At 39.1% G+C, this 72,089-nt stretch overlaps 2 long non-coding RNA genes and 1 other non-coding gene across 3 annotated transcripts; 2 read left to right on the top strand and 1 right to left on the bottom strand.

Moving 5' to 3' along the window:
• Positions 1 to 4,233: 4,233 nt before the first annotated feature.
• Positions 4,234 to 4,450, top strand: LOC150047140 (small nucleolar RNA U3). Its single transcript, XR_016539580.1, has one exon. It is a non-coding gene; the product is annotated as a small nucleolar RNA U3 (small nucleolar RNA).
• Positions 4,451 to 37,787: 33,337 nt separating this feature from the next.
• LOC150047139 (uncharacterized) lies at positions 37,788 to 39,205 on the bottom strand. Its single transcript, XR_016539507.1, has 2 exons — positions 39,119 to 39,205; positions 37,788 to 38,281 (listed from the first exon to the last, which is right to left on the bottom strand). It is a non-coding gene; the product is annotated as an uncharacterized LOC150047139 (long non-coding RNA).
• A 121-nt stretch (positions 39,206 to 39,326) lies between these two features.
• Positions 39,327 to 65,497, top strand: LOC150047138 (uncharacterized). The gene is made up of 4 exons (XR_016539506.1): positions 39,327 to 39,735; positions 46,438 to 46,558; positions 61,523 to 61,581; positions 65,441 to 65,497. It is a non-coding gene; the product is annotated as an uncharacterized LOC150047138 (long non-coding RNA).
• The last annotated feature ends 6,592 nt before the right edge of the window (positions 65,498 to 72,089 follow it).

Here is a 72,089-nt window from a genome sequence, read left to right as displayed (position 1 = left end):
AGCTATCAATTTCTCAAAGCACTTAATGGTCCAGAAATAGCCAAATGCTGTTGAGACCTTGTGAGGTATTTAAGAAAATCTCAGGGGTCAACTGAAGCCTCATACAGCTACTGGATTTTTGTTGAGAACCTCAGAGTTTGCCCTGGACTCTTTTTAGCTCTTAGGTGCCAATAGGAATAAAACACCAAATGAATTTCAACAGCAGCAGGTTTTTCCACAGAGTTAATGACACTCAAATCTTTATACCAACATTTTCATCTACTTCTCTTCATGATTTACTATTTGAAAAGAAATCAAAATATTGCAGACTTTCAAAGGTTTCTTTCCTCATGACAAGCCAACAGATTAATGGATTGTTTCTGACTGTTTGTTTGGGTTTGGTTGAGATCTAAGGGATATTTTATTTCCCTGAGAAACTCAAAGTTGCCCTGCAAGCTCTTATCTGACATGTAACCAATTTTCGAGTAGGGCTAGGCTTATCCAGGATATAACTACAGATAAGTTCACTGTTAGAGGAAAGATTTCTGCACCTAGAATTATATATGTACATCTCTCTCAGAGGACTCTGAAGAGAAATGATCAATGAAAGAGGGCTGTGTGCTCATTCACAAATGTCAGCACACTCTTCTTTCCAGCTGACTGCATGGTTTTTCTGAAAGTTAAAAAAGAAGAACTTGTAAGCTCATATCAGGCTTGAAGTGGGGTGAGACAAAGGTCATAAAACTATACTGAGGAGTTGATACTAAATACCCCAAACTGCCTGATAATACTGTTTCTGTTCTCAGATTAATCTTAATGCTGTACTTGCCTTGACTTCCCCACAAAGAATGTGCACATAATTGTTTTCATCCTTTTTTTTTTTACCAGTCCTGGGCCTTGAATTCAGGGCCTGGGCACTGTCCTTGGCAAGACTAGAGCTCTACTACTTGAGCCAAAGCACCATTTCCAGTTTTTTCTGTGGTACAGAGGAATTGAACCCAGGCTTTGTGCATGCTAGGCAAGCACTGTACCACATTCTCCCGGTCCTTGATTTCAACTTTGAATCATCTTTTCCCATTGTCATATGGCATTTGTTTATCAGATCAGATTACATTATATCTAAGAGATAATAAGTTGGGCTAACATAAGGGGATAAAATTATATTGCTTAAGATGAAAGGGACATAAGGCATTGTATTGAACAATTTCCAAGTGGATCCCAGCCAATGGAGCACAAACTTGAGACTCATTAGACAGTAAGTGTGATTATGAAATTCAGGAAAATAACACGAATAAGCCATAGAATACACTGTTCAACCATGACATGATCTTCTTTTTAGTGATTGGGAGGTTTTTTTTTTTCCAGAAGCAAGCCAGTTTGATCTGCTTTGTCTCTGGATTCAATTCATATCTGAGAGAATCACATGAGCCTCTTAGGGTGATTCTGGTGCCTCTTTCAGGAGTTCTTCAGATCACTTTGGACCATAACTGGCCTCTTAGACTGAAACCTGAAAGAGTATTTCATTAAGGAACCCTTCTTGGATCTCATAAACTCTGAAATGTCAAGAACCAAGGTTCAGCATTTTACCTTACACAGTACCTGACTCATAATAAATGCACAGAGCAATGTGTTCACTTTATGAATGTAATCATAGAGAAAAACTATTGGGTTGAACTTCTAGACAAAATATCACAGGATAAACACTCTCTGCTTTTTCCTCAAATATGAAGAGAATTCTTGCTTGGGCTCTGGAATTCAATTAAGTAGAAATAGTAAGCACACCATGGATTCCAAGTAGTTGTAAGAAAAGAGATGTCATTCCAAAGGGATAGATAGCTGCCATATTCTTTCCTATCTTTTAGCTGATTTTTGTATTGGGACATGGCTGCTCTGTAAGCAGAGTCTATTTCCCTTCCCCTTGATACTGGGCTGACACTGTGCTCTTGACTCTGTCCAGCAAATAACATAGTTATTGAAGTTGCATGTCTCTCTAGGTGAAGCCTCACCAGAATGTTGGACTTGTTATGTGCAACTCTTATAACATGGCACATGACGTGGAGGAACACAGCCTCTATCTAAAGATAAGAGAGTTTGTGAAGAGATAAGCTCACATGTCAGTCTGGGCCAATTCTCTGACATGGCGCAAGGCCATAGTAAACTTTAGCCAAATTGAGCCATCACATCGCTGACGATCCATAACCTTACATCCAAGTCTAACCTAATTAATGTGCCACACAATCATGAGAGGTAAAACTGTAGCCTTTAAAGCTATTAACTTGTGGGACAATTGTTTTTCAGGAGACAAGATAGCTGATGTCATCAAAAACACCAACAAGAGAACAGACAGGTATTTCCTATTACTGCAGCACAGTAATTTCCAGGGATTCCCACATCTCTTAATATCTATACTTCCAGACTATTTGCCTGGAAATCTTAGAAGCTTTTAGAATGGAAGTTTCACCCTGTGAAAAACACAGGAAATAAGATAAGAAATAATGAGTCCCAGGAGAAATGTAGGATCTGGTGATCAACTCAGCAAGAATTTACTGAGTTATTGTATGCCCAGACTCATGGTACTGAAATGTTAAAATAATCCCATCTATCAAAATATTTATGATCTATTTGATGGGAAAACATTAAAATCACACACATAAAACAATTTTCCTTCAAAATGGGCCTCAGAATATATATAAACATATATATATATATGGATATATATGGTCTGTTTGGAGAACTAAACTTTAAGTCTGTCTGACAGCTGATGCATGCACTATCTCTCCTATTCTATCCTTTCTTTTTTGATTTTTTTTGGTGTATTAATGAAGCTTCTAGGGAAAGAGTTATTGGCATGAAGCATTTATGATGTGTTTATTTAAATATCCCCAATAATTTGTTTTCTGTGCAAGTTCTATTGATCATGACAACTCTTATGTGATCTGTTCATTAGGTCTGGGCTGGCTTGATGATATCGATCAAGTAGATCCCTTTGTGAAGAGATGCATTGATTAGTTTCCTGACAAGCTGTTAAGGCCACTTGCAAAGCTGTCACTAGTGATACTTGCCATAAGACTGGGCCTCACTTTCATTGTCTCGCTGAAGGGAGTCTGAATGGAAGATAGATGAACACAGCTCCAACATACTCAGTGCTAGACAAGCACCCAGTGACCTGTCTCCTGGCTCCTTTGCCCACAAAGAGAAAATGAATGAATGTCCAGGCAGTGAACACTCTGTAGTGTACTTGAATAGTATTTACACTGGGAAATCCACCTGAAACATACCAGGCCTGGGTGGAGAGGGAAACAACAGGTCATTTCAGCAGCTTCTTTCAAGTCCACCATCTGCAAAGCCATTTTCCTCTGCTTCTCTCCAGAATGGCAACAACCCAAAATCCCCAAACAGAGAACCCAGAATCTGAATGGAAGACAATAAATATGCTTTGTCATGGAAAAGACAATTCTGAACACAAGAGGCGTTAGAACAATAGGCCACAATATTTCCTGACAAAATACCAGATCACAAGTACATGACAGTGGCAGTTCCCATTTCTTTAGGACTAAAATTAGTGGATAGCTTGTGCGCTCCAAAAGGAACAAGAAGCCATGTTTAAGTACTGTTGCTTACCAGAGCTTAGCAAAGGTCTGCATTTGCCGAAAGATTGGGGAGGGGGTGATTGTGCTGGTGCCAGAGTCTGACAGTGACTAAAGCAGCTTTTTCCAAAGTATGGTTCTGTATTTGTCTGTGTGGTTGATTGGTTGTTTTGTTGTTGTTGTTGTTGTTGTTTTAGGGGAATTACCTTGACATGGAATTCAGAATAATTGACTAAGCTGACTTAAAATTGGAATTCCTGAAAACTTACCTGAAGAATCCCAGATTTAAAAAAAAATATTCCTTTGGGTTCCAGGGGATAGAAATTATCCAGGATTGTATTCCTTATCCATTTGACATGATCATTAATTCAAGCAAGGTGCTTCATTTTTTTTTTTTAGTTTCGATTGCTTCACTAATGATTACGAGTGAAGTCTTGACTTGGTCAGTAGCCTGAGGCTAACTTGATGCCCGTTGGGTCTGTGTTCTCAGAGTTCTATGAGAGGGTGTATGCAGTTAGTTATCTTCCAGTAAGAGACTAATATTGATTGTTTATACACTCAGTAAGAAACATGTATTCTTGATACTGCTCAACTGATCATGAAGAACACAGGTGATATTAAGGTAATGCCTCTGTTTTTTTTTCTTTTTTTAAAGAAGTAGCCATGTAAGACTATACTTTCAGGGATCATTTCTATAGCATGCTACTAGAGAAATCTCACTGATTGTGTAGAGTACCAGAAACCACAAGGAGGAGATGTAGTGTTCTCTCCTGAGCGTGAAGCTGGCTCTTGGTGTTGCTTTTTTACAACTGCCGTTTTCCATTGATGATCGTTCTTCTCTTCCTTTTGGGAGAGTAGGAGGGAGAGAACACATTCTGAGTGGCTTTTGACATCTTTTAATCTAGTAAAAAAATAATGTAGCCATGTGAAGTACGATGCATAACCAAAACGAAGAGGAAAAATCAGATTGAGAGTCAAGTGAAAACTGAAGATGCAAGTCTCACTTACCTTCATGTTGCTTCTCAGTGAACAATGCCAACCACCAAAATAAACAAAGGACTCAGAGTTACTGGCTTTTGCTTTTCTCAAGAACATGTTGGTTGCGGTAAGAAAAGAGATCATGGGAACTCTTACTCTTGTCCTAATAGGCAAGATGCCTGGAAATTCCCTTCCACTGGTCTGTAGAGCGTCACTAACACCAGCCATTCTGCTTTCTGCCCTACGATGGACAAACACAAGAGGCAAACCTTGTTTCCCTCTGTGACCCTGATGCAGGAACAAGATGACCTGTTTTTCTTGCAAACGGAGATAACCACTAAGATGGGAGATAGTTCCTAGTGCATTGAATTTGAAAATACTGTAAAATGGTTCACCAGCACAATCCATTTGTCAGCCTTCTACTGGCCTGAGTTGAGTTATGCTGTGGAAGCATTCTCATCAGATAGAGGAAGAATCTAAGCTTAGTAGTCATGTATTCAGTCACATAGTGGCTGGCAGAAAGCTCAGCTCAAACTTTGGTTTTGGATATTCTAATTCTAATTTTGTCTCTAAAGACAAAATTAACTCAAGTAGCAGAAAGGAGACAGCTGAAAAATTTGTTCTGATGTTGTTCAGTCAGGACCATGAAATCTTTGATTTTCTTGGTGGGGAGGTATTGAGAGGCAAGTCACAAAGAAGAGATCACAAAGGAGAATCCACCTCAGGAAAAGTCAAGGCCAAGTCACCATAATTCAATTTGCCCAGCGCTCCTAGAGGCTGGCTGTGGACAGTGCACCACACAATTCACTCTGTGTCTGCGTAAGGAGAGAGAAAGAGGAATATTAGGCCCTTGACTCAACTATGGCTCACTAAGGGCCATGAACTACTATCATTTTTGGGTCCCAGAGGTGGTGTTTTGATCTTTCGTTGCGTTTCCTTCTCAGTCACAGTTTGCTCTGACTTCCTAAATCAACTGCAGAGCCTAGAGTGGCCATCAAAAATTTGCATGTGGTTTCCAAGGAACTTGACCCCATGTTTTCTGAGGACAGAAATATTTTTAATTATTTAGCTTATTTTGAAAGCTTCTTTTGTCACATGAGATCTTTTATTAGGTCATCAGTTCACACATGGCTATGTGGCTACCACAATCATTCAACCCAGAAAATTTACGTACATAAATACATGTAAAATATACGAATCATATTTGTATCTTTCACAAAAGCAAGCACTATACTGGCTTTCTGAGGATTTTGTTTGTTTGTTTTTGTTTTTGTGAGTTTTTTGTTGTTTTTAAGCCTACTGGTTTTCTACTCACATCTTTCTACATCAAAAGAAATAATCGATTTGAATGACTTGGGGCTGTTATTGCCACTAGTTTTTCTTCTATGACATTAAATACATTATTGACAATACTTTGGTCAATAAATAGAGATTTATCTGACCCTTCTTAGAAAATAGTTCATATTCCATAATAGGATTATACTGGGCTTCATTTAAGCTTTCCCTTACTGATAGACAGCTGTCATGAAAGTTTGGTTTTGTTTGCTTTTGCCTTGAGAATAATGAGGTAAATGGCTTCATTTATAAAAGCTCAGGGGAAATTATTCTATCAGATAGATTCTGATAAGAGACACTCTTGGAACAAAAGCTATATATGCTTTAAATTTAAACCATAATAAAATCCAAGCAGATTAAAGATTTGAATTTTAAATATTGACAAATCTTAGCTACACATAATTACCATCAGTTACTTCAAACCTCCAATCATAAATCTTAAGTAAAGATGAAGCCACATCACAAACCAAGACAAAAATTCTATCTTTTAACTAAACTCACATTAACTTTACAGAGAGTCAGCACAAAGGGAGATACAGAGACCTCTGAAATATTAGGGCTTCTACTTAACTATGGCCTGTTCAAGCACTAAGGTCCAATGAAGTACCATCCTTTAAGGTCCCTGAGTTGGAATTTTGACCTTTTCTGAGTTTCATCATCAGCCAGATTTTGTTCTGCCTTTATAAGTTCACTGCAGAGCCTAGAGTGGAAATTCAAGGCTTGCTCCTAGGAAGAGAAAAGGAAAAACTCAATGGCATTTTCTGTTATTTTTATGAGGCCTCATCTCTGTGAGAGTTTTTCAAAGTCAGGAAAAAGTTAACATTTTCTAATTTATTTAGTTAAGTCTAAGAGCCTTGAAGGGGATGAGAATACTGGGGCAAGGGCAGGGGAGCGGGGGAGGAGGAGTAGGAAGGAATGGAAGATGTTTTGGGGGTGGGGGGAGGGAAATGGGGACCAAGACATGTGAAAGGGTATCAATGTATGGGAATTAATGCAAATATCATGTAACCCTTCTATTAATTACAATAAAAATATATGAAAAAAAGAATGGAAGATGTTTGATTAAAATGTGTTTGGGGGTGGGTGCCAGTGGTGCATACCTATAATCCTAGATATGCAGGAAAGTAAGATAAAGAAATAAATCAATGTATTAGTACTATCAGTGAAACTATAAACTTGTATAACCACTATGGAAATCATATGGATATTCTTTAAAAATATTTTTAAAAATCCCTACCAGATGATCTGGCCATGCCTTTCTTGGGACTATATTTAAAGGAATGCACGTCAGGCTATAATAGAGGCCTTGCACAACCATGTTCATTGTAGCACCATTCACAGGGGCCAAACCTTTAAAAATAGCCTACATGCCCTATGCTGATGATCAAAACATGTGGTATATATACACAAGGGAATGCTATCCAGCCATAAGGAAGAATGAAAATACATCATTTGCAGAGAAATGGAACTGGCGAGTTTGGGCTGGATAATGATGTAAGTCATATTTAGAAGGACAAAAGTCTCATGCTTTCTCTCATATGTGGTTTTGATGTCTAAAAACAAACCAGATAAGTACATATGAGATCTTATATACATTATATACTATAAATACAGATATAGTATATTTATATACGTGTGTTATATACATTTATATAGGATTATTTGGGGGGATTAGAAGGGGTGAGAGGAAACATTTTAGAGGATGAACAATACAAAAATCATTGCTTCAGTGAGTGAAATGAGACATTGATAACTATTGACTAATAGGAATACAGGTTGAGGAAAGTGAGACACAGTCAATCTGTAAAGTACTGTCTATACAAGCGTGAAATACCACAGTGAAATTCCTCACATAATTAACTTACACTAAAACACTGAATGATGAAGATGTAAAAAACCAAAATGAAAGTTCTGCCTGGGCTGTGAGGACTACCAGGCAAGGTGGGGGGGGAGATAAGTTAAAGAAAATGAATATGGTTAAAACGCTTTATGTACACATATGAAACAGAACAATAAAGCTTGTTGATGCTGGCTTTGGAAGGGGGATGCAGGAGAGTGATGACTGAGGGAGTCTGATCTAGTGTATGCATATGTGGGCATGTCAGAATGAAATCCAGTACTACTAATTGTTGCTAATGGGGGGAAATGAACCCAAGATTTTGTGATGGAGTGGTCCATATGAATCCTTGATCAACCTATCAAACTTTCAGAATGCCTACTTCCCTCCTATTTTTTCTGAATCTCCCCTTTATTTGCACAAAGACAGGAGGGTAGGAGGAAGAAAAAGTACTTCACACTGGCCAGTTGTTTCCCAAGGGAGACTGTCACATTCAGCCAGAGTTTGAAGTGCTGTTCAAAAGTTGAATTAAAAATGCAATCGTATCCCAATCTTAAAACCCCAAACCTCTCAATCAATCATGGTTTACAAAGCATCTAAAGAAAGGAAATTTTTGACCAACTGATCAAAGCAGCACTCAGAATGGAACCACTGATTGAATATTGACCTCAGCAGGCACTGTAATTGCATCTTATTGGCAAATCATTACTAGTTGATCTTGGTGATAGAAAGTAAGATGGAAATGAGAGGCACTTACTTCTCTGGGTCAAGTGAATAACTAGCACACAAAATCTTTCTGGAGGTGTGTTATATGGTGGGAGGATTAGAGGTTGACTTCTATAACTTTTCTGTGATTGTTCAGAGTTAAGTGGTTCTTATATTACCTCAAAAAAATGCAGTTCTAATGACTCTTCCTGCAGCAAGACTTCCTTTATCCTTCCAACCTTTCTAGCTCCTTTTACACCTTGCTCCAGCCAGCACACTAGAGTTAGGAGTTCAGGCTCATGTTCTACCAGCCATTATACTTTCTAGCTTCATACCAACCTAGTGGGTGTTATTAATAGCCCCACCCTATATTGAGGAGGGCCTGGAGAAAGAGGTCAATGGTATTGGAAATATACTTCAGGGAATCATCTCAGAGAATTTCCCAAATATCCAGAAGGGCAGGCCTATCCAGATACAAGAAGCTTTTAGAACCCCAAACAGACCTGACCAGAAAAGAACATCCCACCATCACATTGTGATCCGAACTGGATCAATAGAAACCAAAGAAAGGATCCTAAAGGCAGCCAGGGAAAAAGGATCAGTAACCTATAAAGGAAAACCAATCAGAATAACCGTAGATTTCTCAGCAGAGACCATGCAAGCAAGAAGTGACTGGAAGCATATATGTCATGCCCTCAAGTCAAATAATTACCAACCAAGAATACTGTACCCAGCTAAGCTCTCATTCATAACTGAGGGAACAATAAAAACATTCCATTCCAGGGAAAAGCTGCAACAATATGTAGCAACAAAACCAACACTACACAGAATTCTCAAAGATATTCTATACATAGAAAACCAAAATAAATGCAATATAGGGAAAGAAATGGCACCTAAACAGCATACCATCTAAGGACCACAAGAACTGGCAAGACACAGTCCCTAATAAAAGCTTTTAAAAATGGTAGGAACTAATAAATATCTCTCAATCCGAACTCTCAATATCAATGGACTTAACTCTCCAATTAAATGGCATAGGCTGCCTAGTTGGATCAAAAAGCAAGAGCCATCGTTCTGCTGTCTTCAAGAGACACATCTTACCCCAAAAAACAATCATCTTTTGAAAGTGAGAGGTTGGAATAAACTCTATCAAGCTAATGGCCCCCATAAACAGGCTGGAGTTGCCATCCTCATATCAGATAAAATAGACTTCAAACTACAATTAGTAAGAAAAGACAATATTTACACACCCAATCCCGGAGCTCTGAACTTCATCAAGCAAACTTTACTTACACTGAAACCATACATAGATCGAAATACAGTGATTGTCGGTGACTTTAACACACCACTCTCACCTATGGACAGATCAACAAGGCAAAAACTTAACAGAGAAACCTTAGAATTGAACAACTATGTAGATCAACTAGATCTAACAGACATCTGCAGAATATTCCACCCAGCAACAACACAATATACGTTTTTCTCAGCAGCACATGGAACATTTTCCAAAATAGATCACATCTTAGGCCATAAAACAAACCTGGTCAGATTCAGAAACACTGAAATTATTCCATGCACACTCTCAGACCACAAAGGCATCAAACTGGAACTGAACACACATCTCCATCAACGAAAACCCTGTAACTCATGGAGACTAAACAACACATTGTTGAATCACCAATGGGTCATCGAAGAGATCAGAACAGAAATCCAACAGTTTATGAAATTTAACAGTAAGGAGCACACAAAATACCAAATCCTTTGGGACACAGCAAAGGCAGTACTCAGAGGAAAATTTATAGCGCTGAGTGCCTACAACAAAAAGTTGGAAAAATTGCAAACCAACAAGTTAATGTCCCACCTTAAGCTCCTGGAAAAGGAGCAACAAACCAACCCTAATCCCAGTAGAAGAAAGCAAATTATTAAAAGCAAAGCAGAATTAAATGATTTGGAATACAAAAAAACTATAGAAAGAATCAACAAAACAAGGAGTTGGTTCTTTGAAAGAATTAACAAAATTGACAAGCCCTTAGCAAATCTTACCAAAAAAAGAAGAGAGCATATCGAAATAAACAAAATCGCAGATGAAAATGGTAATATCACGACAGAAATTACCAAGATCCAAAATATCATGAGGGAATACTTCTCAAACCTTTATGCCAACAAATTTGAGAATCTAGAAGAAACGGATGAATTCCTAGCCAATATTAACATACCCACACTGAACCAAGAAGAACTAATCCAACTCAAAAGGCCCATTTCAAGCACTGAAATAGAAATGGCAATTAGAGAACTTCCACCTAAGAAAAGCCCAGGGCCAGATGGATTCACAGCTGAATTCTATAAGGTCTTCAAAACAGAGCTCACACCAATACTCCTCAAGCTCTTCAACGAAATTGAAAATGAAGGTTCTTTACCAAACTCATTCTATGAAGCCAGTATAACCCTCATCCCCAAACCAGACAGAGATTCATCAAAGAAAGAGAACTATAGACCTATTTCTTTGATGAACATCGATGCAAAACTTCTCAACAAAATACTGGCCAACCGTCTACAACAACTCATCAAAAAAATTATACACTATGATCAAACTGGATTCATCACAGGGAGGCAAAGCTGGTTCAACATATGCAAATCAATTAATATAATTCAACACATGAACAAGAGCAAGGACAAAAATCACATGATTGTCTCAATAGATGCAGAAAAGGCATTTGACAAGATCCAACACCCCTTTATGTTAAAAGCTCTGGAGAAACTAGGAATCCATGGAACATTCCTCAATATAATAAAGGCTGTGTATGAGAAACCCACTGCTAGTATTACACTTAATGGTGAAAATCTAAAGCTATTCCCTCTAAAATCAGGAACGAGACAAGGATGCCCACTCTCTCCATTACTCTTTAACATAGTACTAGAATTCCTAGCCAGTGCAATAAGGCAAGAAGCAAGTATAAAGGGGGTCCAAGTAGGGAAAGAGGAAGTAAAACTATCCCTCTTTGCAGATGACATGATTCTGTATTTAAAGAATCCTATAGACTCTACTCCAAAGCTCCTTGAGCTGATTCAAAACGTTGGAAGAGTAGCAGGCTATAAAATTAACCCTCAAAAATCAACTGCCTTCCTTTGCGCCAACAGTGAAAGGAACGAGGCAATAATCAGGAAAGCAACTCCTTTCACAATAGCCTCAAAGAAAATAAAGTACCTAGGAATTAGCTTAACTAAGAATGTAAAGGACCTTTTTGATGAAAACTTTAAAACCCTAAAAAAGGACATTAAAGCTGAACTAAGGAAATGGAAAAACCTCCCATGCTCCTTGATTGGAAGAATCAACATTGTGAAAATGACAATTTTACCAAGGGCTATCTACAAATTCAACGCAATACCCATCAATATCCCAATGGCATTCTTTAAAGAAATAGAAGAGGCAATTCAAAATTTCATATGGAATAATAAAAGACCCCATATAGCAAAAACACTTCTTAGCAGAAAGAACAGCACTGGAGGAATTTCAATTCCAAACTTTAGACTCTATTACAGGGCTATAATTATCAAAACAGCTTGGTACTGGCACAAGAACAGGCTTGAAGACCAATGGAATAGAACTGAGGACCCAGATATTAAACCACAGACCTATGGCCACCTAATCTTTGACAAGGGAGCCAAAAATATAGAATGGAAGAAAGACAGCCTCTTCAACAAGTGGTGCTGGCAGAACTGGTTAAGCACCTGCAGAAAACTAAAGTTGGATCCTTCTTTGTCACCTTGCACTAGAATTAACTCCAAATGGATCAAAGACCTGGAGGTAAAAGCTGACAGTCTGAAAACTTTACAAGAAGGAATAGGAGATACACTAGGCCTCCTTGACACAGGTGGAAACTTTCTTAATAAGGACCAAGAATCACAACAAATCAGAGAAAGGCTGGATAAGTGGGACTGCATTAAACTGCAGAGCTTTTGTATGGCAAAGGACATAGCTAGTAAATTAAATAGGAAGCCTACAGAGTGGGAGAAGATCTTCACCAACCAAACAACGGACAAAGGCCTCATATCTAAAATATATCAACTCAAACATTTGAATCACTCCAAAACTAAAAGTAACAGCCATCCCATTAAAAAATGGGCCAAAGACTTAAAGAGAGTCTTCTCTGAAGAAGAAACAAAAATGGCCTATAGACACATGAAGAAATGCTCAACATCTCTGGTCATAAGAGAAATGCAAATCAAAACAACTCTAAGATTCCACCTCACTCTAGTTAGAATGGCCAGGATCAGGAAAACGAATGACAACAGATGCTGGAGGGGATGTGGCCAGGAGGGATCACTACTACACTGTTGGTGGGAGTGCATCCTCGTTCAACCACTATGGAAAGCAGTGTGGCAGTGCCTCAAAAGTCTAAACATAGAACTCCCCTATGACCCAGCAATTCCACTACCTGGCATTTACCCAACCATTCAGAAACTAGGGCATACTAAATCCAGTAGCACAACAATGTTCATTGCAGCATTATTCACCATAGCAAAGATATGGAACCAACCTAGATGTCCCTCAGTTGATGAGTGGATCAACAAGATGTGGTATTTGTACACAATGGAATTCTATGCTGCTATCAGAAAGAATGACATCGCCCCATTTGTTAGGAAATGGAAAGACTTAGAAAAAATCATATTAAGTGAAGTAAGCCAGACTCAAAGGAACTTAGGCTCAAAGGTTTCCCTCATTTGTCATAACCAGTAGAAACCTTGGGCTCTACTAGCAGAGATCTGAAATAGAGCAAAACCTTGATATATAAGGCCATATAGTATGAAGCTAATTGAAAGGACCTCCAGGATACTGAAACAAAAGCCATACAATGAATGATTGTTGTCCTTAATGTACTATATTATCTTTCATCTCCTTTGCTGTCTCTTGGGTATCTCATATTGTAACAGTATCTCACTTTGTTATCTGATATATTGAATTTATTTGTATTTGGTTATTTGAAATTTGATAGGGAAGGGGGGAAAACCAAGACGGGGGGTGGGTGGTGGGTGGGGGGGGAGGGTGATGGGTACCAAGACATGTGAAAGGGTATCAATGTATGTGAATTAATGCACCTTCTATCTGGCAAATATCATGTAACCCTTTTATTAATTACAATAAAAAATTATAAAAAAAATAGCCCCACCCTAGGGAAGAAGAAACTGAGATAGCATGCTTTTTCTCATATGTGGAGGCTAGACCTAAAAGATGAGCAAGATAAAATAATACAGGACGCTAGGCGCTGGTGGCTCACGCCTGTAATACTAGCTACTTAGGAGGCTGAGATCTGAGGATCTCAGTTCAAAGCCAGCTTAGGCACAAAAGACTGTGAGATTATTTTCTCCAAGTAAGTTCCAGAAAACTGGAAGTAGAGCTGTGCCTCAAGTGGTAGAGCACTAATCTTGAGCTTGAAGGGTTCAGGGACAGCACCCAGGCCTAGAGTTCAACACCCCCAAAAAACAAACAAAGCAAAAAAACCCCACATAGGATCTCTATTTTATGTGTATATTTTATATGATATACATACACATGCTCATATACATACAATATTTGCAACTGTAAGATTCTGGGGAGATTATAAAAGGAGAAAGAGAAAGAGAGTGAGGGAGAGACAAAGAAGAAAGAGGAAGAGAGAATATTAGACATTTAAATCAAAATTCATTACATCTGTGAATGAAGACGGTAGATAATCACACACTGTTGAGAAGCTCACACTTGACTTTGTAACATACTTTTATGGACGCTGGCCAGCTTCATCCATTAAGGGCCAGGTAGTAAATATTATTTAGGATTTGGGGACTCTCATAATCAGCTCTGTTCTTGTAGTCAGTCATCAGCAGTCATAGACTATGATATGTAAATGAATCTCTATGGCTGCATGCCAAAAAATAAGATGAGAGGCAGATTTACCCAAGGCCACACTTTGCTGACCTCTGTTTTATGATATTATTCCCAAAGGAATTATTGGGACTCTCCAGTAAATACAGTCTGATTCCAGAGTCAATGACAGTAGACTCTTGTCAGTAGCCATTTTCTGTACCCTAAAAATTACTACCTTTTTGTTAACCATAACACAAACATGTCAAAATCTCATACCTGTACAGGTTAGCTGTTTTCAACCTCTTTTTAATCAAAGGGCATACAGGGCCCAATAATAATGGCTCACATCTGTAATTCTAGCTCTTCCAGAGGTACAGACCTAGAGGATCAAGGTTTCAAGCCATCATCTCCGGCAGAAATGCACAAAAGACTTCATTTCCAATTAACAAGCAAAAAATGCCAGATTGGAGGTATGGTTCAAATATTTATATCTATACAAATATTATACATAGATACATACATACACATTACATATACACAATATATGTATGCATCTGCCCATATATATGTGGGCATGTATATGTCTGTATGTGTATATTTTATACTTCAACCATTTTTTCATATATTTGTTTATTATAGTTCAAAGGAGTTCCCATTCAACATGTCAGTTGATGTATACAGTATGTGTTATCATTTCCCTTCTCCCCCAACCCCACCTATTCTTCTTCCCTTATATAACCTTTAAAAATTAATAGACTTCCTCCATAGAGTAGTTTCATGTTCACAGAGAAATTGAGGAGAGAGTACATTGATTTTCCATCATCCCTCTCACTTCCATTTGTTAACACTTTGCATGGTGATGATATCATCATGCTATTCAATTGCTGAGCCAGCACTTGGTCCTTTTTGCTTACTGAAGTCCATAGCTTGCACCAGGTTTCACTCTCTGAGCTGTACATCTTGTCAATTTGACAACTATATCAAGATATTCACCACTATGAAATCATATGGAAGAATTTCACTGCCATAAATCCCAAGTTCTCCCTATCATCCCCTCTCCCACTCCCCTTGACCCCCAGTTCCTGGTGGGATTTGATCTTCGTGTTGTTTTCACAGTCTTTCCATTTCCACAGTATTGCAGAGTTGTAATCATGAAGAACTTCATCTTCCACACAGACTTCTGTTAGTAATGGATATTTTGTTTCCTGCCTGCCTTGCCATAGCATGGCAGTTCATTTAAGAAGAGGAACAAGATACCATTTGCTCATTCATTTCCTTACTTATGTCTGAACCACTTCTGTGTTTTGATAATTACTCACAAAACTGTGCAAATATTTACATACAGGTTTTTATGTAAACATACATTTTTGATTCACTTGAATAAACATCAAGAAGCTCAGTCTTTTTTTTTAATGCATTGCAAGGGCAAGACTATGTTTACTTTTGTAAAAAGCAGCTGATCTGTCTTCTAACTTGGTGGTGCCATGTTATATTTTCACCAACAGTGAATGAGGGTTCCTATGGTATAGTTTGTGTTTTGGATTTAAGCTATTCCAAAAAATATGCAGTGACATCTCATTACTGTTTTAATTTGCAGGTCCATAATGTTACAGAAAATGACACTTATTTGACATCAGCATAGCTCTACTTTGATTAAGTGTTTGTTCAGATACTTGCTCATTTTTTAAATTGGGCTGTTATTATTGCTCAATTTTAAGAGATCTTTATGCTTGGGATAGCAATTATCAGATATATATTTTACAAATATTTTCTCTCATGATCTTTACTGCGACTTTTGCAGAGAAGTTTCTAATCTTAATGAAAAGTCTAAATTAACAACTGTCTTTCTTTTTTTTATGAACTGTGACATCAGTTTTATTATAAGCCACTAAGGCCAACTCAAGTCTTAACGAGAGTGTCTCTATGTTATCTTTAAAGAGTTTAGTTGTTTTATACTTTATTGTATAGGTGTATAGACTAATAAGTACTAATTTTGTGAAAAGCAGGAGGTATGGATCTAGATTTATTTTTTTTATAATTGGCCAGCCTCATTCTCTACTGTGTAGTGTTTGTTTCATTGTTGATCAGGTGACTGCTGTATTTGTGTGTATCTGTATCTGGGCTCTTTGTTGTATTGTGGGTTGGTCTCTCCTTTCCCATAATTATCACACTGCCTTGACACTATGGCTTCACAATAAGGCATGAAGATGGGTGGTATCAATTCTCATTTTGTTTTCATTCTATACTACCTTGTTTATTCTGAGTCTTGTATAAAAAATGTAAAAAATTTAGAATGTTTCTTAGCATTCATAAAATTAAATATGCTAGTATTTTGATTTGAATACCTGGAAAACCAAGTATAATCATATGAACAGCATAGTTGTATAATCTCTGTATATATTTATGAACTGATTGGCTAATATTTTGTTACAGACCGACATTTATGTTCATGTTTGTGGCAGAATGTATCTTTAGTTTTCTTGTAATACCTTTAGTAATGTATTACAAGAAATGCTGGAATAATGCTAGAATGTCAGAAAGCACTGGAAGAATTGCTCTGTTTCTGTTTCCTGGAAAAGGTTATCAAGAATTGATATCATTTTTGTTTAATGTTTTTTTTAATTCCCCAATGAATCCACCTGGACCTTGTGCTTTCTGTTTTGGAAGGGTATTATTGATTAAAGTTACTTAATAGATATAGGCTTGCCAGATAATCTGTTTTTTCTTCTGTGAGTTTTCATGGACTGTATCCCTTTGTCCAAGTTATAAGATTTTATACAGAACACTCTCCTTCATTCTGTTTATACTTCTTTTCTGAATATTGAAATAGTGTGGATATTTATCTTGGTTGAGCCAATTCTAATAATTAACTTTCTTGAGATAGCTATTTTATCTAGATTTTAAAATGTATTGGCATAAGAATATGCAAAAAATTCTTTCCATTCCTGATGTCTACTTTTATAATTATATGATCATTCCGACTGGTAGTGCTCTCTTCTTTCTTAGGCCACCAAGGAATCATGGAGAGCTTTGATGCTTTCAAGATATATTTCAGTTTATTAACTGCATTTTATTTGCTGATTTGTTGAATTAAGCTTTTAGCATCAATTATCTCATGTCTTTATTTGGATTATTTTGATGCAAGTAATTGATTTAATTAATGAATTAACTTGACCTCAACCTAGAGCAGAGACCATGGTGGGAAGATAGAAGAGGTCAAGGTTAAAGGGGGGAGGGGTGGGGGAAAAGGAAGAGACTAGATGATATGCCAGCTGTTGATTGGGTCTTTCCCAAGATTACATCTTTTTTTTTTTCAGTCCTGGACTTGAGCTCAGGGTCTGAGCACTGTCCTCGGGCTTTCTCAAGGCTAGAGCTTTAACACTTGAGTCACAGCACCACTTCCACCTTTTTCTATGTCTATGGAACTGAGGAATTGAACGCCGGTCTTTGTGCATGCTAGGCAAACACTACCACTAGCCACACTCCTGGCCAAAATTACCTCATTTTTGAGTTTGATATTTAACTTATTTCAATTTTTAAATATCCACAGTGAGGCTACACATGTCACTAAATGATTTGCTGCCAGTTAAGTTTCTCTAGATCCCTTGTCTTTTAGAATTTGCCAAGGTTTTCTTTATGTTAAGCATTAACAAGCATGCTCTAGTTGTAAGAAGTATTTGCTATTGATTATAGGTTTAGTAGGTGTTTATTAAGCACATTAGTTAAGAGCTTCCATCTCCTCACTGGCATGCTATCTTTTTGTCTTCATAACATTTGAAGACCCATTGTATTCTCTTTCTAGAGGCACCTCTTACAGAGGTCTGAAAGGATATTTAAGCATAAGACCAACCTCATCATATCTACAGCCTCTCCCAGCTCCCTTCCCTAGAAAGAAGAGGTGATAGCTTGGTAGCTTGGTATAACTCTTCTAAAGGCCTCTGGTAGTGGCCTGACAGGGGAACCCATTCCACTTACATTATACTTTGTGCATTTCTTTTATCTTTTTCTTTATTTTTATTGTAATGTATAGAGGGGTTACAGTTATATTTGCCAGGTAGTAGGTGCATTATTTCTCACATATTGATACCCCTTCTCATGTTTTTGTACCCATTTCCCTCCCCCATCCCCACTACTTTGTGCATTTCTGGGACAGAAATTAGTTGTTTATTTGGGGGGGTGGCAGGGATGCAGAATTTCATCCTACAGCCAATATGAACAGCAAGTCAGTAAAAAAAAATAGACGTTTCTTTTTGCATTTTTATGAAATGAAATCCCCATAGGTGGCACACAGTCTTTTCAGAGGCCAATATACAATCAACAGCTGACACATTGTCAGGCTTGTCCCTCACAATGCCCTGCATTAGCCCCTCTCCATTCCCCTCTTAGTCTCTGCTCTGCTTTGAGACCCACTTTTGGCCCAGGGCCCTGGTAAGTGGATATTAATGTTTCTTTTTCCATATCTCTGACTATTCCTATCACTCAACCCCAACAAACTACATTCTCAGAGTGTTACTATAATATCACTTCCTTCAAGTCTCCCTGAAGAATGAATCCAGAGATCTGAAGCAGTCGAACAGCTTAGGTTTAGGGCAAGCTCTTCTTTGGCCTTGCCACCTGTAGCCCTTACCCTTCGTCCTCATAGCTCCCCATCAGACAAACTACAAACTATTTTTTTGCAATCTTCCTACCTCTAAATCTATTATGTCTGAATGTTTTTGTTTCCTAGTCTAGATATTCCCAAACTGGAAGCCATGGTCCATGGATAGCTTGTGAAACACTGGACACCGTAGTATGTGTTCTGTTTTATGTTATTCAGTCTTCACAACATTTCTACGAGACATAAACTTTGCTCCCACTGACTACTTAACACTCATGGAACTGGACATTTGGAGGAGCTAGCTCTGACTCAGAACACACTTGGTAAAGAGCTATGCTATGCTCCTGCTTAATAAGCCTGCCAGGACCAAAAGATGCCTTGTAGCTGGACCAATAACTCACACAAAGTAGCCACTTACTATGGGGATGAATGAGACTGAATGGCTAAAGGCATAAGAAAAGATATCTCGAAATGCTTTGGAAATTATAAATTATTGTGCAAATATTATGCCATCCCTTAAAATCATCATTATGAAGTTGTATTAATCTATATGACATAATTTAATTTTTTATAAGTTCTTTTACCCCCGAAATCAAGCAGAACCTCACCTTCTATTACACGAGAATATTGACTAATGGGTAAAAACTGGCAATAAGAAAATGTGTTTGCTATCCTTCTATTTGTGTACAGCGTATGGAAAGAAACATATATTTAAGATCAAAGACTATAGAAAAGTACATGTGTGCCCAACATTTTCAAACTTCGTTTTTCTGCATCTCAAAATTGGTAGCGTCTTCTGATCTGGAACAGTCTGTCACCACACACAAGCCTGTCTGCCTTCTGCCTTCCTGCCTGCCTTTCTCTCTGTTTGTCTCTGTCTGTCTGTCTGTCTGTCTGTCTGTCTGTCTGTCTGTCTGTCTGTCTCTCTCTCTCTCTCTCTCTCTCTCTCTCTCTCTCTCTCTGTCACACACACACACACACACACACACACACACACACACAGCCTAAGACAATCTCACACTCCACACAAGCAGCAGATGTCAGTATTGTGCCACTTTCAAGTTGACTGCTGGGGGAGATACACTGGTCTTTGTCACTTCACAGCACAATCAACAGTCATTTAAACATACAAATGTAACACTATTGGGCTCTAAGCAGACCTTCACTGATCAATACATACATACACACACCCCCCAAAAATATATGCACAAACAAATACAACTATTGTTTTGGAAAGCACTGCATTTCATAAGATGCAAACGTTGGAACAGGTGAGCACAGGGTAAGCAGTAAAACAGACTGCTCTGTGCTGGTGCAGGAGACGGGGGCATCCAGAAGCCACTTTGTCACTCATTTCCCACAACAGTTCCAAGTCAAAGAAGACCTTCCTTGTCTGATGAATACTCCATACTTGCAAAGCCACCTGTGCAGACAGTGGAGTTCCTAGCGAGTCCTCAGTGGTCTGTATGACCAGGTCCCCAGCTGCTTCTGGAGAGTATCGAAAGCCACCTTCCTCCACTGAGTTCCCTCCCCTCAAGTTACTGTGTTCCTCTCAATTCACATGCCCTGAGTGGCAAACTTGCTCTGCCCCCTCAGTACCACTATTCTTCGATGCCACCATAAAGCTTTTCTTTGATGATCTCATAGTGCCTCTTTCTTTGTTTTTTTCCTGGGCTCATCACAATTTGTAATTACATTGTCTGATTATTTAATAAATATCTGTGTATGCAACGTCAACTAAGATGCAAAAACCAGAAGGATAGCGGTTGTGAATGCTTTGTCCATCCATATTTCCCTAGTTCAGACATGGAACAAGGAAGACTGACAATAAATAGATGTTAAATTGATAAACCTGTGCTCAGAGACAAATGGATAAACAAAGAAGCAATGTAAGTGAATGAAGTAATGCTGCCCATGTTTTCAAGGACAACGTAAGGTGAAGGGAAGAGAATAACTCCAATAGACGTGTGGGCTCACTGTGTCTCTGTGATTCTGAGGGAAGCATCCCTGGCCAAGAGACTTGCACAAATATAATCTGACCTGGGTTTAACAGGTGTTCACTCCTCCCACAAAACAAGAGAATTTTGTCTAGCACTATTTTATACAAACATCACATCCTCATGTCTTCTTGTGAGGAAAGAACGTCTGGCTGTACTAATAGGAGAAATACTATCCTTTTTTTGAGAATATTTGAAATGCATTATGCAAAAGAGAGGATATGATAGACAATGATAGAGAGAGCTGAAGTCTGGTTATTTTTCTTTCTTCCACAAGATGGGGCACTCGGAATGAAATCAACTAGAAAAGGAACTGCGTGAGTAAATGTCGTTTTCATGTTAAATAACCTGATATAGGTGGACCAGAAAAATATACAGCTAGTTTAGAACTTGTTTGTTGCTACTGTACAGCCTTTCTTGTCAATAGCCAACTTTGTGATAGGCAAACTTAGGCTAGAGGAGAGAGACTAGAGGATGAAGCTGACCTTGCAGCTTCTGTGAGCTCTATGGTAAAATTTAAAAAAAAAAATCCTTCAGGGAGCGAGCGGCAGGCGTCCATTGCTCAGGAGCAACCCAGCAAATTTACCACTAAAATCATTTCCTCACATCTGGATAAAAGTATAATGATGCCCATTTTGAACTAAATGATTATAATAGCATCCATCACAATGAACAAAATTCTGCCTCTCGATATGCAAGGCTGCTATTTACCCTCTGCAATGATTTCCTTCAGTGGAATATTCCATAACACATTAAATCACATCCTACACAAAATAATTATGACACAGGAGTTGTATAATTCCACCTATGACCTATTTGCATGAATCCTTGCTTCTATCTAACTATAGATCTGTTGACAGATCATTACAAATTTACCTCTGGAAAGTATTATTTTTTTTGAGGGGGGCTGGGAATGGGCTTGACGGTTTCTAGGTACAAGTAGTACTCTTCATAAAGGTAATATTTAGATTTTTTTACATTCATTACCTCTTCATTCTTGTGATTGTCTACAGGCAAATCATTTTTTAGCGTGATTCTATCACAAATATGAATGAGATATTTACAGACGTAAAGTACGCCTCACAAGCATGGACAAGATCTTTGGACTCCATGATAAAGTGGTTAAAATGTTTGTTTGTTCGTTTTTAGTGGAAGGGAAAAAAATGCTATGAAAGGAAATATCTGCACTATACCAGGACAAAGCACACACTCACACACTATATTTGCCAGGACAAACCAACCAAACCAGCTTGAACGAAAAATAATTCATTGACTTATAAAATAGGAAAATTCCCGAAATCTTAAATGTTCAACCATTGTCATCGTGTACTCAGTCTTTGAGATTTTGGCATTTTTTTTCCAGCTTCACAAGGCTGTCTCTTTGAAGTAAGGAACAAAATAACCCAAACAAATTCATGATCCCATTGCATCACAAGTGTTCAGAAAATAAATAAAGCCTCCCCCTAAAATTCCTTTACCTGGGATCCTGTGATGGGTTCTGGGGTGAACCCATGAGACATCCCTGAAAAGAAGGGAGTGGCTTATCAGTTTGGTCACAATCACTACACTAAAGTCAGTATCATCCAAACTTGCTTTTGTTTAGAATGGTGTTGACTTAAAGATAATTCTTTTAATGGGGGGGAAGGATTGGCAAATGGTATATTCTCCAAAAAGAAAGTCAGAAGTAGGAAAAATGGTTTGGGGGGAATAGTAAAAATAGTTCTCTGGTGTGTGTGTGTGTGTGTGTGTACATGTGCACATCTGTCCTGGGCCTTTAACTCAGGGTCTGGGTACTATCCTTGAGCTTTTTTTTTGCTCAAGGCTAGTGTTCTGCAATGAAGCCACAAGTTCACTTCCAGCTTTTCTCTGGTAGTTTACCAGAGATAAGAGTCTCACCAGGTTTTCTGGCCAGACAGGCTTTGAGCCGTGATCCTCAGATCTCAGCCTTCAGAGTAGCTAGGTTTACAGATTCGAGCTATGAGCACCTGGCAAAGGCTTGACTTTGTCATAAATGAACATTTGTGAATGTTCTAGATCTCTTCTGGTTGATACAATTATGAAAAAAACCTAAGTCATTGTAAATTGTTCGGGAGAAGACTGGGCATCAGGCTTAGAAAGATTAATTAAGTGCTATATTTACAAGTCTTGTAGAAGAAACACCTACTTTCTAAAATACATGCTTGCTCAGTAGTCCTGAAAAGTTTATCTTTAATAAAGGCAAGTTATGACCGGCTTCAGGAAAAAAAAAGTAACAACACAAAATAAAGCAACAACAACAACAACCACCAAGAATTGAAAAACCCATTTGGGTTAGAAACTTGCTAAGTCCTTTATATAAACATCTACAAGGAAAAAGATAATCTAATTAAACCACTGAACACATTCTGTTTCTCCCCAACCACTTATTTCTCCCAGCCACAGATTCCTCATTAGTACAGCGTTTGAAGTAGGGAGACTTACTTATCTCACAGGGTCTTGTGAGAATTAAAAGCAATGATGTGCATGAAAGCTTTTGTTAATGTAAATACCCCCAAATGCAAGAATTTTATTTATAGTTTCAAGCTGTTGTGTAAGAAAGACATATCTGCCAGAAAAGTGACTATACTGACTTTTCTAGATCGGAGTAGGATATCACTGTCTTGCACCCTATTTGCACTAATCTCTCATTAGTTCTACCTCGTCGATCTCAAATCTCTCAGAAGTTCAACTGAAGCATTCTACATAGTTCGCCCAGAAAATTTTGTACATCCTAAATAGGTTACATGGATTTGTATGCCTATTTTCAGGAGTGGAGCTAATTGGCTCCATTTGAAGAAGGAAAACTGATTTGAATTTTTCAATATAAATTGAAAATGTTGCTATACTTTGTAAAAAAGCTAGAAATTCTAAAATATAATGTTTAATAGAGGTGAGTTTGAGAACAAATTTATCATATCTTGTCACTTGTTTTATTTCTGTGTGTGTGTGTGTGTGTGTGTGTGTGTGTGTGTGTGTGTGTGTGTGTGTGGCTGCATTGTTTCTCTGACAGTACTAGGATCTAAACTCTGGGCCTTGAATGAGCACAGCCAATGCTCTAGAACTTGAGCCACAGCTCCACTTTCAGACTTTTACTGATTAATGAGAAATGCGAATCTCCAATTTATCTGCCTAGGCTGGCCTTGAACTGAAATTCTCAGCTCTCAGCCTCCTACATAGCTAGGGTTACAGTATAGATATGAGCAACTCATTCTTGGTAATCCTTTCACTTCTTCTAGGATGCCATTTGCAACACTCCAGTGGATATTATTAACAAGTCCTGCCTAAAGAAGAGTGAGTTTGGAGTGAGTAGAAGCATTTTCTGTATTATGCCTAGTTGAGTACTATTGCTTTTCCTGACTGAAGCCTAGAATATTATAGAAATGACAGTTACTTGCTCTCAGTATTAGATACACAGTAATTATACAAGGAGTTAGACTTGAGGGAGAGAATTCTTAGTTCACAAGAATTTTTTTCTCACTTAAATTTCAGTGAAAATCATCTTTATTATAAAAGTAATCCTCTCTTTTTCTTAATATGAGGTGCTGTAAGACACTAGTCTTTTGTATTCATAAAGTTTCTGGACCAAAAGGAAAAAAAAGTAGATGAAATATTTTCCTTTTCTCTTCCCAGACATGAAAAATTTTAGTTAGCTGCACCAGCATTCAGGTATAGTTTCAAAAAGAAAAGAAAATTTTAAAAAGCACATGAAGAAGATGTAATCCCTACCATCTCAACTTGGCTATCAGTAGTCTTGGATATCAGTGTAAAATCTCCTTCCCCCAAAAGTCTTTTTTACATTTAGCATAAAATAGAACCACTGTTCTTCAGATTAAAATATTAATTTAATTTTTCCTCAAGGATCACAAAATTATAGTTACATGCTTAATTCTCAGACTTTAGGGATATTCTTTTTTTTTTGGTGGGTCTTGGGGCTTGAACTCAGCCTGGACGCTGTCCCTGAGCTCATCAGCTCAAGGATACCACCCTGCCCCAGGTGGGATATTCTTTTTGTGTGAGCTTGTTATTTTTTTTTTCTCTAGGTCGGAATTTTACCATTTGACCCACAGGTCTACTGTCACATTTTTACAGGTTGATTGGAGAGAATAATCTCACAAACTTTTCTGCCTAGGCTGGCTTCAAATCTCAATCTTTAGTTCTCAGCCTCCCAAATAGGATTACAGGTGAGCTACCTGCACCCAGCTTAGGAATTTCGGAACTTTCTCACCTAACATCTTTCTTCTTCTAACATTCTTTTTTTCAGTAGCATAATGAATTACCTTTATGCAGAATTGCTTTAAATTATTCAGTTTTTCAATTTGTGTGTGTGGAGGTGTGTGTGTATTATGCAGGTGTTCAGATAGAGATACAAGAGCTTGAACTCAGGACCTCTCACTTTTGCTTGGCCTTTTCACTCAAAACTAGCACTCTACCAATTGAGCCACACCTCCAATTCCAGATCTTTGACTGGAAATTGGAGGTCTAATCTCAGATTTCTCTGCCTGGGCTGACTTTAAACTTCAATCCTCAGATCTTGGTCTTCTGAATAGCTAGGATTATGGATTTTAGCTACCAGCGACTGACTCCATCTTTTAATTACACTCTTGGAAAGCATACTGAAATATTTTTCTGTTTGGAGATGGCATTTCCCCTCTTGAGTCTTGAACATACAGTTTGAGCAGCTGTATTTGTAGTAATTACAAAATAAAAATTTATTGACTAATATTAATTGCTGATATTTAGGTAGAATGCATTCTGCCTTTAACATGATCTATTTCATTTAAATTTTTATTATTGTCTTTACTCAAACGAGTTGGCACTTAACAAAGCAGGGTTTTTTTCTGTTTTGTTTTTGTGCCAGTCCTGGGCTTGGGCTCAGGGCTTGTGCACTGTCCCTGGATTTTCTCTAGGCTAGGGCTCTACCACTTGAGCCACAGCACCACTTCTGGCTTTTTTCTATGTATGTGGTACCGAGGAATTGAACCCCGGTCTTCGTGCATGCTAGGCAAGCACTCTGCACTAGGCCAAACTCCAGGCCATAACAAAGCAGTTTATGAGCACAATATATGTTGGTCAATGTCACTCCTTTCAACTTTCTGAGCCATCCCTGCTCTACCCATTCCTTTCCGCACTCTTCTATGGTCCAGCAATTCCACTCCTGAGCATTTACTCAAACGATTACAAACCAGGACATAGTGACACCACAAATATAACCATGTTTATCGAAGCACTGTCCATTGTAGCCTAGGCATGGGATCAGCCCAGATGCCACTCTATGGACAAGTATATCCAGGAAATGTGGCATAAATATACAATAATGGAATTTTACTCATCCATTAGAAAGAATGACATTGCACCATTTACAAAGACTTGGAAAAAAGTATCTTAAGTGAAATAAGTCAATCCCAGAGAGACAAAGGATGCTTGTTTTCTCTTACATGTAGAAGTGAAATATAGCTTTCAAGCTGGTAAGTAAATGCATGGGTAGTATGCAAATATATTGACTGAAATATGCTAGAGTCAAGAGAGATCTCATATAGAGTAAATTCCTTAGAAAGCCCAAATCAAAGTTCAGCAAAATAAGACAACAGGAAGCTGGTACTCGAAAGGGGTGGGGTGGTGTCAAGGGGAAAGGGTTAGATGAATAAAGAAAATGAGTCAAAAGCACACAAGAATATAATGTATATCTTTTAACATGATTTTAGATCACTTTATAGATTACTACTCATAACCAGGAGGAGTGGCTTCATGATTTCCCCTTTTTACAGATGGACCAAATGAGGCACAAAATGCTATCCAGAAAATAACGTTCAGAGCTGAGATTGTGTGTGTGTGTGTGTGTGTGTGTGTGTGTGTGTGTGTGTGTGTGCATGTGCGCAGTGTGTGCTGGTCTTGGGGCTTGAACTTAGCAGCTGGAGGCTGTCTCTGAGACTTTCTGCTCAAGGCTAATGTTCTATTCCTTGAACCACAGCTCCACTTCTGGCTTTAAGGGTTAATTGAAGAAAAAGGTCTCATGGACTCCCGCCCTGGCTGGCTTCAAACCATGATCCTCAGATCTCAGCCTCCTGACTGGCTACAATTATAGGCATAAGCTACTAGAACAGCTGGCTAGAGCTGAGATTTTTAACCTAGCAATTTGTCTTCATATTTATGCTTTCCTATGGCAGCAAGGATTTGTACTCTTGATCAGAAAGACACAAAAATAATTTAGGAATATAATTATCTTGCTTGTTTGAAGTTCTATCCAATGATTATTTTGGTTTCTGAATGGTACTGATTTGGTAGAGAAAAATGGAACTAACACTCATCTATTTTGTGCTAATTTCTACAGTGAGACATAGAGCATATATGTGATCTGCTTAATGAATTAGCAACCTGATTTTGTTTACTAAATCATACTCAAATGTCCACAACTGCATGGGTGAATTATTTAAGCAGCTACCATGTGAAAATAGACATGAACATTGAAGTTATAAATCCAGATGGCTTTTAACATTATAGTGTGTTACCTGACTTGTATAGAAAGCTGAGGGTGTGTTGCCTAGAACTCTTTTAGTTGTATATTACACTAGCTTTCAGAAACACAGAGCGGGACAAGAGGCACGGCTTAAATGATAGATTTGCACAGCAAGCACAAGCCTCCAAGTTCAACCCCTAGCACTGCTAAACCTTTTTGTACAATTACTTGAAAAGAATAAAAACATGCCTAGGAGAAAGGGGGGATTTGTTGAAAGCTCATTTACACAATGGATGTCTTCTTAAAAACAACAGGGGCCAGAGACTCTGGTGCTTTTTCTTTCCCATCTCTGCCTCCATCTTTGTCAGCTCAATATTTCCCATGGAAGTCAATTGTTTTCAATGAAATGAAAAAGAAATATGACTATCTAACCTTCCATTACTGAAAATATTCAGATTCTATCTCTCTTTCCCATTGCCAACATTTAAGAAGTTTGATTGGCATTGGGTCAGATCGGGAATCCTGTGTCAGTCAAGCATGCAGGACCAGGAGAAAAAAAATGTGGGCAAAAACATGGTCATCAGAAATAAATTTCTACAGCTGGGAGTAAAGGAGATTCCAAAATGAAAAGAAGTATTTCCAGAAAAAGAGGGAAAAAGTGGCCACAGCTCTGGGCAGGTAAGACAGGGTTGATGAAAGCATGAGCCTATCCCGAGACCCGCTGTAGGTACGCTAAGACCAGTGAGATATCCTCTGAATCTCAGCTTTATTTACTCTCTACTAAGAATAATCAGCCTTCCTATTTCAACGAACTGGCATTAAGAATCTCCTGGCATGTGTGTGCATGTGTGTAATAACTAGAAAAATTATTAGGAAATTTCAAGGTATGATTGTTGCTATTACTATCTTTCTAGGTAACTAAATTTCCCATTTTTCACACTGATGCCTGAAGTCAGACTGACACAGCAAGTAGTTTGAACAAATTGAAGCTTATCTAACACGGCGGGCTGTGAGTGTATTTCTTCTCAAGCCATATTGCCATCCAGCTGTGTGCAGATATTACTCCAAGTTCATCAAGAGATAGTTGAGCTTCTCAGGGAAAAAGGCAAAATGAGACTCCAATGCAAGGCAATAACTCAACCAAGAAACTCTGGCAAATCCACCTTGCAGGGGGCTTCGTTCTGCTTCCCAAGCTTTCACACACTGTTGTATCTTGGAGACTATTGTTAAGTGAGTTGATGAATATGAGGCCTGAGATCACTGTTTGATAGGTCAGCGGTATGTTACCCTGAAGTTCAAATTAGCAAGAATCCATCATTTGAGATCTGTCCTCAGCCAGAAAATATTCTGTGTGAGGATGCCATTATCTGGTTACCGCTAAAGAGTCATGTGTGGCTGAGTCTTACTGAAGACTGTTGATTCCACACAAACTTTCTCATTACACCAAAGAAAGAATTCTCAAACAATTATGTAACATGTCATTTAAAAATTTGACTGAAGGGCCAGGCGCTGTGGCTCTCACCTGTAATTCTAGCTACTCAGGAGGCTGAGATCTGAGGTTAATGGTTCAAAGCTCTCCCGGGCACTAAAGTCCATGAGCCTCTTATCTCCAATTAACCACTAGGAAACAGGAAGTGGCACTGTGGCTCAAGGGGTAGGGTGGTAGCTTTGAGCTAAAGAGCTCAGGGACAATGCCCAGGCCTAGAGCTCAAGCTCCATGACCGAACCCCCTCCAAAAACAATTGACTGAAGGTCTACACAGAGGGTCCAACAGAAATATTGCAGAATTCTAGTGCCGTATGTACTTGTCAGTTTGGGCAAATGGCCTCTATGTCTTCCTTTTATAAGTTGGAAATAGTAATATTTCTCAAAGGGAAAACATGAGGTTTATGTATGATGAGAAGTACTTGGTAAAATAGGTGTGACAGAAACATATTTCTTTTTCATAGGGCTTTCTGTAGGATACCAGAAATAAGTGCAAGAAAAATTAGGAATTCCCAAGGTCTCAGATTTATGAAACTGCAATTCACAAGGTTTCCAAAGATTTGACCAAAGACATTCCCCAAAATATTTCCAAACTGAAAGGTATAGCTTTTCCATTTCCAAGCCTACTTTACTATGTTGGTTTTCCAGAGGTGGGTACCAGTAAATTCCATGAAAATATATATCTTGGTTTCCCATCATTTGCAATAGAAAAAAAACCATATATAATGAGTAGCGTTTTTACTTAAATGTTTCCACACACCCATGTATTGAAGGCATGGCCCCAAATCAGACACTCTTGAGAGGATGTGGGATAAATTGGGTGGGAGGAAGTTAAATTATTGGGTGCAAGCCTTTCAAGAGGCCACTGAGACCCCTGCCCTTCCTGTCTCTCGTTGCATCTCAGCATCCATGAGATGAGCAGTTTTTGCTGGGTCATGTGATTACCCAATAGGATCCTCTGTCTTGCCACAGCCCCAGAAGGAATTGGGCCCATACAGGGTAGAATGAAAACACCATCCAAATGAACCTGATTTATATCAGGTCATTTGTCACAGCAACAGGAACCTGTGACACAGCAAGTAAAGACATAAAGTGAGCCATTCCAGTCATTATGACCACGGGGTGGGATATGGTTATCTTTCCACAGCACAAACTCAGGGCCACACCCAAGACTAAGCAATTTATAGGTATGGAATCATTTATTCCACAGTGCAAACCTGCGCAGTAGATATATTACCAATCTCACTTTGCAGGTAACTAAAGTAAGGCATACTGGGGCTAAGCAATCTTGGAAAAATCACTTAGTAAATGGCAAGGAAGTGACTATTCACTACAAGCAAAGAATCTTCTGAGTTGCTAAGCATAATCAGTCTGCTATGCCCATCTCTTAAGGATGCTAAGATTAAGACACAATCTAACTTAAAAACTTAAACAAATATGCAGTGTTTGGGTATTGCCCATATTTCCCTCTCCAGTGTGACTTAATTTTACTCAACATTGATTTCAGTTTCCCACCTTACAATCTTCAAGGTTTGAGATCACGTTGGGGGCTGCAAAGCTAAACAAGTGTCCTTTTGGGCAGCCTTGCTTCCTGACTGCTTGTCCATTTTCCATTTTGGGGGGGGGGGTGAAACTTTGGTTGTACCATCCTGGCCTCTCCAAAAGGAAACAATGCTTCGTCAACATGAATGTTTGGGAAGCTGGTTACTTCACAAATGGCAGGAGACAATAGTACAAGGAAGTTACGTTGATTTCAAATACAACTATACAAAATAAAGTTAGCTCTAGAAGGAAAAAGCAAGCCTGATGGGGAGTAAACAAGGCCAGCATTTTACTGAGTAGTTCCTTTGAGGACACTGATTTGTAGAAATAAGACCTGAACTCAGACAAAGCAACATTTCTAAGCCACTTACCCTAGATTGTAAATGTCTATACCCAGGTGCCCACATGTCAAAGGGCGCACTTTGGACTTTAGCACATTCTACAGTGGCTGCTACATCTTGACTTACAGGTAGCCTCAACAACTCCTTTGTAAGATACTCTTTATATATTTCAATTGTTAATAGGCAAAGCGTTTTTCATTGCTCTAGTATTTGCACTTGGCTAAACCATGTCTACAACCTGAATAACTGTCTCCCCTCTCCCCTCCTCCCTCCCTGTTTCTTGCTCTCCTCTATCTGTCTAGCTAGCTAACGAGCTATATCTTTCCCCGAATGAGCACACAACATATTCGCCAAGAGTCTAAGGCAAAAATTTCATGAAATCTGTAAAGGACAAATAGTTCTCCTTTGTAAGACAGGGGGTGGAGCTGGGCTTTCAGAACACCCCCCCCCACATTTGAAGACTTAAGATTCTGATTTAGATCATTTTCCCACTCCTGATTCCAAATCTGCATCACTAAACCATAAATAAGGGAAAATAATAATTTTAAGCAAACTGAGTATGCCTTAATGATTTTCTGTCTTAAACTCAAAGCAAATAAGCCAAATGCTTATTCAAAACCTGGGGAATGGGGAGTAAGGGTAAGATGTGGTTTTCTTTCTTTCTTTTTTCCCCTCTATAGTCTTTCTTCTTCCACTGAAAGTGTCTATAAAATTTTTAAAGGAAAGTAGGTTGCTAAAATGTACTTAATTTGCCATGATAGATTGAGTCCATGCTTCAGTGACTGTAATTGAATCTGTGACCTATTTCTTTAGTAAAGTAGAAATAGTCTCTGGGGTTTTTGTCGCTACCATCTTTTAATGAAATTCAAAAAGACTGTCAAAATGTCTACACTTTTTCTACTGGTTGTTAATGTTATTGCTTTACAATTTGTTATTTTATAATTAATCTTAATAAATGCATACACACTCTACCTGGTTACTGGTAATGCTACACACTGATTCTTCCCTGTCATAAAGCAAAACAAAATTAAAAGGACAGAAAGGGCACAGCACTCAGGCAAGGTCTGCAAATATTCTGGTTCCACATTTAAGAAGTACTGTAAGTCCTCAGGTGAGATACCTTGCCCCAAGAAGAGCAGGCAGCTAGAGCATCAGCTGAAAGCAGATGAGGGGGTATTCCTTAGCCCTTTGCTTGCTGGTACCACCATAAACTGCTCCAGCTTTACTAAAGGGCTGACAAGATGGCTAGCCAACAGCCTGGGGATGCAATATTTGACTGAGAAGATGTAAGAGGAAAATATGTCTGGCTACTTTTAAGCAGGATGCTGCAAATCAGATAGTCCAAGTTAGTCTTCCACTTACCAGGATACAAGAGAAGCAGAACTTGCTCTACAGCTTACATGATGGTGACTAACTTTGGGATGCATGGTAGACTATAGTTTTCAGGGGTATCTGTTACTCCAAAGTCCAAAAAAACCAAGGCTGGGGATGAGTTCTCAGGTACCGGCCATGGAATATGCCCTCAAGTCTTTGTCAACATGGTGTCAATGAGATTTCCCAGCTGCTCTCGCAATGAACCCCAAGTGATCACAGAGGCCCATTCCTCCCTTTGGCTTCATTACTAAATCTGAAATCTGAAAGTGAGGCCTAGTCAGCAAACACCCAGCTCACTCAAGTTTTTCTTCCAGTACTTACATTGATTTAGCTCTATGTGTCTATAAAACAAGTCTTGTGAGTGCAGATTCTGTTCCTGAGCATCAATGCATCCTCATAGCACCTGTTAAGATGCAAGGACCCAGGGAGAGGTCAAATGACTTCTGAAGAAATTTTTACTCAGTGGGATGTGTGGATAATAGTCAGCTGATCTATATTTACTTGGTAAACACACCAATTTTCACCTGTGGAAATCAAAATAGACTTCATTTTATGAGTCACAAATAGTCACTGCACTGTCAGAGGGCTCTAGAAATATAATTAATAGTTCAGTTTGAGATAATAGCTGAATTGGTTTTCGGGTCTTGTTTGGGCTAAGTGCTCATGGCTTGAAGGTAAATGAAATATGGCATTTGTCCTTAAAATCTAAAGGGAAAATGAACACAATCTGATCATTCTGAGGTATCACAGTAAGTAGAAAGCTATATTCCAAGAATAACAAGAGGACTGAGCACATCTTTTGCATCTTACTCTGGAGGAACAAAAAGATTGGTTGCAAAAGTTTCTAAATCTTTTTTCTTGCATTTTTTATTGTAATTAGTAAAAGGGTTACATGATATTTGCCAGATAGAAGGTGCATTAATTCACATACATTGATACCCTTTCACATGTCTTGGTACCCATTTCCCTCCCCCCCCCCACACCCCACACCCATCTTGGTTTTCCCCCCTTCCCTATCAAATTTCAAATAACCAAATACAAATAAATTCAATATATCAGATAACAAAGTGAGATACTATAACAATATGAGATAACCAAGGGACAAAAAGTTTCTAAATCTTAAAGAATGGGGTGCACTAGCCAAGTAAAGAGAGTATAGAAAGGTGTCCAAAGAGGAACACGAGCATGGATAACAGAGACTCTGGAATTTCAGGTTGGAGACTGAGCAAAACATGAGCTGGAGACTATATCATAGAGATCATCACAATCCATATTTTAAAATGTGTGCTTTATTCTAGATACCTGGGAGACAGATGTATAGGGCTGTGATTAGATTTGTATTTTAAGATCATTTTTGGTCTAGTGGAAGGAAGGGTTCATTGAGATGAGGCAGGATGGTGGTGAGACAGGACAAGATGAATCCTGGGCATTTGCAGATTTCTCCAGGGGACACAGAGGAAGATTTGCTTTTTCAAACCAATTAGAACAATGAGTTTTTTCTCATTAGGAGCCACACTGGATCTGAGTATAGTTCTCAGCAAGTCACAGCAAGCCTGGCTACTAGCAAATGCACAGAGAACAAGGCTAGTTTGGATGGAAATAATCTCCTCTTGTACAAGTGACCACAGTGTCCCCATTATTTAAAATTTCCAACCCATGCATTGGAACCTAACAGCCCTTAATAGATCTCGTAGGTTATCACTGACCACTATCATATTCTTCACAAACCTCAAGACAGATTAACTGGGATCAAAGCAGACTTTTTGAGTCTTGCCACACACATTCTTTCATATCATCCCCTAATATATTTTACCTGATCAGCCAATTGATACTCATTGTCCCCACTTTTCTAGAGCACATGCTGAAAGGACAAAAGATTACCACTTGATTCTCAGGCTGAGATGCCAAATACATACATAATAATGATCCCATACTTGTTATTCTACTGAGTCACTTGAAATCATACAGAGAAGTTTGTTCTCACAAGCAAGACGACGAGGATTTTGGATTGAGAGGGAAGAAATTAGGATCTTGAAGAATTTGGACACTCAAACAAAATGAACACTTACCAATGTTGCCAAGATTTTGTAATTAAGTGACCATTCATCACCCTGCAATTGCTCTTTTAATTCAGTGTCAGCACTATCATGATTTGTGAAGACTGGTGTCATTATTAAGAGCTTAGCCTCAACCCTCAGTCAAGTCATGCATCTACCATGGCTCTAAAATTTGAACTTAGGACATTCTATCACCATCTTCCCATCATGCTGGAACTCAATGCTTAGCTTGTGATTACTAGAGGAAGGAAGGGGATACCACAAATAGAAAGCTAAGACAAGTGCTACCAAAGGTGAAAGAATTTGTATTAGTCTGACTATCTTCCTCTTTTCACATAAACCTCTACCCTTAATTTGTCACTTCCCAAAGTTAAGGGAGGAAAGAAGAGACAAAAACAGATTGACTTATTAACTCCATGTGAAACACTATCATCTATTAAAATTCCAGTCTGCTTCAAGGCCTAGCACAAACTGTTATAGATTCTTAGAGCTTTCATTTTGTTCCCTCAGAACCTAACCAAGGAGACACCAGACAACTCAGACCTCCTATCAACTGCCCTTTAATCCTAGTCTACTTCATGAATACTGTGAAACCCTTGGTTATCCAAAACATAAGCTCCACATGGTGGCTGAGCTTTTTCCTGGTAATTGAAGATTCCTGTGCTTGCTCTTTCCATGACCTATTTTTACTCTTTGGTTTTCCAAATCTTGTCTTATTAGTGTAGAAGCATTACTATGCCTGCATTTCTGGGGTTGCAGAAACCTTCCATTTAAATTCCCTGCCCCTAAGGTGTTAGGGGCTTAGGAATCAAAGAATCATGATAGACTTACAAGTAAAGTATGAATCATTTGTCTTCATTTAGATCAGAGATATTGTTCTTCACAGATTAGTTTATGTCTCTGGATTATTTTCTAGATGTTTTCTGGGGTGCTAAATTCTAGATAAGAAAAATGCTCACATACTTGGTAATTTCCAAAAAGATAATGTTCCAACACTTCCACAAGGTTCAACTCCATTGTGACACAGCAGACACGGAATGTCCACAGGTAAGCACTCTGTCTTCTACTGCACAGAACATACAAATGACTGAGCGGGCTGTCAACTGTTAGTTACTCTCAGGATTGCATAGAACATGAACATGACATTGTTTTCATTTTTCATCTTTATAAACGATCTTGAATTTCTTTTTTGAAACATGGTTAGGGTAAACAAAGCAGTGTGGTTGAACTAATTTAAAATTAGCAATGCTTCGGCATGCAAAGAAACTATGGGCTAAATAAGTCTCTGCATGACTTCTTTTCTAAATGGATGTGATCATTGTGAGAAGACATAACAATTATACTCCATACTTTTCTAAAGGTTAGTTTTTTCCTAGATAAATGTGGAGAGAGTAAAACGGAAATAAAAAATGACATTCAACCTTGCTAGTCAGGAGGCTGAGATCTAAGAATTAGCTTGAGTAAAAAGTCCGTGAGACACTCATCTCTAATAAACAACTCAGCGAAAGCCTGAAGTGCTGTTGTGGCTCTAATGGTACAGCTATAACCTTGAGCCCAAAGATGGCTGAAGGACAATGCCCAGACCCAGAATTTAAACACTGAGACTGCCAAAAAAATGGCATTCAAGACTTCTGTAAGATTTTATCTTACACTTTGTAGAAAGAACACTGAGCTCTTTCAAAGAATGACCAAAATAAAGGAAAATCAGTGGGATGATGTGTGTGTGTGTGTGTGTGTGTGTGTGTGTGTGTGTGTGTGTGTACGCGCTTATATGCGCAAGTTTAGCTCATCACATCATTTTTATCAAATGTTGAACATCAGTATGTTTTGAAAATGATAAAAATCCAGACAAGGTACTGAAAAAAATGGTGGTGGGGACTTCTGTCTCCTGAAGACTGTGCCCACCCTTCTCTCAGCCTGTCAACCTTTCAGAACTAAAAGAAACTGAAAGTATAGGCTTGATCACTTAAAGGCTATAACCTGCACAGTCTTAATGCCTCCATGTTTAGACTATCATATTTTTGCCCACAAGGTAGTAATTCTCAAAGGTGGCATTCAGCATCCTTTCCTACCAAGATCTCATTCTGCATGTGTGTGCAATTTGAATAAACAATGAGATTCTACTGAATTAAAATCCTCCCTTTAAATTAGCCTTAATACAGAAAAGGTGACAGAATGTCTTTTTTTTTCTTAAAGAGATCAAGTAATTAATTTTGTGGGTTTTATTAAATGTTGAAGAAAATCCTGCGAATGAATTTACGAGCAATTGGAGCAGCGAGCACATAATGTGTGTATTTATGGGGGAAAAAATAAGCCTGGGTCAGTTCTTCTGCTTCCTGGGATTTCTCCATCATGATAAGATTAATTTGCACATGATTTAGGCCCTAAATAAAATTTCAATTCTTTGTTATTAAGTGGAACTCAATATTGCTAGATGCCAGCTTTTAAAATACACTGTAAAAATATACTTCATTTTTATTTTCTCCAACTTCATATATAGGAGAAACTGTGTTAATAAAGATTTTAGAATTCTCAAGCTGCTTCATAGTCTAAACCTTGTGGTTTTAGTCATAAAATATCTTGATTTGGTGGGGGAAAAGGCTGAAAGTATTTTGAAGTTAAGCTCTCATTAATTAGAAATGTAATCCACACAAATAGTATAAACCCTGAATATGTCATCAGACATCAAAATTTGTTGTAGCATATATTATTGTAATAGTTTTGCTCTACAGCTATTAAACTAGAAACTTAATACTGCATCAGCATAAGGCATTTGTCTGTCAAATACATGTTATGAGTGTTTCCCAGCAGGTCAGGAAATAATACCTAGAAAAGGAAACTTTACATGTTCTCAGAGTACTTCTGGTTTCTTTCATAATCATTAGAAGTCATTTGAAATTATTGACATTAGGTTGCAACCATGAATCCTGGATAAAGCTCTACTTGGACTAGAAACTTCCTTGTGTCAGAGGCTGTCCTGCGTACTCTAGGAACAGTTCAACACTATCTCTGACCTCTACCTGAACATGTTTCTAGACATCATTAGCATGTCTCTAGATATTATCAAATGCCCCTGAAGCAAAATTGTGATTATAAGCATGACATAATGAAACAAGAGTCCCATAACGCAATAATGACAGATGTAATATTACAATGACTTTTGGCTTGTGCAGTGATGGAGAGAGGGCAGAGAAAAAGAAATATAAAGGCAAGTAAAAGTTTCTGAATTAAACAGAAGAAATCCCTGACTGTTCACATTCTGTGAATAGTCTTTTAATGAACTTCCATGGAGAAAGAGAGAGAGAGAGAGAGAGAGAGAGAGAGAGAGAGAGAGAGAGAGAGAGAGGTAGAAAAAGGTAAAAAGAAAGTAGGAAAAAGAAAATAATATTTAGCCTCAGATTTAATCAAATGCATACTTAAAGAATGTCAAGAAAAAGAATCACAGTTTGAGGATGAGTCATCAAAATAAGTCCAGCAGGATTTAACCATGTCATACAAAGTGTCTTCTAGACTCTAGACAGTCCATTGTTCAAATTCTAAACCACAAACTCAAACCCCTGCTGTAGTTCACTATTCTTTTCCCCCAACCCTCAGAGAATGCTTTTATTCTGAGTGTTTAAAATGTCTATTATGTGCTGGAAGCATGCCAGTTACTCCACTTTCTTGCCAATAATGTTTTTATTTATGACCAGAAATCTCCCTTTAAATGTTTACCAAATTTTTGTCTTTGCTAAGCTTTCATCTTCAGTCTTCATAAGATGAAACAGTCGTTTGTGGTTCCTTGGGTCGTCCTAGTTCTGCTGTCACAGCAACTTACTTCATATTGTCTCTCTTACCTCCACTTGGTTCATTTTTAAAGTTGGGCTGCAGTTGCTCTTTATGTATTGTCAGGTGTGTTAACAGAAGGGACTTCTCCAGTGTGAATTTTATCTTTGGAATTTGTGCCTGGTGTTTTGCTGAACCAAAGCTTTTCATTTGGACGTGGTCAAATCCTTCAGACTTTTCCTTTACAGCCTCTGGGTATCTCATCTTCCTCTGAAAGGTCTATCACTCTGGGATTATGAAGAATATTCTTAAGACTTCGAGCACTAGTACCGCTGAACTTCAGCTGATGACGGGAACTCAAGATGCCTCTGACCCTGTGATCAGAACACTGGGGAAAAGGTGACATTAAGGAAAAGCAGATAAAAATGTAAAACACAGAGAGTATACAGCCCAAGTAGCAGAAAAATCAGCACTCCCTAGATGCATAAGGAAGCTCAAGTGGAGCTTACCTATGGTTTGCAACAGTGAAACACATCAAGGCTAAGGTGAGCTATGTTGCCTCTTTCTAGTGGCATATTAAACCTGTGTGGGGTTATCTGTGTGTTCACTCAAGTGTGTGTATATACCATCGTCCTTAAGACCTGGGTGGGGAAGTATCAGCGCCAGAGTCATCCCGAAACCAAAAGCTGTGGGGATCAAATCCCCTCTATAAAATGTTATGCAACACATACACATCTTTCTTTGTACTCTACATTATCCCTAGGTTACTTGTAGTGCTGAATACAATGTAAACGCTAGGTAAATCATCATTCCACTGTATTGTTTAGGGAATGCAGACAAGAAAACATGTCTTTGTGTGTTCAGAACACACTTTTTTTTTCTCCAAATGTTTTTGGTTCCTGATTGGGTTGATCCATAGTTGTTGGTCCACGGTAGAACCCCTGGATCAAGAGGACTCACTGCATATACAAAACGGAAACTCTGATTCCTTTCACTGCCTGCTATGCCCTTTGCATGCCCAGAAGGAGGACACAGTCCAATAGGGCTCAAATTCTGTCGCATTTTTGCCATGTGTTAAGGTGCTTTTCGCCTATAACCTCTTTATCTTCATAATCCCAGTTTAGACTTTCTTGATTCTGAAATTTTAAAATCATCCATTCAACTTTCTTCCCTTTCTTCCTCGTTTGACCTACAAAAATCACCATGTATCAATCCTCTCACCTACCTTTCTGGAGTAAAGTCCTCGTGAATACCAAAGTTTGGCTGGTACTATTAGCAAGTTCAACTTCTCCCAAATTATACTCTGTCTCCCAAGCCCCACCCACCCTGAATGACCGTGGTGATGTTGCTCTGAGAATCATGATTGTGACATCAGAAGCTGGTCCATCAGCACTTAAGACTTTCTTACTTAAAAGTCCTACAAAATTCTGATCCCATAATAGATGTGTCCTAGTGTGCTAATAATGGTTATGATATACTAAGCACATAGTGTGTGCTTTGAATGTGAAGAACTAACTCCTCTTTGTATTTCTTCCCTCAGTCCCTACAACAATTCTTGTAAAGGAGGTAAATCATAGCTCCTGGGATCTCCATTCTGTAGAATAACTTCATAAAATCCCCCACATAAAAACTGAGAGTTACAATACCATTTCAAAAGAGGGGAGGATTTCTTTTACTCACTGGAAACAAATCCTACGATAAATGATTATCTGTGGTAAATTGCCAATGACAAACAATGCACAACGAGAAGGCAGACTTGTACCTGGAATTGTTCAAAATATAATGAATACTGTTTGTTTCCTACAAAATACCTCGGAGAAGACAGCCTCTGTTCTGAAGAAGGTGAGGTATTTGTAGAGAGAATGTACACGGGATGGAGGCTAGGATGGGGAAACCCATAGCCTAACCTCCTAGAGAAGCAAGGATTCCTGAAGGGCAATTCCTTGTAAGACAGGGCAAATCCCATAGCAATCCTGGATATTTCCTAAGGCAGAGATCACACCTATTCCATTTCTAAGCAAGCAGCTTACAGGGCTCACCCCTTGGAGTAAGGAAGAGAACTAGCATTTATCCAATCTTTTCAGAGACTGAACTAGAAATACTTACTATGACACATAAGGTTCTGCTATTTCCTTAATTCCCTGATATTACCACAGTTTTTGCTGTTGTCATGGTACAATCAACCATCCCTAAATAATGATGATTGCAGGGGCAATTAATTTCGGGACCCATTTCACACACCAACATTCACACATGCTCAAAATGCTTATAGAAAATTACATAATATTTCAATATAACCATTATACATCTTCATGTCTATGCTTTAAATCATCTCTAGCTCACTTTTAACAACTAATAGTGTTAATGATATGCAAACATGCTATTTTACTAGGTTGTCTAGGGAATAATGACAAGAAAGAAAAGTTTGCACATGTTTCAGATAGATGTGATTTTTTTTCCTTCAACTATTGAGCTGTGTTTGGTTGAATTTATAGATCCAGAACCTCAGACCTGGAGGACCAAACTATTTTGTATTAGGTTTTCTATGAGGGAAAAAAAACCTAGCAATTTGGTGCACCTATTTGCTGCTCTCGAGAGGCAGAAGAAAAGACAAAAGATACAACCTTCTATGCTAGTTTGCATCTGGCCTGGCATATCACTTTTCTATCACTGAATAACAACAACAAAGAGATTGCCACAAACTCAATATCTTAAAATGGCACAAATGAATTACCTCATAGGTTCCATAGCTCACAGGCGAAACATGAGCCTAACATCAAGAAGTTGGTCATTTGCAGATTCAACTAGAGAAATATCGACCTCCAAGCCCAGTGGGTGGTTGGGCTGTAGGCATGAGGTGCCCATTTTGCAGCTTACTACTGGCCAGAGACTGCTCTCAGCCCCTAGAGGTTGTGCTTGGTGTCTTTATCATAAAACTCCATGTCAGGTACAGCTGTCTGATCCTTGGAGGCCAGTAAGAGAATTTCTTTCTTCCTTCCTTCATGAAGGAAGAATTTCCCTGATGTCGATCATCCTTGTGTTTATAACTGAAAGAGTTGACCAAGTTGAGATGCTGATTTTGCACCCAAATCCCTTTTTCTTTGTCATAGCATGCACGTTAATCATAGGAGTAAAGAGTGTGAGCCCCCAGGGACAGAAATTATGGGAATCCTCTCCCCTAATCCTCTCTGCATGCCCTACTGTGGAAGGAAGATTCAGCCAGGGATCGGAAGATGAGACATGAGAAGCCAGCCCTAACTCCTGATGAATGTAAGATGCAAGAAGCTGCAAGGACTGAAGAAGGAAGTGGCCTAGAATGAGATAGAGATGCCAACAAATTTGCTTGCCAAGGGTGTCTTCCTGTGTTTGCAGAGTTGTACTTAGAAGAAGACAGAAGAGGAAGGGTGATTGGTAAGAAGAATGAAATATTTACAATATTTACAGCTTCTAGATGACAGTTGTTCTCAATGTCTGGATTTAAAAGGAATCACACTACCAAATGAGCCCACACCTAAGGAGGTTGCTATTTCATCCTGCATCACAATTGTCACCAAATTGTAGAGCCTGTATGGAATGTTGTCTTAGGAGGACTCTGACCTGGTGTGTGCTTCATTAATGACTGATATCTGTCTTGAACTCTAGACTAGTGAATGGAAATATATTGAACCATGATTGTCCATCCTTGACTTTAAACTCTATATATCACTGTGTTTCCATGAAGATCATATATGAAGCAAAGTTTTAGAATATATCCATGTGTGGGGAAAGATAATCTCCATCAAATAGGTAACGGTGCTTGTTATGCCCCAAAATGTCATTCTACTTTGTAGACCTGCCATGAAGAAATTATTTATTTACATACTCAACTTATAAATGAAAATTCTTGGTAGTGTGATATAAATGCATCAATAAAGAAAATTCAAGGAGTTCTGGGTGCCAGTGCCTCCTGCTTATGATGGAGCTACTTAAGAGGCTGAGATCTAAGGATCATAGTTTCTAGCTAGCCCAATCAGAAAAGTTCATGAGATGCTTATCACCAATGAACCAGCAAAATGTTGAAAATAGAGCTGTGACTCAAGTGGTAAATCACCAACCTTAAGCAAAAAGCTAACCTACAGTGCCCAGTACCTATATTAAAGTCTCAGGACCTGCACATGTGCGTGTGTACACACACACATACACACTCTCTCTCAAGAAGTGGTAGAGTCATAAGACAGAAACCCTTCACTCTCTAAAATAGTTTTATAAGACTGAACAGCTCACTGGCTCACCAGGATGCCCAGTGACTCTATGTGTGTAACCTCCAAGTGCTGTGAGAATCTCTGAGAGTCGGCGCCATGACGAAAAGGCTGAGAGACTTCCTGAAAAAGTGGATGAGCCTGCTACATCTTGTGTAGCCAGGAGAGAGAGAAAGAAGTTCAAGGTCAAGTCTGAATGGTTAGATCTCCACTAAACCAGTCCAATTTGAACCTGTGAAGACTTTGGAGTCCTGTAATAGTGGCAATATCTGCAGTTCCGTTCCAGTGCCATCTCTCCTGTCACATTCTTCAGGTTTGGCAAGGATAAGTCGACTTTTTTCTTTTCTTTTTTTTTTTTTTTACAACTTCACAGTATGTTTTCACATCTTAAAAATGCCCTCATGCTTGTCATTTATACAATAAACAAAAGCCAGAAAGCGGGTCCATCTGCGAAGCAGTGCCATCTGAAGTGAAATTAAAATGCTAATGGAGACTATGACACTGCACACTGCACCCTTCTGTGACTCTGAGGAATGAATCTTTGCAAAAAGGCCACATGCCCCATAGCCTGGGCTGCCCTGCCCCTGGAAAGGGGGTGGAGGCTGCAGGAAGCTGCAGGACAGAAGTGGAAACCTGATTTCAGGTCCCCTAGTCTTTATATAGCTTTCAATCCTCTTTGTTTTTTTGTTTTTTTTTTCTCAGAATAGGGTTTTGTAAAGTCTGAAGAAATAGCCCCTGGCAATGCTTTCTCACAGAAAATTTCTCTGTGCCTTTTTTTCTTCCCCTTCCAACCATTTATGTGATGAAAACTACTTTGATATAGACAACCAGTCACAAATACACCCCCAGGGCTGAGCTAGGAGAGAATGTGCCACCAAAGTGAACAATGGAGCAAAACTAAGAAATCTATCCTTAATGTGCAAGGCAGAATTCATGCCTCTGATATGTCCATCAATACGGATTCAAACTATTTAGTCTAGAGATGTCAGATTTATTAGAACAGTTTTTCTGATCTCTGTGTTACTCCTTGGGTGTAGAATTTAAAACTGAACAATGATCTGGTGAATTGGTCGCAGAGATCATTGGGAGAAAACTGAACGAGATCTGATGCATTCCAAGATAGATGGATCAAGCCAGGTATTCATGGTTCATGACAGTAATTATAGCTACTCAGGAGGCTGAGATGTGAGGATTGCCATTTGAAGCCACTTTCCTAAGCAGGAAAGTCTGTAAGATTCATATCTCCAACTAACTAGCACAAAGCCAGAAATAGAGGCATAGTTCAAGTACTAGAGCACCTGTCTAGAACAATTTAGAAACTATAAGAATCCTACTCCACAGAAAGACTTAAGGGCTGAAGTAAAAGATATTAATGCTCTATTGCTATTCCAAATGTTTATAAAAACAAGCAAACCAACAGGCAAACATATCAAACTATGTGTTGTGCAATTGGGAATTTACTAGCTGAGCCCAAGCAATGAGTGCATACTGATACTTCAGTTGCCATCTCAGAGGGACTGGTTTCTGAATTATAATGGCAGCTACCACATGTGCAGCTTCAAGCCAACTGACTGTATAAGGAAGGAGCGAGGAGAGGGTCCTGCTTACCGCCTCCTCGCCCAAGGCTCAATGATCACTCCCATCTCATGTGAGCACCTGCCCTGAGCCTGACATCTAATGCATGTCACAGTCCTGACTGACAAGAAGTCCTACTTGTAACTACTTCTTACACACCAGCTTACGGTTTCTGATACAGTTCTTAAAAATAGTCCTTTACACTTTAGGAAATGGTGTATGCAATGATTTGGGAAAGATACCTAGTCTTTTTTTCTTTTTTGTCAGTCCTGGAGCTTGAACTCAGGGCCTGAGTATTGTCCTTGAATTTTCTCAAGGGTAGAGCTCTACCACTTGAGCCACAGCACCACTTCCAGCTTTTGTCTGTGTATGTGGTACCGAGGAATTGAACCTGGGTCTTCATGCATGCTAGGCAAGTACTCTACCACTAGGCCAAACTCCCAACCCTGAATTCTAGTCTTTGAGGGACTAGAAGCAACTAGAGGCCTGTCTTAGAGAGCCAGAACTTGAGACGTATTAAGGGAAAGTATAGATTCTGGGATCACAAATAGATGAATCATAGAAGATAAATCCTAGGTGAGCATGAGTGTAAAGGCATCTGGACCATGTGGACACATTGTTGCCCAAATTCTCCTCACCACAAAGGCTTTCAGGCTGGCTGCTTCACAGTCTCACTCAAGGCTGATGTACGTGATTATCTTGCCAGTTTGAGCTGGAGCATCCCCACTGCAACGCTCTAACGAGTGTTTGGAGTGTCCCACAGGTCATGTTGGGGTGTTCCTCCAGGGTCCTGTGAGTAAGCTGGCTATTGGATCGTATGAGAATGAACTCTTTTCTGGAATTCTGTGGTTTACATTATTTAGTTTCCCTCTTGCCTCAATCTAAATGGTCCTTGAAGGAGGCATGGCCCCTCCCAAGCAGGCCAGCTACAAGGAAAGGAGCCTAGATGATGAACTATGGTCCTGAGACCAGAGGCCCTTTTGAGTAATCCCTGTTTTCTTTTCTATAGAAACCCATAGGAAAGCCAGGATATGGGACTAAACTAGGTCACCTTCCCTAGTTATGCTGAAGCTCTTGAACATGTTGTCAAATACTTTCTTTGCAGACACCATGGTAGACCTGTCAGTCTCCATTGGGGAGTCAGAAAACTCACTACAGAACTGCAATATACACTTCACAGCAAGTTCCAAGCAGTACCTTTATGAGTCAAGAGGAAAATATCATTCATATCCAAGGAATGCAAATTAAGGCCTCACTATACACCTACCACTGAATCCAATTTACAAGCATGGATTTTAAAAAAAAGAAAAGAAAAGTGAGCCAGCCAGGATTCTTTTATTCTGCTCTACTATGTGCGCCAGGGACCTCACTTTAGAAAACAGTGGGAGGGGCCAGGAATTTGGCCTAGTGGTAGAGTACTTGCCTATCATGTACAAAGACCGGGGTTCGATTTCTCAGTATCATATACATAGAAAAAACTGAAAGTATTGCTGAAAGTCCAAGGACAGTGCTCAAGCCCTGAGTTCAAGCCCTAGGCCCGGCAAAAAAGAAACAAACAAGCAAACAAAACAGTGTAGCACTATCCAAGAACACCAAGGAAACACAAATGCTGTGATCTAACAAAGGTAAGGTTCCCAAATGCTTAATGATATGAGAATGGATAACTCATCCCACTTATAATCAGCATGCTCTATAGTATAAAAATGTAACAAATTCCAGTTACACTTGAGCATATGATTGACTAACACTATGAATTAGAGAGAGCATTTGCGTGTCTTGATCCAGAATTGGGATGATATCCATGTTGAGTTTCATTTGTTATGTTCATATACATGTACCTATACCTATACATGTGCAGATGTCGAGTATTCACTCTGTAGTAAGCTGAATTTTTCAGAGAGATAAAAAGAGCTAAGGATGTGGCTTAATGGAAGAGCTCATGCCTACATGATGCCCTGGGTTCAACTTCCAGTACTGAAAAGTAATTTAAAGGAAGTATCAGTATCCAATACGATCCTTTAGTAGAAACAACAATGGTCTAAAGTAAAGACTTGAATTCAAACATGTGAAGCATATAGTTCAGTTCAGCATAGTTCAGAATATTTCAGTTGCCAGGTGGACATCTATTTTCCATTCATTGATTTTAGCCTTCTCAGAGCTGTTCATGCTATCTATTACTCTTTGGGTTAGTAAATATCACAGAGACATGGGTAAAGGGACTTCCAGAGGGGCCCTAAGAAGAGTTCAGAGAGCCAGGGTTCCTTTAGAAGATAAAACAGAGGAGGATTATTAAGGCCTCTTCCTGCAAAGGGGCAGGAACACAGGAGTGTAAGATCCTTATCAAATCATGTATTCTCTGATGAGCTCTTGTTATGATAATTATTATCACTCCAGAGATGTTGATAATTATATTTAGACAGTTTTTAAAGCAATATTGTATAATTTTCCCCATTTTAATAGCAGCATCCGAACTGATGAACACACTGTCAGATGAAATTCAGGGCTGTTAGTTTGTCCACAAAGTGTTCCCATCAAGCGTGTAAGTGAGTTTCATAATGTATACATTATATTGGGAGAAAAACACACTCTTTGGAAAGGACTGGTTCTTGGTGCATAATCAGTTCCCATTGAATTTAAATGACTTTTGGTCCTACACCGATGCTGATAAAAAAAAGTACTTTCAAATGTACAGAATATTAACCAAATGTTTATATTAAACAACTCCTTTCAGGTGAAAATGTGCTCGATGAAGCATAACTCCCTGAAGCAAGTTAGTGAATATTAATGTTCAACCGATCATGAGGAGCTACGTGTCCTCGGATGCAGAAGGCCAAGGAGGAGATAAGAGTCAGGTTGGTGGATGGATGTGCCAGACACGTGAAATCATATTGGACCAGATGTTGTTGAGATGGAAATGGGGTTTAACATACATGCAGTTGGGGCTGCCAGAAAGGAGGAGACTGAAATGGGATGGGAAAAAAAGAAGACCAGGTTGCTACCTCTGCTCCAACCTCACTTATGCTGTAACCCTAGGTTGGCCTCAGATCACCCTCCTTTATCTTACCCTGTCCTCAGAAAGATTTACAGAGAGGCTTCATAATTAATACCAGTCAATTGCCAAGTGCTCATAGGCCCTAATTTCAGGTAAATGAAGGCTGCTTATCACAAGAAGCATTTGGACTTAATATAGAGATTTACATACAATATTTCATGTCTACCAAAGCACATCCACCATTTACAAAGATTATCATTTATCTGCAGACTTCAGGAAATCCTATAAATACATAGCTCACTATTCTCATACTCATATTTCATGATGAACATGACCTTGATCAGCCAGGCTGGAGGTCAAAATGAACATTCTTTGTGTATCTGTAGGTAAGGAAAGGGAAAGTCAGAGAAATTCCAGGCCTGGGGGCAACATTACGCCTGCACTCTAGCACAGGGAGGTGATCTAGATGAGAGGCCATCCCTATGGCATTCTATACCCAATCCATAGGATGACCCTTAACCATTCCGGGTCATCCGTGCCAGGGCTTTGAGCAGTTTGGCAGTTTTATAAGCAGATTAATGTTATTTTTTAATCCAGTGTTAATGTATTTTGGTGGTTGTTACAGACTAATTATATTTGCAGTTGGCACTTTCCAAACTAGTGAGGCTACATCTCCTCAGATTTAATCGAGTTCCAAATGAATAACAGCAGAGGGAAATGAATAACTATTCCCATTTGATAGGTAGAAGAATTCCAGGGAGTCTGAAAGATCTCTCTCAAGAGGATTATGTTATCTACCTGACTGTTTCTGGGTCTGGCTTTCTATATTATCCTAAAATGTTGACTCTGTCTAATTTTCAAACACCATTTCCAGAAACTAGAGCATAGAATTGCCTCTTTAATATAGATATTTTACATCGTCAGGAACTCATAAATTCGCAGATTCAGACACCATGGGCAACTGATACCCAATAGCTATATTTGGTACACACACACACACACACACACACACACACACACACACACACACACACGGAATAATGCTGGAGCCCAGACCCGGTAAGCAACCAGCTCTGAATCAGCACAAAATAAGCTGAGCTAAGGTAACAACCCCACTGAATTAAAGTGTGTGGCTTCTCTACCATGTTGAAGTTGGGGCTTGCTGTCCCTCAGGGATTGACCCATTGTCCACTGTGCCTTCACTCTTTAATTGGTAATAATGGGAAAGATGCAATGAGATTCCTTCTCCTACTTCAAGAGTTTACAGTGTGAAAAGGACATGGGGTTAATCAATAGCTTACCTATTCTGCCATGCAGCCCAAACACTTCTACCAGGCTAACTAAACAAAACCCAAACATGAGAATAGACCAACAATTCCCATGGTAGGCCCTGGAAACAAGTCCATCAAATGGGTCACATATATACACATATATGACTCTGGGGACCTTCTGCACATGCATTTTAAGTGATCTGAGATATCCTATGGATAGGAACCGACTAAATAATTCCCAGTCTCAGTAACACAGATAAGACCTTTCCAAAATTATATGTTCATTTGATCATAAGACCTTTCCAAGACTTTCATTGGATTTGGCCTTTGTTTAGCTCATCTGTAGGACCCCAAACACCTGTCACACTTGTAATTGCTTAGATATCATATGCATTATATCTTGGACATCTTCTAATTCCTGATTTTGAATACAGTGTCTGGCAAGTGGTTCTTGGCACCTACCTGTTGAAGTAACTCATCATGTACATGCTGCTGCGATCGTGCAGCCATCTTCTCTGCAAGGAAGGGATTTTTCTTGTTTCATCATCTTCAGTTCTTGTTAGTGTTGTGCTTAGTTCCCCATCAGGAGGGGTTTGGGTTGTAAAGCAACACAGTAGTCAGGCTTGCATTCCAGCTATAACACAAGGTCAGAGTGGTGTGTGTGTGTGGGGGGGGGAAGATTAACATGTAAGAACCAAGCTCACAGCTGTGAGCTGGCCAACTCACATGAGTCTGTACCAGAGCACTGTAACATAATTTTTATTAGAAATTAGGGCATCATGAAAAGATAAGGTAAGAGACAGGTAAGAGGTGATGCTACGGGAAGAAAAAGGAGCTGTTGAGATGAGCTTTGATGAAGTGAGCAAGCTCATGCCAGGAAGCAAAAACACACTGGGCAAAAGATGGAGTAAAATCCAGGGGATCACATCTCCAGGGAACAGTGAGGCAGTAACTTTTGGAGGTGAGTGGAAAAGGGACAACAGAAGTCAAAAGCAGGATGTAAGCAGGGCGCCAGCTCACGCTTGTAATTCTAGCTACTCAGGAGGTTGAAATCCAAAGAGTATAGTTCAAAGCCAGCCTTAGAGTATACCTTTGAACTGGATGTAGAAAGACATTGCATCTCTAAAGTCCAAATATTTAAAGGAGGTTGTCAACTAGTAATAAGGTGACAAAAGAGACGTTGGAGTGCCTGGTTGGATGCAGGCATTCATGCTGTTTATCCTTTATGTCATATGACTATTAGAAGAACCCTACTGGCTCCTGGATTCAGTCTTGTTTTCAAATTTCAATGGGACATCTAGAGAGGCTTCCAGTTCCTGTGATGGATAAAGAATTACCTACTCTGCTCCTTTTACTGTTTGGAGGTTATGCTGTTTTTAAAAGGCACTTAGCATTTCAAGGGTTCTTTTATAGGCCTCTGTGCAAATCTATGAAGCTGGAAACTTTATTTAGCAGTTATAGGCAGACTACTCCTGCTCAGAGGGTTGTATTCCTCCATTCTGTCTCACATTTCAGTCCAGCTGTTCTGGGATCTTTTATTTTAGAAACTGGAAAACCAGAGCTATTAATAGAGTCAGACAGCTAATTTCAATCTGATAATGTGCTGACACTTGGCTGCCTGCTTCGGCACAGATGTCCGTGTGTATCCTGTGAATTTATTTCTGTGCAAATGTGTACATGCGTGTGGATAAATAACTTCAAATACTACCAAGTCAACAATTAATAGTTCACAGCACCGTCTGAGAGTTAGCTTTCGTTTTCTCATGCCAAAAACCAGGACACTGACAGGTAGGGGTTGATGGTGCCCAATCTTGGCATGTAATAATGATTTAGAAGGAGATTTACGCCCACAGGCTCATGGGTTAGCATAAATAAGATGTTCAAGGATTGCACGTGCATACATCCCTTCTTTTGAATGGAAAAGAGCCCATACACTCCCATGATATTCCAGGTGAACTGTATTTGCCTCAGATAGGTTGCACAACTGTAGTCCACATGGAAGGTACGATTTCTCCCTTCTGGTTTATCTGGTCCATGTGTGACTCAGGTAAGATTTGGAAATTCGATACCAGCTTCAGGTTCCAATGGCAGATCTGCTCTCATCTTGCTATATGGTCTGGAGCATATCACTCACAGAATCAAGCCTGAGTCATCTATGTAATGGCCAGAATCGCCGTGCTTTTAGCAGAGTCTTTGGGGGAGCAGTATGTGAGATAAAGCAGGGGGAACACTGATCACCAGAAATGAATCTAAGCCAAAAAATCATGTGACTGGAGAATTGGAGTACAGGGTCATGGGATAGTACATACATGAAAGAATAAGGACATGTTCTGTGGTAATAAATATTTTGTAAGCTTCATGGCATAACAGTTAACATGAGTGGATTTTCATCACCTAACAAATGGGAGTGTTTATTATAATTCCCCTAACTCCATATTCAAATCATATTTATTTTTCAGTTTAGCTTAAGCACCATCTCCTCTGTGCTATTTTTATATCTCTCCTAATTAGAAAAGATTTCCTTTGCTTGGTAGTTTTGTACCTCTAAGTTCTTTATTGTCTTCAAGCAGTGAAAGTCTAACTCTTTAGGCTGTCTCATCTTCAGTCAATGGCTGTCCCCTGGAGGAGTCAACTCTAGTCTTGGAATCTGCACAATATCTAGCAGAGATACATATCTTCTCCATTACATCCCTGTGTGGAGGGTGAATTCCATGTAACCCTATTTGCAGGATGCATACAACTGTCTTGAGGCCTACTCCAGAATCTCCTGACTTTCGAAGAGATCACCAAGATTTTCATTAGCATAATTTCCTCCTAACTTTTGTTATTATTTTCATATATTTATATACTCCCTTACCTTTTTTTGCCAGCCCTGGGGTCTTAACTCAAGGCCTGGGCATTGTCCTCAGGCTTTCTCAAGGCTAGCACTCTCCCACTTGAGCCACAGCACCATTTCTGGCTTTTTTCTTTGAATGTGGTACAGAGGAATCGAACCTGGTCTTCGTGTCTGCTAGGTAAACACTCTACCACTAGGCCAAACTCTCAGCCCTCTCTTACCTTTTAATCCTTAAAACTCTGGGATACAATGTACATATAATTTACAGGTATATACATAGTTGCCTTGGACATCTATGGGTGAAAGAGACTTCGCTGAAGACATAGAAAACAGAATTGCAAAGAAGAGAGCCTCAGGCCATAGTATAAGAGCTGCAAACACAGATTGTTCTCACAAATTATTTGAATCCATATGTTTCCTACTCATGTTCTTCAACCAAGGTGGTATCCAGTTTCGAACTATCACCTCATATTTTCTTCGCCAGTTCTTTCTCTTTCCCCTCAGGAACACAAACAAATCTTTCTCCCTCAGGTAGAGAAGTTCAGACATGATCTTGTTTTTGCTTCACCTGCTAGCCAACTTTAGAGTCTACCTTTGTATCCAAGCTCTTACTGGTGTTCTTTTCACACATCAAGCAACTTCCCCTGGCAGGGAAAAATTGTGACTGGTAAAGGAGATGCTTTCACTTTCATTAGAAAAGTTCCAAACACAAAGAGATGTGGAAAAAGAAATAAAAAGGTAGATGACTCCTTTTCAAAAGGTAAGTGAGTGAGTGGTCAGGAGTTTGTCCTAGTGGTAGAGTGCTTGCCTAGCATGCACGAAGACCTGGGTTTGATTCCTCGATACCACATACATAGAAAAAGCCAGAAGTGCTGTTGTGGCACAAGTAGTAGAGCTCTAGCCTTGAGAAAGCCCAAGGACAGTGCTCAGGCCCTGAGTTCAAGCCCCAGGACTGGCAAAAAAAAAAAAAAACAGTTAAAAGGTAAGTGAATGGATGGGGACAATGGAGGAGTCAGCTCTTAACAGTCACATCTTACTGATGACATCACACAGGAAGTACCCCTGAGGGAGAGAGAAGAAGGTAGATTAGTATGACAACCCTCAAGCTTAGACTAAAACTCCTAGTGGGAGAACTTTTCTTTTTTCTCTCTCTCTTTTTCAAAGCGATTGGAGATGAGACTTATCTATCCAGGTTGATTCTCGGATTTGTCTGTCCACCTTGATTCTCACATCTCAGCCTTCTGAGTAGCTAGGATTGTAAACATGAGTCACGGGTGCCTGGCTTGCTAGTTATTTTGAAGATAGAGTCTCATAAACTTTTCAACAAGGTTGGGTTTTGAACCCAACCCTGCATATTCGCCTAACGAGTAGCTAGGATTACAAACCTGAGCTCCCAGCACCATATTCGAAACAAAAATTATTCATATGACAAAAAAAATCTTGTTGAAGACTTTTGGAAATGAATACATTTTCAGTCCTTTCCAGGAAAGAGAAAATATGTATCTACAAGAGGTAGGACCTCGAGCTTAGTTGCAATGAAAAGACTTGTAAATTGGATAGCGCTATATGAATAGTAATCCGATCTTGAAGAAATGCTGTGCTCTCCAACTAGAAATAAGGCACCTCTCAGAGCGTACCCACTTCTAAACAATCTCATGACCACTCCACTGTAGTTATTCCAAATCAATCTATGCTTACTGAAGTCACCAATGCAACACAAACTTCTGAGCACATGTTCTTCCCTTGACACCGTATGAAAGGTAGATTGTAGTCCAGAAAGGAGATCGATGCAAAGACTAGTTGTCTTTACCTTAGCAAATTATAATCTTCAGGAGAATTTGTATCACCTTGAATCCCAAGCCACACCCCAAATCAATTCATCAGAAGCTGGGAGTTGTTCTTAACAACCAGTATTTTGGACTTACTTGTTTTTAATATAACCCATGATGAAAAAATAGTAAGTTAAACTTTAGCTATGTAGCCTTTCAGTATCACGCTAGCACACTGTCTAATAAGCCCACACCAAAACTAAGTCTTTATGATAATAGACTTGCATTTCTACTTATTGCGATATTCACTAAAACCTAGAAGCCAAATGTACCGGCGATCTCCAAACTTGGAAGCGTAGCAAAATTACAAAGAAAGTCACTGACAAATATAGAATTACTGCTTAATAAAGAAGAAAAGGACATGGGCTTCTGTAATTTTAACAAGTTCCCAGATGATTCTGATACATGCATGTTGGACAGTCTTACTGTCAAGTCAGATACAGATACCAAGACAGTAGATTCTGCTCCAAAAACAATGAAAGTAAAACACCCTTTCCTCTAGACGATGCTAATAATGTTCATCTAATTCCAAAGTTATAGGTTTGTTTGCCCCTCCCCCCTGAATATGAACTAGTTTTATATTTGACCTAGCCTGCCTGTCCCACCCTTTTTTCCAGAACTATGTTACTGGTTGTTTCTAATTCTCTTTGAAGCAGTATAAAGTTGGACTGCCGGTTCTTTCATTAAATGAGTCAAATAAGTCTTGGGCAAGTGCCCACTACGTATGTGTATCAGATTACACTAGGTGATACCATCAAACATTCAAGACTAAGATTCACTGCTGAGAGGTAAGCCAAAATTCTGTGGAGCTTCTACAAGAAGCCACGATTCTTTCCATCCCAAGCAGAATAATATAGTTTTCTTTGAACATCTTTTATGAGCCATACCTGATAAACATAAAAATATCATTTATTGAGTGCCCTACCCTGGCACTATCTCTGAGGAGTTTATGTGAAGAATTAGCGCTGCTAATCATTGCACAACAAAAAGATGACCATTCATCTTCATCCCAGTTTTACAGATTAGAGAGCAGAGACATAAAATGTTTAAGCAACTTGAGTTCACTCCTAGGGTACCATGTATTTAATTTTAATGTCTAAAACATACCAACTTCAGGAATTTGGTAGATCCACTCAGATGGTTATTCAGATTCATGAAAGTAAATAGCTACTTTAATTATTTTCTGTTTAACCAAGAAAAGTATCATACTCTTAAGCTAGGAATGTAATTCAGAAGTACAGTATTTGTCTAATAAGTTCAAGGCCCTGGACTCAATCCCAAGCCCCACAAAAAAATGTTTTTTTTTAAAGTATGCTCTTACAATTGCCTTCTTATCAAGCTTGTCACATAAACTCTTATTTTTTCCCCAATCTTCATAACAACAAGTACTGATAGCTCAACATTAAAATTTCATAAATTATGCTGTGTGCCCAATAGAAACCTCGATCGTATCCAGGGAAAGATATCCAGAATTGTGGAGAAATTAGAAATCATTGTAACATGGTTCTATGGATTCCTGGAGTGCAAAAATAAAAACATAAAAATGGAAGGGAAAAGATTGTACATTTCCTCCTAATTTAAACTCATACCCAAATAGACATTTGGGCAGGTCCATCAAAAAAAAAAGCACTCTGTGAGAACTCATCTGTGCACAGAAGTGCTTTTTATACCATGAGCAAAGGTCTGAATTGTAAGTAATATTGGCAAGAACAAGCTATAAGTTAAGATGCAAATCCAAATCGAGTGTGCGGTGTTCTGGCTTCGAGCCTGGTAATTGAATTTCCAGTTTATTATCCTTAATGTTTTTTAATGTGAGTTTGCAATTCAAGGCAAAATGGAAAGCTGCTCCTCAAAATCTTTCCCCTGAAGCACTTCCAGGAACAATTTCTTTTCAGAGTCAAGAAATAGTTTTGGGTCAGAAGTGCACTTTAACTTTTTTCATATGCTAGAAAAGTCTGTTTCCACCCTGGGCCCATTGATAGGCACTAAACTAGAGACCAAGGATAATGGAGTCCAAACCAGACACTGGAACTTCTTGCAGAAATATGACAGCTAATGACTGAGAGGCAGCTGAGAAGAAATGTCTTTGCTGGGCAGTTCAAGAGATATGGCCTTGATTTAAGGGCAAAGATGGGAGACAAAACCAACTCTTGAGTGTTCTTGGTTATATGCCAAACATTCTAATTAGCCTACAGACTGAAAAGCTAACCCATACTAAGAGCACACCCCCAAGCTTCTTTTTCCTAAAACTAGCTCTGAAACAATGCCAAGGATTAAATCACTTTGAAATAGCCTGTTTGAAAACTCAACATGTCAATTTATGAGCATAAGGCATCTTGACTAATGTCATTTTTTTCCTCCATCTCTCCCAAAACCACCCAGCCCTTCATGTTACCCAGTTCCATTTCCACATATGCATAGTGAATATTATAACTGTATTTCCAGTCCCTTTCTCTCTCCATTCCTCTGCTCTGCATCTCCATGGATATCCCCACACGTGTAGACAACATGCAGTTCAGCTTCCCAGGATTTTGTTAAATTATAAGCTAGTAGTTTGAAAGAGTTACATCATTGTAATCCTCCCTTGCATCATTTAGATAATGTTTACATATATATGAATATGATCCTATATGTGCTTTCATTTTTATTTTAGATAAAACTTCCACATAGGAGAGAAAAGTATGTACCCTTTGTCTCTTTGAGCCTGACTTAATGTAATCAATATAAGTTTTTCCAGGCCTATCCATTTCCCTGCAAATGACATACTTCCCTGACATATGAGTAAAAGTCTATCATATATATATATATATATATATATGCCACATTTTTCTTGATCCATTAAAATGAACGTTCTTCATGAACAGTTTAAAGATGTTAGCTATTATTGTGGCAATACGAATTATTATAATGCTAGTGAAAACAATAACTATAAACGTCATTTAAGATTTTTCAGATAGTAAGCTATATTGGGCCCTATGCATTTTTTATGATATATAGTATGCATTATTTATTTTGCATTTTACCTATCCTAATAGCCTTAAAATGTAGGTTATTGCTCCCAATTCTAAATAGGAAATCTGAGGTTTGGAGAGTTACAGCAATTTATCCAGGTTGGTGTAATTGGAATAGAGCTTGTTTAGTGTATAGACCCAAATCTCTCATCCATAAAGTTGTGTTCTGGTTATTGTCCCTGGGAGTTTGTGTTCAAGGCTAGCCACTCTACTAATTGAACCACTCTTGTGTTTTTAAAAAGAGTACATAATTGGAGATAAGTATTTCACCAACTTTTCTACCCAGGCTGGCTTTGAACCACAACCCTCAGACCTAAGCCTCCTGTGTAGCTACAATCACCAACATGAGTCCCCAGTGCCCAGCTTAGAGTGTATTTTTGTCTTTCTCTAAACATTGCTTAAATGTTAGTGTGTATGTGTGCTGCATATGTGTTTACAGATGAGAATGAGAAAAAACAAGTTCCCCAAGCCAATGCTCAGACACTTGCGTGCGCGAAAATGCAAATGTAGAATAATACAAAATGATTATTAAAAGCCTTCCTTAAATGTTGCTCCCAGCAGTCACTACTTGTGTAATTTTGATAATATCCTACCAACAAGTGTCCAGCACTGATTTATGACATGCATAAGACAGAAAGTACTCCATTTATGGAACTATACAGAATGCAGTCACCCTTGACCATATATATTATAATAAAATATATATAATATATATAGATATATATACTAAGCTTGGTGCCCACTATCAGTGTATACTATAACTTTTAATTTCAACAATTATTTCATATTTCATTAACTTATTTAAATCCATTTATTTGGATTCTATCCTTCTTTATAATTAAAGACTACAGCATGATGAATAGATTTGTGCTTATGTTTTAGTGACAGAGCCTAACTTTAAAGAACTTCTGTAGACAGGTGGGTCTGTAGTTCAGTGGTAGAATCCTTGACTCACATGTCTGAGTCCCTGGGTTCAATATTCAGTAACATCCCCTCCTACAAGAAAATGAGTCTGTATGTTCTAAGGAGGGTGAACTAATTCCCCTCCCTCGATACCTCACTCTGCACTGTACCCTCTTTCTTTGTATCCATGCCATATGATTCTCCCTCTGATAAAGACAAACAAAATGTGGATGCACCACCTGCTCTCACATGAGTCAAGGCTAGAACTCAAATATTCCACATACAGAGCACTTTCTTGGAACAAATTCTACCTTAAAGCTGCAAAGGCAAATAAAAGGTCAGCACCCTCTGTTTTTACCTCTGACAAATGAAGACAACAAATGCTTTGTGGTTTAGAGCTCTGCAAAAAGGACTTTAACCAAGTTTGGAATCTACTAAAATACTGCTTATTTAGAATTTGGGATTGAGCCATGACCTTCTATTGTTCAAAGGCATTTTCTTTTGTAATAAATCCATGGAAAGAAAAATGACCCCAAAGTTATATTTACTTAAAAGCCCAAAGGCATTTGAACATCAATGTACATTGTCCTTGTTTTTTAGAAAAAAGTGAAGTGTAAATGAATGTCAAACATATGGCTTACATTTTTAAAATATGCACGTGAGCTTTAAAGACCAATGAAACGCGTTCCACAGTATTGTATATTGAAGTGAAGTAAGGTATTTGGAGAAGGTCAATGCCGAAGTCTGTATCTTGCAAATCTTTCTCAGCAAACATGAGATCTGCTGGCCACTCATGATTTCAAAGGCAGGTAATCAGCTCTTTAGAGGTAGGATACCATCCCTTTTCCACCATGTAGATCTATTACTTGTCACAGGGTGATATGCTTCAAAGATCTCCTTTGTTTCTACTCCTCATGCATTTATTGAGTACATAGTTTGGGTTAGGATCAGCTGAGAAAAGTGTATTCATACCTTTAATTTTCAGCCATTGCCCCAAAGTTTTATGGTTACCTCGTGATGTAAATTGTATTGTGTCTATCCAGAGGAGTCTCTGAAGATTCATAGTCCCAACATTGCTGAAGAGTCCAAATTCAGCCAGGCACTGGTAGCTCACATCTGTACTCCTAGCTACTCAGGAGACTGAAATCTTAGGGTCACAAAAGCCATCCCCCAAAAAGAATGTCCATGAGACCCTTAATACCTATTAGCCATCAAAAGGACCCAAGTGGAGCTGTGGCAGTACCCTTGAGCCAGAAAGCTCAGGAGCTATGCACAGACCGAGTTCAACCTCCAAGACCAGCATACACACAGAAGAAAGCCCAAATGCAAAACAGCTTCTGACACTCAAGATACACACTTAGCTGTGAACTGTAAAATGGAAAGCAAGTTACATACTCAAAAGATTACAATGACTGTTATACACTCCCATGCCAAAAAGAATGGATAGGAGAACATCAAAACATGAGCAAAACCAGCAGGGAAAACATCAAATGCTATTAGAACTGTATCTAGAATCCAGTGTGTAGGATATCATAATGTGAGTTCCAATGGACTTGAACAACCTTCGAATGTTCTTGCCATTTGACTTCTCTTGGGTTGGCTCCACTCATTGTCTAAAGCTTTTATCACTATATACTGCACCTCCAATATATTGACATCTACACTGCAGGTTTGGACACATCCTCACAGTTACACAGATTTCCCTCCTAATGGCTGCTTTCAAAGATCCTGACCCTGACACACAGCCTGGCCTTTCAGGCCATCCTTTGAAATCCGAACTAAAGCCTCCACGACCCCATACTTCTTATATTCTTCATGCCTTCAAATCCAGTATCATGGGAAAAACACCAATCCCAGTCACCACCTTGAGTGGTAAGTGAGCCCCTGGGACAACAGCTGTACAGCCTCTAAGTATCCTGGTAGCTAACCTGGGAGGAAAAACAAAAGCAAAGACAAAAGCACTTCCCTATGTTGTCCAATGCAGGAGACGTGTTCTGGAACTCTCTTCTCACAGGAATGTCTTTCCAAGGAATAAAACCTTTAACATCCTTGGTCTGGAAGTGGGTGAAGTCCAGACAATTCCTCAGATGCCCTTGAGGCATCTTCCCTATTATCTTGATGCAAAGTACTTGACTTTTTTTTTGCCAGTCCTAGGCTTGGCCTGAGCACTGTCCTTGGACTTTCTCAAGGCTACATCTCTACCACTTGGGCCTCAGCCCCACTTCTGCCTTTTTTCTATGTATGTGATACCGAGGAATCAAACCCAGGTCTTCGTGCATGCTAGGCAAGCACTTTAACCACTAGGCCAAATGCCTGGCCCCATGATTTCTTTATAATGCTGTTAAAACAAGTTCCTCTTCTGGCCAGATAGTTTTTTTCAAACTTCCTTCTTGGCTTTTTGCTCTTAGTTCTCACCAAGGCAGCCAACAACAACCATGGAATGGTCTGATTGCTACATCCTAAAACTGCATCTACCAAATTAATTAGCCCATCACTTTGTGTATGTGTGCTGGTCCTAGGGCTTAAGCTCAGTCTTCCTGAGCTTTCCTGCTCAAAGCTAGTGCCCTACCACTTAAGTCATAGTTCTACATTCTTGGTGGGGAGGGTAATTGAACTGTGATCTTCAAATCTCAGCCTGCTGAGTAGCTAGGATTACAGGCATGAACCATTGGTGTCCAGAAGGTCCATTATTTTTAAATTCAGCTCCACTCAGAATCTCAAGACATAGATAAAATATAGACAAGCTCTTTGCCAGATGCTTCACAAACGGCCTCCAATCCAGTTCCCAGTGGAGTCCTCACACAGGAAATCATATAAGGTTGGCCTTTGCTGTGCATTTCTATGAGTACTCTGTTTTGCAAAAGCCTCACTACAGAATTGCTAGTGCATTAAATACCAGAAGCTCAGTTTCCTTAGATCTAAGATGTTTTTTTTTTCTTAACTCCAGCTCTTATCCCTAGGACCTCTGAAACATAATAATTATACAACAAGGAAAAGTCATTGTTAATGCTTGCTATTGCCTTTATTGTCATTTGCACAGAGATAATGACTCATATAATAATAAAGTATTATTACACTGTGCTGTAGTCTACTGATATAATACAATGTTGACACTAACCTGTTTACTTCCTCCTCGGTGGGCACTTCTCCAGGAATGACTTCCTGAACAGAAGAGCAGTTCATTCATCAAGCTGCCTGTTGGGTTTTGCTCCCTCTGTTCAACTCAGAAGCACCCCATTGCAGGGCGGGGGGGGCACAAGGAATCTCTCATAGTGATACAGAGAGGGAGAGAGAGCAAGGTTGACACAATACAGGCTAACTGACTCCCGGCCCAGAAATTGGTATCAGAAATTCTTTTTTTTGCCAGTTCTGGGCTTGAGCTCAGGGCCTGAGCACTGTCCTTGGATTTTCTCAAGGCTATAGCTCTACCACTTGAGCCTCAGCACCAGTTCTGGCTTTTTTCTATGTATGTGGTACCAAGGAATCGAACCCGGGTCTTCATGCATGCTAGGCAAGCACTTTAACCACTAGGCCAAACTCCTGGCCCCTAGAAATTCTTTTATACTCATTAAATGTTCACACTCCTCGAAGCTCCCTTCTTTTATCTTCTCCTTTACATATATATAGATTTCCCATGATTCTCTTCTAGGCCCTCAAGGGTAATAATATCTGACTATACCATTTCTTGATACGGTCAGTCTGTGTCTATTCTTAAATGACAATGTCATCACATAAAATCATGCTCTTGTAATATGGACGGTGTTCTGCAGTGCTAGCTAATCTTGTCTGACATTGCAGCAGCCTTGCTTGGTGACGTCCTGTACTGATTGGCTTTCTTCAGAGCTATGCAAGTTGCCTTATGTTTTGGTTTCCATCCAATCTATTCACTATCCTTATCAAGCCAGTTTTAATTCATATTGCTAAATGTGGTGCAGAATCTACAAATTATGGTCAGTTCTACAACCCATGGCCATTCAGATCTACCTTGGGAGAGTTGAAGGAGACAGTTCTCACAACTGGAACAGCTGGAATAGAAGGAAGCCCCTGAGAGGGACATCTGGGACTTGGTTAAGCAAGAATGGAAAGTATATTTCATAGTCATCAAAGAATAAACAACAATTGAGACCAAGCAATGGAAAAATAGAATGATAGAAAGGAGAAATATGATTCTGGGTTGATCTAGAACACTGAATTCAGGGCACCACCAAATCTCATAATGATTAATCTCTTAATTACTCAAACAACAATCAATTCAACCTAAAATATGTCTAGCATCTGGCTCTCCATTGCAATGTGTAGAACTTGCATCTTCCAAGAACTTGCACATATATCTAGGAACAAACACTGACCATAGGGTAAGTTGTTAATGATGGGAGAATGTTTATCGTATAGGAATGCCACAACATCAGAATGGAGTGGCAAACAGGAATTATCAGAGAAACTCAGTGACATTTTATTACCTTCTCGACTCTGTCTAATTATGTATAATACTACCTAGCAACATTGCCTTGTATTATCCTAGAAAGACCAGAACCCAAGATTTTCTATCAACATCTTCCTCGTTGGTTACACTTCATGGTTCCCAAAGACTATCGCTCTGTCCCGAAGCGTTAATTTATTCATAAAACCATTCTGAGAATTCTTTCCATCCTTGAAATGCAGAGTACCATAATGGACTAAGGGCGGGGGGGGGGTGGGGAAAGGTTGTGAAAACAATCTCATTGCTGCTAATCCATTCCTCAACTTTATCTGCACTACCCATCCGCTTCTCCAAATATATAACACCCATTTAACATATTTGTACAAAAAGAAAAAGGCAGTAAAAGAAACACCTTAATGACTACACACGCACACACACCTTATTAAAATTTCAACCTGGTTCATTATTAGTGTACAGTAAATCAAAATTAATTACAAATATTGGTACTGCTGCAATGTATAATTAGTTTTTTAATCTTTACTGCTTCTTACCAGTTGAGGTGCCAAGGAAGACTTTTAAATGCTATGTGACTATACTGGCAGGCTGTTTGGAGGTAAGCTATTAGAATGCATATGATTTTGTTCACACAGAACTCTGACAGCTCTCTTGTGATAATTCAACAGCAAGACAGATTTAACAAAGGGTTTAACAAAGCACTTCCCAGAAATGAAAATTAGTATTTACCAGGAGCTGATATGATTCTTAAAAAGGAAAACCACACAACTTTCTAAGCTATTGTATTAAAGCAAATGATTTCCAAAGGTTAAATTCACTCAAGAATCCTAAAGCAATGTTCTATTTACACTGACATGATGATGCCTGGAATTCTGTCACCTGTCACATCCCAAATTGCAGGGTCTTCCTCTGAATGACACTTTTGAGACTGAGAGGAAACCCTTGTTTTACAGTGGAGAATACTGTAGAACTTAACTGAGAATGCGTTATCTTCTAATACACTTAATTATCATGTGGATAACCAACCAGTCCGAGGACTATATAGAGTGTAAGAACCCCTAGACAGAGGCACATAAAGAGACACAAATAATCACCCCCAAAAGAGAGTAGAGGTGAGTGCTGGAGAGAACAATGGACAGAGTGGCAGCCTTTGAACTAGTTATTTCTCTTCAGAGAAAAACACACTCCTCTTCCTTTTCCCAAGAATTCATTTGTTGAACTCCTGAGACAAGAACCTGAGGAGGCTCAGCAGTGCTGACAGCAGAGACAGGACACTGGCAGTCTCTGCCTGCCGCTGAGTTGCCACATTAAGCAGCCATTGCCTACCTGCTACAAGGCTGTAACTCTAGGCATCTCTGTCAGATGCTGAATCAGAAGGGTTGTATGGGTTTTGCCCACCACGAGCAATAACAGAAAATTCTGTATCAGACCTTTTCACTGAGCAGTAAGCGAAGGAAAACACTCTTACTTAAGCATTCTGCTTTAAGTCACGGAAAGCACATTTTCATACATTACTTTAAGCTAGACCTAGTGAGGATGACAGAATACACTTCATGCTTTGGAACTCTCCGAGGAACTTTAAATCTTTTACCCAATTTGTACCTTAAAACAACTCTGGAAGGTAAAGCAGGTTTTATTATCCTTTGTTTGACAGGGAGCACATTGAGAAATATTATTTTTGTCATCCTTAAATGAATGTACCTTTCTTGCTCTCTCTTCATCTCCTGTCCCTTATCTCCAGTCCCACCAGAAAAAAAAACATCAAATGAAATGTGCATTATTTTACTGGATCATTTCTAATCTGACAAACATGCTTGTGCTGTGATAAGAACATGTACACCTAGGCAAGGGAATCTCAATGCCACTTGGTCTTTTAGCTAAGATTCCATAAGCAGCAGACATCTAAAACAAGAAAAATACAATGTGTGGTGGGTACTGTTGCTCTGAACATTGTCATCTAAACTGCTCATTTAGCAGGAGATTTTGCATACTGACCAGATCTTAGGAAAACACTTCTGAGCAATATTTCCATTCTGTTCAGTGACAGTTCTTAAACCACATGAAAACTAATGTGGCTCAACAAAAAGATATTGATTTTTTTTAATGTTTAAAAGTCACATCTATCCAGCTGTGCTATGGCTATGGTGTTCTTTCTAGAAGACATGGAGGTTTTTTTTTGCCATTTATTGAAATTAAATGCTTTTTGGCACAGAGCTATAAGGTGATTCAAGAGTAAAAAATACAGGGCACCATGAAATTTCTCTTCCTTTTATTTTGAATCCTCCAGAAACATATTGAGTCCTGGTCTCAGATGAAACAAAGAGAGAGAGAGAAAGAGAGAGAAAGAAGAGAGAGAAAGGAGAAATAGAGAAGGAAGGAGGGAGGGAGGGAGGGAAAGAAGGAAGGAAGGAAGGAAGGAAGGAAGGAAGGAAGGAAGGAAGGAAGGAAGGAAGGAAGGAAGGAAGGAGTAAAGAAATAACCAACCCTTGCTGGGGTTGAAGGCATCGCTCAGTGGGTAGAGCACTAGCCAGTGAGCAAAAGCATTAAATACAGAATTCAAATCCCAATTTCATCTCCAAAGGAAAACCAAAAACATGAAACACAGACATAGGTATGCTCTTGATTGAATTAGCAAATTAAAAATGTAGTGAATGAGTGAATAAACAGCTCTAGTTATCAGTGAGGTTTTTGGTTCAATAATCAATGAAGGCATTGTGAATTGCCATCACATTCCTGTGCTGATTGATGGGCACACATCTCAGCTGGCCTTCTGGAGGGTAGGGCCGCAGCCACCTCCCTTGTCCCATCACCACCTGCACTATTCCTTAGCTCCCTTGACGGTAGGCAAATAACTTAAGCTCACGTGATGAGTTTGAGCTACTCGTCTCTTGAGAAGAAGGGAACACAGCATCTCCAAGCCTGTCATCCTGAGTCCACTGGTAGTGGTTTCATGGTATGTGGTGCAGAGAAGAGACAGCAAATCCAAGGTCAAAGGAGATACTATGGGGAAGCTGAAGAGGGAACTAGCAGAAAGGTATGCCATGTCATTCTAATTAAGAACTAAGCTTCAGTCCCTCTACTCTTCTAATGTCCCAGTTGCTTGTGGAGAGGAAGCAATTGAACCCTGCAGAAGTGAACTTAAGCCAAAGATGCCCAGTGGAGAAGTTTTCATTAAGTTAAACAACATGGCCTTTCCTTTCATTAGGTGGCAAAATAGTTTAGCATCTATGATGAGGGCTGAATCTAAATCCGACAACCTTAACTCTCCAGTAAGTTTAAAGGAATCTAGTAAAATAATAGCATTCTCTCTCTGCTCCTCCATCCTCTTCCTGTCTTTCCTTCTCTCCTTCTTCCTCTCTCCCTCTGTGTGTGCCCCCTCTCAGTCCTCTTAGGTGAACATCAGATTTGAATATTGTATCTTCTCATGCATCTTCAGGATTTATTCACAAGTCACAGCTGAATGCTCTCTGTGTTGTATTTATGTGAACAAACACACATGAAAAAAAATAAAAAGAATCTGTTCCATTATCTAGATAGATGTGTGCTTGTCAGCCTCTGAGAGAATCTCCATGCTGGATGATGTACGTATCCAACAATTCTTTTAAAAGCATCAATCAGGCATTGTAAGACATACAACCACCGCATAAGAAATGACCTTTAGATGTGTCTCTGCTCCTATTAAACACACACTGGGAAATAGAAACAAGTTGATATTAGAAATCTCTGTAATATCGGGCTTAGAAGCCATGTATTACAGATTTATTTTGCTTGGTGCACCTATGATAATTCTATTAACAATAGAAATACATTGAGCCATTATTCAAGTGAATTGTAACAGACATTCTTTCACAGCATGCTACTCTTCCTAACAGACACACACACACACACACACACACACACACACACACACACACACCGAATCACAGATCTCTTTTTATTTTCTTCCTGACATAGGACCCCATGGTTATTTAAAATATTTATCACACTTTTTAAAAAATTTGTAAGACTTCATCAAGTGTACAGTATCTTTTGCAGTTATTATACTCTACAAGCCTTGTAATCTTTCAAATAACCTGGCTACTGTGATTAATTTACTCGTCCATTCTCTAAAGGACAAATGATTCTTAGAACAAATAAAGGAGCTTTATTTGGGACATGCATTTTTTTTTCCCTGAAATTTTCCTTTAGATGTAGGTCACATTACATTGTCACTTCAGCCAGCCTTAATTCTCACTGCTGTTCATGTCAACTCTGAATTCTCTCAAGGCTGGGGGCAGAAAAAAAGAAAAAAAAAACCTCATGGCAGAAATATTGCTAATGATACACTATGAGAAAAAAAATAAGACAATTTGAGATGTGAAATTAATCAAGCTCGTGCCAGTTAATATTATCGTACCATTCACCTTGGGAAAAAAAAATCCACTGACCATAAAAGTGCCCTGCCTTTTCCACCACAGAAATCATGATCCAGTTTTCCCACTAACCACCTGAACATTTCCCAGTGCACATGTGTGAGCTGTCATCAATCTACCCCAGCTGGAACCATAAGAGAGTCACACAATGTGCTCCATTTTCCATACCAAGCCCATGAAATGATAACCTCATTTCACAAACAATTAGTTTCCTGTCTCTATTGTTACAAATTACTACGAGTTTAGTAACTTAAACAAATAAAATACCCTCAGATTTATTCTTTTGTGGTTCTGGTAATTTTAAGTCTGGAGTGAGTTTCTCAGGGATAAAACCAAGCTGCTACCAGGGTTGGAATCTATGGAGAATCTCGTGGGACAACTAATTTCATGGCCTTTCTTGGCTTCTTTGATGGGTGGCTCTGTCCGCCATCTTTACATTCCCTCTTTCTAGTCTCTTTCTGTCATCACAAAATCAAAGCTCTACCTTTTTCTCACCCATATGCTTGTGATTACAAGGAGAGACATTCACATAATCAGCTCAATTGCAGAATAAGATACTTAATCATATCTGCAAACTCCGTTTTGCCACATTAATGGCCTTTCACAGCTTTTAGAAATTAGATCCTAGCTAACTTAGTAGACCATGACTTGACTAAACACATCAATTAACTTGATCTCAAAACAGGAGAGAAATGGGATTGGCTTCCTTTTTTAAACTTAGGCTTTACTTGGAAGGAAGTCATATGCAATAGAAGTCATAACTTGCAAAGAATAAAACTTGTAGCAGCAACTTTGGGACTAAGTCAAGTATTTTCAACTATGTCTTAGAAACATATAAAACTCGCTCTTATAAAATTAATAGCTTGGAAGCAGAGCCTAGGTACCCATCAGGGTTTGGTGATAGACCAATAAATCAAATGAAGGTAAAGGATTTAGCTTCAACTTTGGACAGGGGTCAAGACAGACTAGACATAACAAACATAAGGTGTGGGGAGAGATGAGGTCAAGGGAATGGAGCAGACAAATCGAGTGAGGAAGGGTGGAGGAATGCAAGCATACTATTCAAGGCACATATGCAAAAACGGAACTTGGGAAATTCAGGGGATGAGTGAGATTGGGGAGAGAGGAGGGGGAATGATAAAAGAGGTAATGATCAAACTGCAAACTGACATGTTGAATTGAAACCTCTTTACACAACTACTTAAAAAAAATAAGCAAGGCACTGGTGGTTCCATGCCTGTCATCTTAGCTACTCAAGAAGCTGAGATCTGAGGACTATAGTTCAAAAACAGCCCAGGTAGGAAACATCATAATTCTCTTATCTCCAATTAAATACCGAAAAATCCAGAAGTGAAGTTGTGGATCAACTGATAGAATGCTAGCCTTGAGTAATAAAGCTCAGGGACAGTGTGCCCAGGCCCTGAGTTCAAGCCCTGGGACCAGCATACACAAAATAATAACTTGACCCAGTTAACATAATAAGGACACGTAAATTCTTGTTTCTGGAGTTTTGCTAAGTGTATTTGACATTTTCCTCCTATATAAAGTGAGTGACATAAGAACATTCGGTGAATAAAGTTACCATCATTATTAAGAGAGTCATTATGTATGAATGCACAGTGCCTGACAGTGCTGAATTTAGATTGGAAAAATCATCAACCCTTATTATTCATGCAAATCCAGTAAGAATAATTTCTTAGTGTCCCTAAGTCTCTGCTTCACTTTCCATAAATTTAAACTCATGGGCAGCATCATCTGAATCTATGACTCCCAAGCTTCCAGAGAATGGAAACAAGGAATTCTTCCATAGAGAAAACAAAGTCATTGTCTTGGCCTATTTATGCTGCTATAACAGAACATCTGAGACAGTAATTTGCAAGGAAAAAATGGTCTATTTTGCTGAAGCCCCCAAAGCATGGCCCCAGCTTCTGATGGGAGTATTTGTGCGACATTATCTCATGGGGAGAAAGGTTTAGAAGGTCAATCTAGTGTATGAACGTATGAGGAGACTACCCTTTCTTTTAAGTTAAACAAAATGGATAGAAATACATAAGATGTATGTTAAATATTTATTTTGCAATAGGTATAAACCCACAAATAAAGAGGGAAATGTCTTCCTGGTAGTAAGAAAAGAACTGAATTTTTAAATGTCATTCATTTCATTGTATTTTCACTAAAACTTATAAGAATATGAAAGATCTGTTAAGTCCCAGCCATTCTGGGGGGACATAAGCCCTCCAATAATAAAGTCACCAGCACTCAGTGAGCCAAGCTAGAAGTCATTTTAATAGCAGTGCAGGGGCTATTCTCCACCTTGGGTCTGATAGAGAGCAGCCCCGAGCTTTAGGGGGACTGAGTTTTTAAAGGTAAACACCACATGCAGGTAATCATAACTACATACAGGTGGTCATCATTGGCTGATGTCACCTTATGACGCCCACAGTCAATAACCACAAGGATGAAACCACACACAGGTGGGGGAGTAGGTTAGGAATATTTTACAAGATAAACAGTCCTGGCCTGTGAAAGAGCAAACCTGCCTGTTTCCTTCCTTTCTCCTCATTTTCCTAAAAATACTTGACCCCGGATTTTAGCCTAAGGAAATAAATCCCAAATTCCCTGAGGCTTTTTTTTCCCTAAGGGTAATAACCTGATTACAGTGTAAACAGCTTTAGGCCTTAAAATACTAGAGCTCAATTTGCAAACCAAAAGGATATTCAAAAACCTTTTAAATGCTAACACCTAATGGTCTTTTGGGAGCTTAAACTTTCCCATATACCTTTTTGAGTATCAAGTCCATAGGTTTTGTTTCAGGAGATTAAGTTAGTGAGGAGAACCACAAATACTGGCCCATTGTCTGGTCCTATTATCAGTGGAGACTCAACCTAGTTACTGTCTCCTGCTGCAACTTCTTAACATCTGGGCTGTCTTTACCTTAATTGGGTAAGCGTCCAACCAACTTGAGTTATCTACAAAGACAAGCAAATACCTATATCCATATTTCCCTGTCTCTACTTCAGTGAATTCTACTTCCCAGAACACCCTAGGCAAACTGCTACAAGCTTTTATTCCTTCTAGAAGAGGTTGTTTTGCTAGTTCCTCACTGGCAGCTGACACACGTAGAAACAACACTATGCACAAGATTTTCAGGTGGGGAATAAAGTAGGTTTGTGACAAGAGTTAGTAAAACTTTGTTTCTCCCAGGTGAGTAATTTGATGTATCTATTGCAGGAGTTGTTTTCCTAATGCACACACACAAAAAATTGTAATCATTTGGCAGACTTAGCTGCCAAATTGTTTTTTGTTTTTTTTTTTGTTTTTTCTAAAAGTGTTTAACCTGCTCGGCCACCTGTGAGTGGTTACCACCACTTGCCTGTGGTTTTATCCTTGTGGTTATTACTAGGGGCATCAAAAGGTGATGTCCTAAGGAGGCTACCACCTGCGTGTGGTGTTTACCTTTAAAAACTCAGCCCCGTGGAAAGGGGGGGCTGCTTTCTATGAGCCTGCAGGTAGAGAGTAGCCGCTGTGCTGCTATTAAACTGAGTGCTGATGACTCTATGGTTAGGGGGTTTACACCCCCCCACCCCGTGCAAATGGCTGGGATATTACAAAATTAAAATATTTGGCTCTTCTTATATCTTCAAATCCAAAGGCTAAATCTTTAGAGGCATTTGTTCTTCCACCTGTAAGTCTTCATCTAGGTAAACAGGCTTTGGGGGACTTCTGGAAGAGGGGTCACAACTAAAAGGTCAATAGGCTTCCTCTCTCCTTTTGCTGCCAGCCTGGCTGTTTTGTCAGTAGCCTCAGGCTGTGGGACTGTAGCCAGAATTGTAGATCAGCCATGCTCTTCATTTCTAAGAAGCTGGGTAGATGAGGGGAAGGGAATGAGGCAATGGAAGTTGTCATGCATTTTTTGTACTTGCAAGGCTCACATGTAGGACAATGTCTTTTATACACCTATATTAAGGTGTAGGTCCACTGTCTGGCTTCTTTAGTAAGAGTTCAGTTCAGAAGCCAGCAGCTAGTGAAAATTAAACCCTCCTCACTCTGTGCCCACCCACCTTCCCTCTCCCTTTGTGAGTTGGTGTGTAGCAGAGGTACGAAGGAAGCCAACTGCTCATCTTTCATGTTCCATGGTTTCTTTAGTCTAGAGATATATAGAGGAAAAGATACAAAGAGAATCTAGGACAATTAAGTCTCTTTACTGCAGAGCCTTTAGGCTAAGAATAATTCCCCCAAGAAGGATTTATGTGTAGTATCCCACACTTAACTGATCTAACAATCATTTTATTGAAGGTAAAGCTGTCCAGAAACAACACACTTTAAGGAATGCTGTGTTAATGTATGTATCATTCATGCATGCATGCATACATACATACATACACACATATGTACATATATACATATTCTACCAGTGTATTCCGAGTTCATCTGGTTAGACATAGGTAACAGGAGATGGTTGGCCAGGAGTTTCGCCTACATCACTGGAGGTCTTTCTTTGCACACTCGTATTTTATGGTATACCAGTTGGGAAATCCTGGAATCACCAAGGAGAAAGCATCTCCACATAGTCATTCCATCTGAGTATGACTCTGTGGCTTTCTAGCTCTGGTGTGTTTCCCTCCCTTGAAAGGATCTACACTCTTCTGGTCTAACTGAGAACTTGACTGCCGGCCAATTTAGAATTCTAGGACTCTGCTAGAAACAGCATGTATGGCTCAGTTCCTGGAACAAACTCAACCCTCCATATATGTTCAACCTTGATTATTGACTGCATCCTTGAACACGATGGGGTAACTGGTTGACCAAACTCCATGCTCAGATTTCCTCCCTACAGCCCTCCAGAGATCAGCAGAACCTTTGGCAGACCTCCCGAGCCCACCAGTTTGGAAGTATATTAAGTATGCCAGTACATAAAATAGGGATATGGCTGTGAAAGCTCAAAAACCAAGCCAGTGACATAACATATCCCAGGTAAAGAAAGAGTCTATTGTCAAAAAAAATAATAAGGTGAAAGATAGTTCTCACTAGTAAGAAACAGAGTCTGGAAAATGTAAATTTCACTTGAACCCTGAGGTGGGGATTTCATTCCAAATTATACCAGAGTTTGTGTTTCCTGGGGACTGCTATGTCCACATTGATTGAAGTTCAGTCTCTTTCAGGGTATGATTTGAATTTTTTTTTAAAAAAAAAAAACACTGTCCTTATGAAAACATACAGATAAAGCTTGAGTGCTCAGTGTTATCTGATTAAGGAAGACAAACAAGTTAGAGTGTTTGGCTGCAAATCTCGCATAATGGTGAAAAACAAACACCATTCAGAAGGAACAGAGATAAAGAGTAATGGAAAACAAACTTCAAAACGTATCCTAGGGAATAAATCTCCACCACAAAAAAATACTCTCTTCTAAACTTCATATTTATTATTGGGAAAACAGTTTTATTTTGAGCAGAAGCAATATAGCAAATACATTTTACAAGAAAATAAATAAATGTATACACACTGACTTTTAAACCTTAGGGAAACAGTTCCAGAAGCCTAGTGTGAAGATAATATCGGCCAAATGAAGAGTTGGAGAGGTATTAATTGGCCCCTATGGGTCTTCCTTCTGGAGAAAAAAAAAAGACTGGAGCTAAGAGGTTTCCCCAGGCTTATTATATGATTTCTGATCCTGGGTGTTAGTCATTTGTGCCTATTTTAGTAATCGAAGGCACTGGTATCTATGTGGATCTACTATTCAAGACAGTCCAGAATTCAGTTTTATCGAAGTAACCAGCCTCAGTTTCTCATCATCTTCTTCTATAATACCAAATCTCATCTCCCAGGGATCATCTTATTCCCACTGATAAAAAATCTACATCCTTTTCTAACAGTTCTTGCCATTCCTATTTCTCAGTACAAGGAAGACCAAAAATTCAGCACAGAGAAGAATCGGTTGTCTCACAGAACCGACAAATTCAGAATGAAAGTAAGCATCAGGTGTGGTTTGATCCAGTGAGCAATTCAAATATCTTTTCCCCGACTCTGATTCCCCTGACTGTGTCCTTTTCTGGACATTGGTATTACTCACTCATAACTCCTCACATGCAGCAACTGCTGATCAGATGGAAGATGCGTACTTCACTTTTTCAAGCAAAATTAAAACTAAAAGACCTTCCCTGAATGAATTGCCAAGACTTGGGGGATGAAATGACACGGTCTGGTCATATGCTCTACCCTGAGATCTGGAGTGTAATCCGTTTCCCTAGTGTCATGAAGATCCGCACATACACAAGTGTGTTGTGAAGAAGAGAAAATGGATATAGGGGAGGGCCTTCTTGCCTGCTTTGGGCATCCTTCTCTCTGTACTTTCCACTTCCTTCCACTCCTTGTGGGTCGGATTTCCACTTTTCCTCAAGATTCTCTCTCTCTCCCTCCAGGTCTGCCACCCACTCCTCTGGTACACTTGATTCATGCTGTATCACCATGACTGAGTTTCTAAGATTTTTGCATAGAATATATCACTCCCCTACCCCAAAGGCTTGAGTCATGCCTTTTACTTGCTACTACCATTGTAATTCTTACTGTTGTGCTGCTGATTTGAGAAACTCTAGCTCCTGGCTGGGTGTAGCCAGCAGCCCACCGTGGCCTGGTGAGAAATGAGGGGAACCAGATGTGGGTTTGGATGGAGTGGATAACACAAGATTCTCCTTTA

This window comes from Megascapheus bottae, chromosome 24 (assembly GCF_031878675.1).
Source record: "Megascapheus bottae isolate mThoBot1 chromosome 24, mThoBot2.hap1, whole genome shotgun sequence".
NCBI lineage: Eukaryota > Metazoa > Chordata > Mammalia > Rodentia > Geomyidae > Megascapheus > Megascapheus bottae.
The sequence above is the reverse complement of the archived record's forward strand: the minus strand, read 5'-3'. Positions and strand labels throughout refer to the sequence as shown.